At 36.9% G+C, this 71,573-nt stretch overlaps 1 protein-coding gene and 1 pseudogene across 1 annotated transcript; both read left to right on the top strand.

The window, feature by feature from the left end:
* The first annotated feature begins 26,060 nt into the window (after positions 1-26,060).
* On the top strand, positions 26,061-34,127 carry LOC103927441 (chaperone protein DnaJ). Its single transcript, XM_009336364.3, has 11 exons — positions 26,061-26,508; positions 26,954-27,022; positions 27,687-27,779; positions 28,720-28,838; positions 29,511-29,706; positions 30,420-30,595; positions 31,516-31,645; positions 32,185-32,345; positions 32,886-32,977; positions 33,109-33,205; positions 33,584-34,127. The coding sequence occupies exons 1-11, from the start codon at positions 26,182-26,184 to the stop codon at positions 33,627-33,629; spliced, it is 1,506 nt and encodes a 501-aa protein (XP_009334639.2). The 5' UTR covers positions 26,061-26,181; the 3' UTR covers positions 33,630-34,127.
* Positions 31,341-31,477, top strand: LOC125478752 (annotated as a pseudogene).
* Positions 34,128-71,573: the final 37,446 nt, after the last annotated feature.

Raw genomic sequence — 71,573 nt, 5'->3', positions numbered from 1 at the left:
CGGTAGCTGGTCGCAAATGCATGATCTTTCCTTTGCCGATGGTATACACAGAGCAAAAGTTTGGTGCCTCTTTTGACACACTGCTTGGAATGTCTTTATTTTTCTATCTTTTTGTGAAAACAACAAGATTAGGATTATAAATTTATAATTAACTAACTAATTAAGGTATAGCAGAACAAATACATGAGATGGACAAGAAATAATGAGAGCTGAAGGAGAAGAAAAAGCCAAAGCTGTTTTTGGATGCAGCCCCAAGCACCAAGACCTCAATAGAATTAGTGTCAGTATAGTTGATGAGTGCTCTTGCTATATCAGTATCCTCCACTATCAATCACTTCATTGCTTTTAATCTGCCACAAACCATTACAATCAAATAAATATGATAAATTAATTGAATTTGATTAATGATCAAATCATTACTTTAGTCTAAAGGAAGGGAGAAATCGACATTGTACAAATGGACAGTGTTTTGGGGATTGATTTCACTTTATTTACGAATCTGCCACTGAATCTCTCTACCGCTACTGTTGGTGGGCTAGGTTGCTTCGTTTTGGGCTGTGTTTGCTGGGCTTGCCTCAAATGTTGATGAGGCTGGCCCTTTTGGTGTTCAAATGACGAGAATGCCCATCTAGGGTTAAGATCGGACGGCTCAGATGAAAGGTTTTGAGGGAACTTTTGTCATCTGAACTGTTGGGCTGATTGATATGCACCAATTCTCATATTTCCTTAACTCAACCTGCAAGTAGCGGTGACAATGGAGGAATAGCACAAAAGGAGGAGATAGAGAGAGGAAGATATATTTTTGTTTTAAAATATTTTTCTTTGAATATAACCGTTGTTCATTCTCCTTCACAATTGGTTACATATATAGTTCCCCAAGCACCAAAGCCAATTGGCATAACTAACCATTTAACAACTTAATTAAAAATACGTATTTAGTAGCTAAACTACGATTAAGATAATCACAGCCCTAACATTGCCCCGCCCTTCAATTAAACCTTGTCCTCAAGGTTACATCTAAAACTTGAAGTCTGGAAATCTTGCAGTGAACTCATCATAGTCTTCCCAGGTCTATTCTTCAACACTTTTGTTCTGATGTGGTAGAAATTAATACACAAATTAAACCATATATATATATATATATATATATATCAATTGTAGCATGAGTAAGTAGGGATCGTTATATTCCGGGGATTAGAAGGGATGCTAATCAACACAAATTAAACTTGTAAAACAGAAAACTAAGTTAAACTAACATCAAAACAATGAGGGGGGAGATTTTGGACGAATTTAACTAAAACAAAAGTAAATGGCAGCAAGTAAATTGAGTTGTGAATGAAATATGGATGAAAGGATAACTAAAGGATTCTTCTCCGCACATGAAACATATGTATACAAATCGATTTCCAGTTATTCTTCCTATAAACCATGAATGACAATACCCCAAATTAACTATGAACAACACTAATTAACTCTCAGATTTTCCTAAGTTCATTGAATTGGACTTAGGGACTCAACCAAATTATTCTTCTCAAATTCCCTAACTATGAAAAGCATGATAGAGATACATCTCAAAGATCATTAAGTTATGTGAAAATCATAAGCATTGACAAAGCATTCGTAACTATGAAAAACATGATACTCCTGTCAAGAATTTACTTAACTCAATCATGACTAGTGACTTATATTACTTGCAAATATAAATTCATGACGATTAGAGGAAATTCCCTTATATTCTAGCATCAAATCCCTGCATGGAAACTAAGTGTGCACCCTTAATAAACATACAAGAATAAGTTTTCTATAAAGCAGATAAGTAAATTGCATTCATGTTTTATGAAACAATAACTGGATGTAATCAATTTATATAAAACTTATGATCATGGCTTAGAATTCACCTCTAGCTAAAAAGAAACTTAGTTACACATGTTCATCATAACTGAAAAGCAATCTAAAATAAACATTGAAACTTAAAACAAAGAGAGAAAGTACTCTGAAAATTCTAGCAACTTCAATGGATGAATGGTACGCGCAGCACACCCTAAATCGCTACAACAATTTCATATATATATGGGGGTGGGGGGGGGGGGTGAAATGGTTGAATCCAAGTAGGAAAAGGTTTTGGCATTTTGAATTATTTTAGGACTCTAAAAATCAGGTAGAGAGTGTTGGAATGTGATTAGGATTCCTCCTTGCAGCTGAAGATAAGATAAGATAAGATAAGATAAGATAATGTTCCTCTCCAACTAGGATTCCTCTTTCTTGTGTAAGTCCTTGCCTTCCAAGCCTTAACTTTAATTTCTCCAGATTTTAGCACATATCTAGCACCATTTAAACACCAAAAATGTCCAGCCCATATGCTATCCAATCCAAGTCCAAAACTGCTCCAAATTGCTCTATTTGGCTATTTATTGTCATCTTTACCAACATGACCTATAATAATACGAAAATAACTTAAATTATCAAAATAAATGGAAATTAACAAAGTAAATGCAAAGAAATAAGATAACAAAGTCGCATAAATATGCTCCTATCATGTTCTTCTAGTGGATAAGCAATTGAACCTTAGCTGCATTGTTCTTCTTGTACACCTTTCTCTGCAGCACTGCCAAGGGCTCTTGAACTTGTAGTCCATCATTAGTAACCAATGGTAGCAATGGCACATGATTAACATCATGTCCTATATGTTTCTTCAAACAACTGACATGAAAGATTAGGTGTATCTTGAAAGTCTCAGGTAGCTTCAACTTGTAGGTCACATTACCCACCTTCTCCAGAACTTCAAAGGGGCCATAGAACTTAGGGCAAAGCTTGTGATAGGCATGAGTTGCGAGTGATTGCAATTGGTAGGGAATAAGCTCCTGATAGGAGCATATTCATGCGACTTAATTAGCTTGTTCTCGTGCATTTACGTTGTGTTTACTTAGTTGTTTTAGTGTTTAAGGCCACTTTTGTGTATTTTCAGATTATAAGGCCAAAGTGTGCAAGAAGATGCAAATTGGAGCCTTTTGGAGCGAAAGAGGAATGAATGAGTTGAAAACTTGAAGAAACGACGAATTCCTACTCCAACGATGAATTCTTACCAAAACGAGGAATCCTACTCAAACAAGGTTTCCTATTTTAGGAAAGTTAACCCTAAGTTTCCCGTTTTGGTAACCTTTCCTAATCTTAAACGTCCGTATTTTCTAGCCACTTTGAAGTCCTTGTAGGCGCTTTAGGACACAAAACGAAGGCCCTAGCCACTTTGTAACCCTTTGCCGTGCCTTTTATTTTCTCCCCTTCCCTTGCCGTGCAAGGGGGGGCATTTGTGTCCAAAATCATTCACTTAAACCCTATTTCCCTCACCCTAACTCACCCTAGCCGTCACCCTACAATCATCTCAGCCGTTCCCTTTAATTTTAACCCTAGTTCCACTAGCAGCCGCACCATACAATCTCACCTTAATTCATTCAGCCAATCATCTCCTATTTTTCCCAAAAACCGTGCATCCATTCAGCCCCCTTCACACATATTCTCTAAAACAGCCGCAAGACCCCCATTCATTGACCATAATTCCCAAGCCGTGCATTCCATTCACTCTTGATTATTAAAAAAAAGCTCTCAGCCGCAACTTTTGATTCCATTCATCATTGACCCTAAATTACAACCAAGCCATTGCAGCCAATTCCCATATTGCCGTGCATTCCATAACCTAAATCATTCAGCCATTCTTTCCCATTATTCTCTCCAAAAGTCGTGGCCACCATATCCCATAATTCATTCCAGCCGCAACCTTCCTCCACCCTTCCAGCCACCATACCAACCTTCCTCCATCACTCCACCACCTTGCCGCACCACCACACTACCCTAAACCCATTCCCAAACCAGAAAATCAACCAAAAACACCATTTAACCTCACTGTCGCAGCAAGGAGAAGAGGAAAGAGGAGCTTCGACGCGCAGAAATTCAAGTGGATTCGTTGGGCGTTCTAGGTGTAATCAATCCTTTATGCTTTATGTTTAAACTCATTTGTAATTCTCTTTTTGTGACCATGAGAGTCTAAATCCCCCTAGTTAGCTAGGGGGTGATTCAAAACCATGTTTATGCTTGCAATATGAATTGATTACTTTTGGTTGGAATTTCATGAATGATTGATTCAATTCGTTTAACTGTGTGATTGATAACTTGTTTGTGTATGTTTATTGAGAGTGCACGCTTAATGTTCATGCATGAATTTGACGCTAGAATATAAGTGAGTTTCACCTAATAGTTATGAACTTATATTCACAAGTAGTGGAGGTTGCTTATAAACAATCGCGTTAATTGAATTCCTGGCAAGAGTATCATGCTTTTCATAGTTACAAATGCCTTGTCGATGCTTATAATTTCCAAAGAACGTAATGATTCTAACTTGTATCTTTATCATGCTGTTCATATAGAGAACTTGTTAGGAATAATTTGTTTGCGATGCATATTCATCCAATTCAATGATTCTAGGGAAATTTGAAGGTTAATTTAAGCGGACCTAATTAACTTGGAGTGTCGAGTTCCATAATTCATCGAAAGACCAACTGAAAATCAAAGTATATGCAAGTGTGATATGTGTGGAGAAGAACCTTCTAGCTAGCATTCATTCCATATTTCATCACATTCATATTTAAATTCTGCCTTTAAATTACAATTTGCGCATTTAATTTATTTTCATCAAAATCTCAAACCCCCTTTACCTTAGTGTCTAATTTAGTTAGAAAGTGTCTAAATTTGTGTTTATAAGTGTTTTGTATTCCTTGAGTCTCTTGGTTTGTTTTAGTGTTTTATTGTTTAGTTTTGCATTCGTTGAGTCTAGTTTAGTGTTTTTAACGTTTGTTTTACGTTTTTGAGTCAGTGTCCAAGTGATTTAGTAATCCCTCCTAATCCCTGGTCTAGAACGATCCCTACTTGCATCTTTACTACAATTGTCACAAGAGGGTTTTAATTTGTGTGCTTACTTAGTTAGCATCAAATTTTTGAAGGAAACCAAATCTCCCACATCAAAAGTCCTTTCACTCCTATGCTTATCTGCTTGCACTTTCATCCTATTTTGTGCGATGACCAAGTTAGTTTTAAGCATCTTCAACATTCTGTCTCTAGCAATCAGGCCTTGTTCTACACTCTCCAATTTAGCAGAACCAAGTTCATAAGAGGCAATGTGTGGAGGAGGAAAGCCATAGACAATTTCAAAGGGGGTGAGCTTTGAAGCAGTGTGGAAGGAAGTGTTATAGCTCCATTCAACCTAAAAAAGCCATTGGAACCACTTCTTAGGTTGAAAACTTGTAAAGCATCTCAGATAGGTTTCTAAATACCTATTAACAACTTCTGTTTGGCCATCACTTTGGGGGTGGTACCTCGAACGCATGCACAATTTCGACCCTTATAGTTTGAAAAACTCTCTCCAAAAGGCACAAAGAAAAATAGTATCCCTATCACTTACAATGGTCCGAGGCATGCATGAAGCTTAAAAATGCTTTCTACAAATTCTTGGGCTACCATGCTAGCAGTGTATGGATGTCCCAAGGCTATAAAATGTGCATACTTCGATAGCCTATCCACCACAACTAAAATCATAGATTTCCCTTTGCAAGAGGGTAGGCCACAAATGAAATCCATACTTATATTTGTCCATGCTTGCTAGGGTATTGGAAGAGGCTGCAATAACCCAGGTGGTGAGATAGTTTCATACTTATTATGTTTACAAATTCTGCATTCGGCTATCCAAGCTTTGAGGTCCTTTTCATCCTAACCCAATAGAAGCCTCTTTTCAGCCCTTGGTAAGTCTTCAACACCTTTCATGGCCTGCCATGAGTGTGGAGTGATGCTCATTGATAGGAGCATATTTATGCGACTTAGTTAGCTTGTTTTCTTGCATTTACATAGCTAATTTCTACTTGTTAGAGTGTTTTAAGCTATTTTCGTGTGTTTTTAGGTTCAATTGACAAAGTTGGCAAGAAAGTGCAATTTGGAGCATTTTAGAGCAGTTTTGGGCTTGGAATGGATTGCACATGCATGGAGCATGGTGGATGGATGAATTTGAAGATCAAGAGAGGCTAGGAATGTGATTAACATATGGAAGAATTAAATTGAAGACTTGGAAGATAAGGAATCAGCTACAAAGAAGGAATATTATCCAAATTTCCTTATTTTATCCAAACCTTATCCAACCTTATCTTATCTTATCCTATCCTAATCTTTTCCTACCTTAATTCCAACTTCAAAGAGGACTCCTTTTCACATTAAATCACCTAAATATCAGGTTCTAGAAGCCCTATTTTCGTGCCCTAAGTTTATGCTACATGTAACCCTTCTAGAAGTTCTAGAATCTGCCACAAGGACCATTCCTTGTCCTCCTTGGAATCTGATTGAAAGTGTCCTTGTTCTTTGGTGATTTGGAGTTCTAATTCCTCTCCTTTTCAGCCCAAATTTGTGCCTTCCCTTCACCCTATAAATACATGATGCCGCAACACTCATAAACCACCACCCTCTACCACAATTTCACACCACACCATCCACCACACCTCAAGAGCCTAAAGTCACACAAATCCTCATTGTGCGCAGCAATGAAGGAAGGAGGAGCCACCTGGAGTGTTTCTAGGTGTATTCTATCTTTGTTTTTAATGTTTAAGTTTAATTATCTTTGTTTTGAGAGCATGAGGAATTAAATTCGTTTTAGTTAGAGGTGAATTCAAAGCCATGAACATATATGTGATATGAATTGATTTCATCAAATTATTGTTTCATAAATCATGAATGCGATTTACTTATCTGTTTGATTGATAACTTATTCTTGAATGTTGATTAAGGAGGCCTACTTAGTTTGCATGCATGAATTTGATGCTAGAATATAAGGGAGTTTTACATAATAGTTATTCACTTATATTCACAAGTAGTGGAAGTCACTAGTCATGATTGTGTTAAGTGAATCCTTGACAGGAGTCTCATGCGTTTCATAGTGATGAATGCCTTGTCAATGCTTATGATTTTCATAGAACATAATGACTTTTGATATCTATCTCTATCATGCGTTTCATATAGGGAACTTAAGAAAGATAATTTGGTTGTAATGCGTATTCATTCAATTCAATGAAATAAGGAAAATCTGCTAGTTGGTTGTGTGATGCAATTAACTTGGGGCATTGTCATTCATGGTTTAAAAGAATAATTACTGGAAATCGATTTGTATGCATGTGTGTCATGTGTGGAGAAGGACCCTCTAGCTAGCCATTCACCCATATTTCACCCAACTTCGTCCAAATTGTTTAGAGTCTTTAAATCTGTTTGTTTTTACTTTAATTTCGTCCAAATCAATCTCCCCTTTAATTAAGTGTGTTAGATTAGTTAGAAACGTGTTCAAATCTGTCCAATTTAGTGTTTTGAGTCTTAATAGTCTAAAATTCATCCAAATAACTTCTTAGAGTCTGTTTCGAGTCAATTTAACTTAGTTTGTGTGTTTTGAGTCATATAAGTCTAGTTAAGTGTTTTTAAGTTTTGTTTTGTGTTTTTAAGTCAGTTCAGGGTAGATTAGCATCCCTTCTAATCCAAGGCCTAAAACGATCTCTACTTTCATTTACTACAATTATAGGGAATAAGCTTCAAGTAAACCAAATCTCCCACATCAAAAGTCTTTTCACTCCTATGCTTATCTGCTTGCACTTTCATCCTATTTTGTGCGATGACCAAGTTAGTTTTAAGCATCTTCAACATTCTGTCTCTAGCAATCAGGCCTTGTTCTACGCTGTCCAATTTAGCAGAACCAAGTTCATAAGAGGCAATGTGTGGAGGAAGAAAGCCATAGACAATTTCAAAGGGGGTGAACTTTGAAGCAATGTGGAAGGAAGTGTTATAGCTCCATTCAGCCTAAAGAAGCCATTGGAACCACTTCTTAGGTTGAAAACTTGTAAAGCATCTCAGATAGGTTTCTAAACACCTATTAACAACTTCTGTTTGGCCATCACTTTGGGGGTGGTACCTCGAACGCATGCACAATTTCGACCCTTATAGTTTGAAAAACTCTCTCCAAAAGGCACTAAGAAAAATAGTATCCCTATCACTTACAATGGTCCGAGGGATGCATGAAGCTTAAAAATGCTTTCTACAAATTCTTGGGCTACCATGCTAGCAGTGTATGGATGTCCCAAGGCTATAAAATGTGCATACTTCGATAGCCTATCCACCACAACTAAAATCATAGATTTCCCTTTGCAAGAGGGTAGGCCACAAATGAAATCCATACTTATATTTGTCCATGCTTGCTAGGGTATTGGAAGAGGCTGCAATAACCCAGGTGGTGAGATAGTTTCATACTTATTATGTTGACAAATTCTGCATTCGGCTATCCAAGCTTTGAGGTCCTTTTCATCCCAACCCAATAGAAGCCTCTTTTCAGCCCTTGGTAAGTCTTCAACACCCCTTCATGGCCTGCCATGAGTGTGGAGTGATGCTCATCAAACATCTTCTTTCTCCAAACAGAATCCACACCTAGGATAATTCTCCCCTTGTACTTCAAAGAACCATTGTCAATGTGGTATTTAGAGGTAGCAACACTTTGTCCAAGGGCTTGAGCTTGTGCTTTTATATCTTGCTTCTTCACTTTAACTGAAGGGTCCTGTTCTAAATCCCTCATGAGTTCATCCAGCCACCCAAAATAGGGGTAGGTGATAGCTAGAACTTCTCCCTTATTCTCCAAAGGTAGCTCATGAAGAGAATTTGAACCTGGTGCTCTAGAAAGAGCAATTACCACAATGTTCTCCTTGCCATGTCTGTATTGCACTTCATAATCAAACCCTAATAGATTGAATACCCATTTTTGTTGAAATGGGGTATTTACTCGTTGACTCAAGAAGTATTTCAAGCTGTTGTGGTAAGTTTTGATGATAAAATGGTGCTCTTAGAGATAATTTTGCCATTTTTTAACTGCATACATAATTGCAATCAGTTCCCTTTCATAAGTTGACAAAGCTTGGTTCATGGGGCCTAAAGTTTGACTTGCAAAAGCTATAGGTCTTCCCCCTTGCTGCAAAACTACTCGAATGCCTAAACCAGAAACATGAGATTCAATCATGAATGGTTATGTAAAGTTGGGTAAGACTAGGAGTTAGGGTGAAGTCATGGCTTGTTTCAAATGTTGGAAAGATGCCTCAGTTGCTTGTGTCCAAAGAAACCTTTCATTACCAGTGAATTTGTACAAGGCTTGGCAAATTTTGCCATAACCAGGTACAAACTTTCTGTAGTAACCTGTTAAACCTAGAAATCCCCTCAATTCCTTCACATTCTTAGGGGTAGGCCAATCCATTATAGCTTGAATTTTAGCCGGGTCTGCAGAAACCCCCTCACTGGAGACTATGTGACCTAAGTACTCCACTTGGTGTTGCCCAAAGGAACATTTCTGTTTCTTAGAAACAATTGGTGTTTTTGTAACAACTCCATTGTTTTCTTCAGATGAACTAGATGTTCCTCCCAAGAGTGACTATAGATTAAAATGTCATCAAAGAGCACAAGGATAAACTTTCTCGGATAAGGCTTGAATATGTCATTGGGGTTTTGAAATGTTACAGGGGCATTAGTGAGGCCAAAAAGCATTACAAAAAACTCATAGTGCCCCTCATGAGTTCTAAAAGTTGTAATCTCAATGTCATTCTCTTGCATTCTAATTTGATGGTACCCGGACCTGAGATCAAGCTTAGAGAAATACTTTGCCCCATATAATTCATCAAGAAGATCATCAATCAGTGAAACGGGATACTTATCCTTGATTGTGATGCTGGTCAATTCTCTATAATCCATGCATAATCTCCATGTTCCTTCTTCTTAACTAACAACACTTGAAAGGAGAATGGACTATGACTATGCCTGATGAACCCAGATTTAAGAAATTCTTGCACTACCTTCTCAATCTCATCTTTTTGTGTAGGTCCATAATTATAGGGTCAAATTCTTGGGGGTTTAGAACCTGGGATAAGTGGAATTTTGTGATCCTGTGTCCTGTGTGGGGGTAATTGTGAGAATACTTAAAACAATGTCTCAAATTGTTGCAAAATTGCCTGTAACTCATCCATTTACTGAGAACTAAGTGTACTTGAACCCTTTGAATTAGATTCCAAGAACTACAACAATAGCCCTAAATTGGATAGAAAGAACTTTCCGTTAAGTTGCTGAAGTGACATTTCTTGCACTGCAAGCTGTGGTGGCGTACTATAGGATAATTTGAACTTGTCTTTTCCTACTTGGAACTCCATTGTAAGCAACTAGAAATCCCGAAGAACATGACTCACAGTGGACAACCATTGCACTCTTAATACCAAGTCACAACCCCCCAATGGAAGTGCAAATAAATCAGTGTGATATTGATATCCTCCCACTTTCACGGGTATGCGCCTACAACACCCTTGGGTTTTGATTTTTCCCCATCGGCAGTCATCACCTCAAATGGTTTGGTTGCTTGCAAAGACCACTCCAATGTCTTAATAAGCCTAGAATCAATGAAATTATGTGTACTACCCGAGTCTAAAAGGATTCTCACAGAGTGGTTATTAACAGTGCCTAAGACTTTCATGGTTTGTAAGGACTGTATGTTATGCACCCCATAAGACTTTCATGGTTTGTAAGGACTGTATGTTATGCACCCCATAAAATGCACATTCACTCAGTGCCATTCCCTGGAGTTCAACCTGTACTCATTCATCCAATTCTTCATAGAGGTCACCCTCATCACTCACATCTAGCAAGAGTAGCTGTTTGTGGACACACTGATGCCCCCTTACCCACTTATTAGTGCAAAACCAACATTCCCATTTGTCTTTCTTGTGCTGAACCTCCTCAAGGGTAAGCTTGCGATATGGTAACATAGTAGTTTTAGGCTCAGGAGGCATTATGGCAAGTGGAGTAATTTTAGCTGAAGGGAGGGTTCGAGGATTGAAAGCTCGTAATTCAGAAAGCTTAGCATCAACCTGAACAACTATCGATGTGGCAACATGGACCATGACAGGCCTTAACAACTTAACATCATGTATTAATTCTCATTTTAAACCTCCAAGGAAACAACTCTTGAGGAGTACAGGTCCAACATCTTGAACACGATTAGCAAACTTACGAAATTTAGTTATATAATCTTTGAGAGTACTTGTTTGGTGCAATTTGAAGAGTGCCTCAGTACAAACCTTGAACTAGAAGGCCCAAACTCCTTACAAAGTGCACTAGTAAATTCCTCCCAGGTAGGAGTAGTATGAATGCAATTGCGCCATTTGAACCATTACATTTCTTCATTTTCCAAGTAGAATGAGGCGGTAACGATCTTCTGAGGATCTGGAGTATTGTAACAAGCAAAATATTGCTCGGCCTAATAGATCGAAGTAAGAGGGTTGTCGCCACCTGAAAATCGTGAAAAATTTCACTCGTTGTGGCCATGGAGGTCTCAGTGCTTTTTCTAGTGTTAAACTGATCATGAAGAGGTTGGCAAGAAGTCTCCAAATCAGAATCGGTGTAGATCGGTGCTGGATTAGAAGATTCGCCCCCCAGAAATGATTGTTTATGCCGAAGTTGCTCAAAGGAAAAGGCTAACTTAGCCTCTAAATCAGTGAAGAGTTTGGTTGAGAGCTCAGGATTCGAGGTAGCGATGGAGGTTCGAAGGAAGTTGGGAAGGTCTGCCAATGTTTCTTCAACAGTAGTGTGACGGGCATCCATGGTGGTTAATCGAGTCGTTGGGGTGTGACGGGGCATACAAGTGGGAATTGAGGATCGAGAAGGATGATACCAATTGATATGCACCAATTCTCAGATTTCCTTAACTCAACCTGCAAGTAGCAGTGACAAGGAATAGCACAGAAGGAGGACATAGAGATAGGAAGAGATATTCTTTTTTAAATATTTTTCTTTGAATACAACCGTTGTTCATTCTCTTTCACAATTGGTTACATATATAGTTCCCTAAGCACCATAAGCCAGTTGGCATAACTAACCATTTAACAACTTAATTAAAAATACTTATTTAGTAGCTAAACTATGATTAAGATAATCACAGCCCTAACATTGATGGGGTGAATTCTAAGTTATTTACGACTTTACGACTTTTCTGTTTGTTGGCCAAGATGGCCACTGTTTATGTCGGGAAAGCCCATGCGTGGTTTTTTTGGGTGGGAATTTTAGATTTCAAGTGGGGAGAAACTGTGATTTGTTTCGATAGGTCGAGCCTTTGTGGTTTGATCGGTCGAGGTGATGGGAGCTACGCGAGGGGTTGAGGTGGTGGGGTATAAGAAGGGTGGGATGCTGAGAGAATGGGTTTTTAATGCAGATATGATGGCGAAGGGGACAATAAGGATATTGGAATTGCAAATTCGGGGGCAAATTTTCTCCAACCCGGAGAGGATGATGCATATATGATGGCTAGTTCATTTATGGATCGTTGGGATAAATTGAATGCTTAACAATATTAAGTAGGACTTAATAAACTCAATAATAGCTTGGGGCGTTTTTTTGCCTGCTCATAACAGCCATGACGTTTTTATGGCTGGTAATAACCTTTCTTCATGTAATTTTTAATTTTCAGTGTTGTTAAGTTTAAGGCCCTTTTGAATTCTGAATGTAAGTTAATAATTAGTGATAAAACATGTAGAGAAGGTGTGTCTTCAGTGGGGGTGTCTCGATTTATACTTTTGGATGTTCATATTATATCTATCAGTGGGTAGGCAGGTAATCGGGTGTGCGTTTAGAGCTAGTGAAGAGAAGAGAGTCTTTCAGTATAAACTGACAGCAAGCGATTACCTTGGAGAGAAAAGATAAAGGTGATGATTGTTTTCCAAGTGATTAGAGTTGAAATAATTCAGTCGATTATATCTGTGTTATACACACGGACACCAAGCTACTTCTATCTAATCCATCTGTTCTGCACTCATTTGCTTCGTTTTTACAATTACAAAATAAATTTTGTGTGTGTGTGTGTGTTTGTCCTTAATGCTTATTCTAATTAGAGAGAAAATGAGTACAAATTATCAAGAATTAGTATAGCTTCAGATATCAATAGAAATACAACGAAAACGAAAGTAAAGAAAATTTTGAATGTGATGAATGATATCTTAGTGTGTCTGTATGCATGATGCACATAATATAAGGTAATGGCTTTCGTTGTTATTTGGTTGCATTTGCCTATGCTTGCTTTCGCAGGTTCTGACTGATTAATTTGTCGATTTTTAGGTGGTAATCACCTTTTATATTCATATTGACTATTTCATGGTTTATAGATGTGGTTTGATTTTGATTGCTAGATGAGGAAATCAAGCATGCCTGTGACTCGGTTTTCTTTGTTTTAAAATATACGATGCTATGCCTGTATATGTTGTTGTATGTCTGTTTATTTTTAACAAATTTTTTTTGTCCCTGTTTATTTCTCCTCGCTTTGAAGATGCATCTGCGTGCTTTGTTTGTTCACGTGGCTTGAACTGTCTGTTTGCCGGGGGTTTTGGCTTAGTCGCTGGCCAAAAAACCTCTATGGCCATCTGTATCTTGCTATTTGTTTAGAATGCTTGATTGGATTCATATGTGTATGAATCTGTAGCTGTTTTTTCTTATCAAAGAAGTCGAAAAGGAAGGTTTGTGGTTTTGTGCCCACGAAAAATTTGTTTTGGAAGACGGAAGTTTATCCTCTTCTTTGTGATTTTGTTTAGGGGGTCTAATTGTTTTGGAAGAGGACAAATTTACCCTCTTCACTGTGTGTTTGTACAGGGAGAGGATTTGTTTTAAAAGATGACAAATTTTTTTTCCTTTAGGTGTTCGTGCAGAGGCTTAAATGACATGCGTTATTTCTTTGTGCATGATCGTTGACTGGTTACGAAATATAATATGTATGTCATATATATAAATCCATATTGATGCGATTAGATTTCTTCAATTTGTATTTATATGAGGTTTGTATTTGTGTGAGGGTTGTCAAAGACTCCATTTAATGATTCCAATGTGTGTGTTCTTTTGGGGGCCGTTTTGTGACCATTTGGTTTTCATTTTTCAGTTTTTGTTTAAATTTATTTTTGGATATTTCCAATAACCTTACTTTAGTGAGTATCTATATAGATTTATATATTATCTTCTTCTTAGGGTTTTTTAAGCATTTACCTTCTTAGAATATCATTTTCAAAAAAAGCTGGAGCGTTGTATTTTATAGCGCCACGTAACTTTCTTTTCATTGAAGTGAGATGTACAGAGGAAACTGATGGATCTCTGAAAGGAAACTCAGTGGGAATTCCTTAACACACCCTTTTCTGTCTCAGAACTTGTGGCTTATGTGCATGTATTAGTGTTATATTAAATATATCAATATTTTAAATAGCTGACTCATTTTATTCCCATCACTTTTCAGATTTTACTTACGTAGATATTGACTCTTCATTCTTTTAGATGATTGACAGATTGGATGATGGAACCATGGTAGCCAAACTTGGTCCGCTTGATTATAAAGGAACTTTACAAGGCTATGTGCTGTGTCTAATTTTACAAACCTCCATCATTAATTTTTTCTTGCTCCTTTTGAAATATTGAAGTGGTTTCAAGATGTTGGAAGAGTTGTTTTCTACGCGCATGTGGAAGATCAACCAAAGGTTAATAGATTTCTATATTTAATATTTATGTTTTTTTTTTTTTCGGCTACGTTAATATTTCCCGGTGTTACTGTCTGAGAAGCTAAAGAGTTGGGCCTTTTGAGATGATCAAAGCTAGTATTCAGAGTTTGCCTCGATTTGGTATTGCTCTACGCCTAAATGTCCAGTCAACTGCTGTGCCTCAATGCATTTCGGGGAGAACCAGCTAACTTTGGGTTCGAGTGGCATTTCACCCCTAACAACATTTAGATTAGGACTTTCCCATATATTAGGCCATCATTATGGGATATTCTGATCTGCTATTGTGATATTTTCAAAGATAATAGGCTGCTTAAAACATCAATGCTGTGCCTAATGTCTAAACATATAAAACTCCTTTTTCTATATGAAACACATGTGCTTCGTATTTTAGATGTGAAAGACAAATTTCTCAATTGGGTAATAAATCCAAAGCAATTCCTTTAACAATAATGATATGATAGATTAAATTGTTGTGCATCTAACAACAAATCTGCTGTTTGGAAGTTAGCTGTTTCCTTAACTTTTGCGTTGCCTATTCTCATAACTTAATCTAATATGTTGTGTGTGTGTAGGAGATGTGTTAAAATAATTAACCTCTTCATGCTTAACAAATTTCTTCTTCAATTCCATTTCTTCATTAGTGTAGGTGCCACCTTTGGATTTACCTATTGGTTCAATTTCGTTTAAGTATTTCATGTGGTGGACCATGCCAAGATTCAGCGTTGCATTAATTTTTAATTCTACTTAGGCCATTTCAACGGTTCTCAACTTGTAATGAACATATTCGATTTCCCGAACCAACTCAACGTATGTACTCTTCCAAAACAAATCGCGTTGAGCTATGTATACCTGGAAATAGAAGTTTGGAAGGACGCCTAGCATAACTTTTGTTAGAATATGGCCGCTTATGGCCAATAGTTTATTCTTCCGTAGATGGTATATTCATGGTGATTGGATAGTGAGATTTCTAATTGGGTGTTGGACAACCATTTTGGCTATAGGAGTATTAAATTTGACTGGACTTTATTTGGGAGGTGGGGTATTAAAGAGGATTGGAGGAGGATTTATGTGTGTTTGTGTATTTAAGAGGATTGGAGGATGAGTTTTGGGTGTTGGTTGTTGGTACCAAATTCGCGCACCGTCGTGTGTAGAGGAAGTGCTTGAACTTGACTACTTGTAAAACGAAAAACAATCGTATGCAAGCCTAGGACCAGGGGGAGGGTGTGTGCCAGCGTAAGGCTCTTTGATTGTCAAGTTAGAGAATTATTTTAGACTGAAGCAATGTGCAAGAGAATTCAAGTGTTTAGATTACGTTACAAGAGATGAACCTTAGACGAGTGTATTTATATCATGGGGAGAAAGATCTTTCTAGGATAGAATCCTTGTTCTAAACAGGGAAAATCCTAAAGGATATCTAGGAGTAGATATTGCACCCTCTTATAAGTTATGATTACTTACGATGCACGTAATTTCCTAAATTATAGGAATTCCAAGACTTAAAGGATCTAATTGTGTCCACATCCGAATCATATTGCGTATCTTGCAGAACAAGCATGGTCATCAAATGGAGTCGTTAGGACTCCGCCTATTGCCCCAGAACAGAGTGATGGTGGCATCGCTACTCCATTTGGTCCAGCTTTGTGATGCGAACTTAATAAGCACACAAATTAAAACCCTCTTGTGACAATTGTAGTATATGTATAAGTAGGGATCGTTCTAAACCGGGGATTAGGAGGGATTACTAAATCACTTGGAAACTGACTCAAAAACGTAAAACAAAGGTTAAAACACTAAACTAGACTCAAATAATGCAAAACTAAACACTTAAAACACTAAAACAAATCAAAAGACTCAAAACAGCACCAAAACACTCAAAACTGCCTTAAAAACACAATCTGGGCAGTTTTGAGCACTTTGACTACTTTGGACGAATTTGGGTAATAAATTGAATCAAAACACTTAAAAACACAAACTAAGACACTTTCTAACTAAATTGGACACTAAAGTAAAGGGGGATTGAGTTTTTGACGAAATTAAATAAAATGCACAGAATGTAATTCAAACAGATTGTAAAGATGAATTTGATGAAAATATGGATGAAATGCTAGCTAGAAGGTTCTTCTCCACACATGTTACACTTGCATACAAGATGATTTTCAGTTGGTCTTTCGATGAATTATGAAACTCAACACCCCGGGTTAATTAGGTCCGCTTAAATTAACCTTCAAGTTCTCCTTAAGTTAATGAATTGGATGGGACAGCGCATACGGAATTCAAAACATTCTCCAAAAGTCCTTTAAGTGAAAAGCACAATAAAGATACAATCAAAGATCATTAAGCATCATGAAAACTATAAGTGTTGACGAGGCATTCATTACTATGATGAGCATGAAACTAGTGCCAAGAATTCATTTAACGCGATTGTTTATAAGCAACCTCCACTACTTGTGAATATAAGTTCATAACTATTAGGTGAAACTCACTTATATTCTAGCGTCATATTCATGCATGAAAATTAAGCGTGCACTCTCAATAAACATACACAAATAAGTTATCAATCAAGCAGTTAAACGAATTGAATCCATAACTCATGAAATTCCAACCAAAGGTAATCAATTCATATTGCAAGCATAAACATGGTTTCGAACCACCCCCTAGCTAACTAGGGATTTAGCCTCTCATGTTCACAGAAAGAGAAATAAAATTGAAATTAAACATAAAGAACAAAAGATTGATTACACCTAAAACGCAAAAGGAATCCACTTTGAATTTCTGCACGTTTCAAGCCCTCTTTCTCCTTTCTTGTTGCTGCGGCAGAGAGGTTTTATGGGTGATTTGGATGTTTTTCTGGTTTGGGAATGGGTCTATGGGGATATGGTGGCTGCGGCAAGGATGGGGGAAGGCTGGAATGGAGGGGGAAGGCTGCGGCAGAGAAGAATTTGGGTGATGGTGGCTGCGGATTGAAGGGAGAGAATGGGAGAGAATGGTTGCGGCTGAGAGCTTAGGGTTTATGAGTGAATGTCTGAATAGAATAAATGAGAGAATAGGCTCTAGGGTGAATTAAAGGGTACGGCTGAGATTAGAATTAGAAGGCTTAGGGTTTTCTGGATGGGAGTTACGGATTCAAGAAGAAAAATGAAAGGGTTGGTGCGGCTTATAAGTGTTGTGGCTGAAAAATATGGAAAGTGAATCAAGAGAGCAGCCCTAGGGTGTGGCTAAGTGTGTAATACTTAGGGTTTTCTGAAATTCCAACCCTAATTTATTTTGGTTAATTGAAATTAAGTTAAAAGCTTCTAGAATTAGGAAATAAAATCAGAAATTAAAAGGGATGGCTGCAAGGTGCGGCTAGGGTTAGGTTAGGAGAGGGAAATAGGGTTTAAGTGAATGACATTGGACCTAAATACCCCCCCTTGCACGGCAAGGGAAGGAAAGAAAGGGATTGGGCACGGCAAAGGGTTTTAAAGTGGGCTAGGGCCTTTGTTTTGTGTCCTAAAGTGCATACAAGGCCTTCAAAGTGGCTAGAAAATACAGATGTTTAAGATTAGGAAAGGTTACCAAAACGGGAAACCTAGGGTTAACTTTCCTACTTCAAGTAGGAATCCTTGTTTGAGTAGGAATCCTCGTTTTGGTAGGAATTCATCGTTGGAGTAGGAATTCATTGTTTCTTCAAGTCTTCAACTCATTCATTCTTCTTTCACTCCAAAAGACTCCAATTTACATCTTCTTGCACACTTTGGCCTTATAATCTGAAAATACACAAAAGTGGCCTTAAACACTAAAATAACTAAGTAAACACAACATAAATGCACGAGAACAAGCTAATTAAGTCGCATGAATATGCTCCTATCACTTTGCCCTGAGCTAACGAGTCCATGACTGGACTTCTGAGATAACTGTGTTTGAATCAGCCTTACTCCAGCTTAGAAAATCATGGTCCGACAATTGCCTTTAACTATGCATCTAAGAGGCAACCTGTTCCCCTTGAGGATGGATAGTTATCCAAAGACCATACTTTCAAAGTAAACTGGAATATGTACCATTTAGTCTTCTATCTTCATGTATTGATCCGACTCTTGGCATTAAAATGGAGATGTTTTGAATTTATACATTCGTCCTCGAGTACCATGCCATAATATCTGTAATGATGAGATTTTGCGTTTATGGCGTGTACACGAAAAATAAGAAATCTTCTCTGATATTCTGTACTGTTGTTTTAACCGTCAAATTCACTAATCCCAAAGTATGTCGGTCCGTATTCAACGACTGTATGATTTTGTCCAATAATGCCTATATAACCTCGAATCCTTTCCTTTCGTTTTACCAAAACCCTCAAATCACTCGTCGTAAAAAAAAAAAAAAAAAAAAAAAAAAGGCTCAAACTCTCTTCGCATACAAATTCAAAAACTCCCCTTTGCCTTCTCGAAGCCTTACCCATGGCGTTTGCAAGCAAAAACGCCAAATCTTCCAAAAATTTACCCTATAACTTTTCATTGACGAGGGTTTGTAACCAAGAAGAGGGCCAAACTTTCGTTGAAAACCACCAGGATCCCTTGGGCCAATGGAAAGTTTGGTGGGAGCCAAGTAAAGACATTTTGTTCGAAATGTGCCCTAAAACCAATCATATGATGATACTTTATGGACATTTCACATGTTAAAGTAATCTACTTTAATATAACGGGCAAAGATTATTGTTTTAAATCGTCTCATATAAATGTTATATGCTTAAACAATAAGTCCAAGGAATATGCAACTGGGAGAATGTGATCTAAAGAAGTTAGATACATGAGACCATTCTCTTTCGTATACATATCCTAAATGTTCCTGATCATAGGATTGCTAATTGGGCATTGACAGTCCGTTAAGATCAGTATGTGCTATGTCTTCTCTTAGGGAGAGTGACTGGTCTCGAGTCATTGGTGTGACTGACACCAATAGAAGCATGTAGGTGCTCAATAGAGAATGAGTTCACTGAACACGATCAATGAGGAGTTCTCACACTCATGTCATATGAGAACTCATGGTTGGGATAATGCAAAGTAGTCTTTTGACCTGAGGCATCATAATTGTTTTGTGGTTAGGTCCTTTATCTTTGACTATATCAAAGTCACTTCATCAGAGGGTGTCCACAACATAGTTGGGGTTAAGCCACTTAGCCATGGAGGCAAGTGAATGCGCAACAAGGGATCTCTACCCTAAGGCCAGCCATATAGAGAAAGGGTAATGAACTTGCTTTAATTACAAGTTTGCCACTACATTGTGAGGTGGTATAAAGGCAACTTTATAGCCATTTCATCCTTAGGGTTTCTTTTGGAGAAAAGATGAGAACACAAGCTCCCTTTTCTCTCTAAGAGGCCGGCCACCCTAGGAAGGTTTTACTAGCATCTAAATCTTCCTAGGTCACTCATCTCCTCATCAAAGCTCTCCTTGGTGTGGAAAAATTAGAGGTTCTCTATTTATGAAACTTGGAGAATCCTTTCAACCATCCTCCTCCAAGAAATCCATGGAATTAAGAAGTAAGGAATGAAGGCCCTATCTCTTGGGTGATTAGCCTTTGCTTATGCAAAGAGGAATCAACAAAGGTATAATATTTCTCAACTCACTTTGTTCTTGAGTTGAGTCTTGGTTCACCCAACTATTAGGCTTTGAATTTCATGGGTTAAGTTTTGTTTTTGGGTGCATACAAGCATGATTCCGCCTTTAATTGTTAATTGCATGTCATAGATGTTGCTCAAATGAACTTGTTTTCACAACTATTTCCTTCACATTTACGCTGCACTCCCAACATCGTCTGATCCTCAGTGTCCATCCACTGGAATTTATCCTTGGTTCTTGGATTTAGGTCTACACTTCCCTCATTTTGATTTCTTGAAAAGCTTCTTGTTGTGCTATGACATGACCATATGCAATCTTTCCCTAGGAGCCGTCAGACTTATCTTCTGCTTGAAATTACTGAACTAGTGGTATAGAGATAACCTGGGCATTCAAGAATTCAAGATGTTGCACAACATCAAGATGGGTTTTGACGACCACTACTAGCTCTCAGCCAGACCTAGGCTCGTATGAGAGTCATACATTCGGGACATCACCGATCAAGACAAGGATTAGTTTAGGGACATCCTGCTCATCGGTGGAAATTGGGAGGGAGAAATAGGTGGAGTTAGGGTCAAGGGAAATAAGCAAAAGCGATCCAGCAACTCTTCCTCACAATCGTTGGCTGGCTAATCTCAACTTTGATTGTTGGTCACAAATATCGTGCTTGAAGGTTTTGGGGAGGAGGAGGACATTCCCCTGTAAAGGAAAAGGTCCACTCTTTCTCCGACGCCCACTAGCCTTAAAACACCTGCCCCATTGTCCTTGGTGAATGTACCACCAACTTCATCTTCCTTGGTTCTAAAGCCAGCGTCCCAGCCACCACTAGAGCCTAAGCCCAAACTTTCATCTTCGACATTTTCATTATTTTTTATGCAGGATGGGAAATAAAAGATTCATTTGGCATGGAGCACAATAAATTATTGGAAGATAAATTTATTTGTTGGAATAAAAGGGGTGGGACGTTTTTTATTAATGAAAATTCTCAAAGTGTTTCTCTATTTCCGTTTTGTGGCTTTCTCTTTATGAGATTGTTCTACTTTATTCTTCTAGTGTCTACGTTGTAGGCTGGTACTATAGATGGGGTTTTGGGGTTTTCAGGTTTCTCCTCACACTAGGAGATAGTGGACCCTATATATCAGTTTTCCTTTTCATTTTATTTTATTTCTATCCGCTGCGCCTTGCATCAGTTGGTTATCAGAGCTTGAGACGTTTTTTGAACTGGCACATCATCTTTTTTGGTCGTCAAATCTGGTTTAGTTTCCTTTACTTTTATTTTGAGAGTTATACATCATTGGAAGGTTCAGGGAGTATAAATTCCAATGCAACAAACTTTGCATCAAACGGAGTTTTGTGTGAACTGATATTGGCAAAACACCACAAAGTGTTGGTGTTGCGAGAAACCAGCATATCATCTATGTTGTGGGCAAGGTTTTGAGTTCATTAAAAATTACTTGACAATCAAGCCATACATCATTGGAAAGCCATTCTAGTCTAGTTTCCAAATCTTCAAGCGGTTTTCCAATCCATTATTTGTGCAAAACAATATTCTTATTTTACTAAAACATGTCGCTGTAGTCAGTATTTGAGGAAGCATATGTTCTACGAACGGAAGGCCAAGAAACAAGTGCTTCAAATTTTTTAGGTGACAGATTCCTAAATCTTGACCTTTCTCCAAATTTCGATCTTTGTCCATATGGTTCTTTTGAAATTTGTTGTGGTATATGTCATTATAATTTTATGTGTGGTGATGTTGTTGATGATCTTACAATTGATGACGGTACTGGTGGCCAAGAGTTTTCTCTGCAGGTTCGAGTGGATAATCAAGAGATTTATCTGAATTCTATCAAGGATATTCATGATGACAACAATCTGCTTTTTGAATTCAAAATTGAACACAAAAGAAAACAAATGAACACAATTGTTTTGATAGAGGTGGTAGAAACTTTTGCTAAGTTTCAATTCCAAATCCAGTTTGGTTGGATTTTATACATGCTTCCATCAACAAGAGGTTGAGTGAAATGATTGATTTGTTAAAAGTTTTGAATATTGATGCATTATGTTCATATCCTGACGCTATAGTTCGATTCCAAGAGATGGCTAGCCTCTATATATTCTATGCAAAGAATCTGTTTGTAAATGTGAAAAAGAAAACAAAGCATGGCAAGGCAGAATGGTTGCAGCACTTTGCGGTTTGGATACTTGTTCTTACAAACAAAACTTAATGATGAGTTTTCTTCGAGAAGGGGAGAATGATGCAGGATGGGAAATAAAAGATTCATTTGGCATGGAGCACAATAAATTATTGGAAGATAAATTTATTTGTTGGAATAAAGGGGGGTAGAATGTTTTTTATTAATGAAAATTCTCAACGTGTTTCTCTATTTCAGTTTTGTGCCTTTCTCTTTGTGAGATTGTTCTCTGTTTCAGTTTTGTGCCTTTCTCTTTGTGAGATTGTTCTGCTTTGTTCTTCTAGTGTCTACGTTGTAGGCTGGTACTAGAGACAGGGTTTTGGGGTTTTCAGGTCTCTCTTCGCACTAGGGGATAGTGGACCCTATATATCAGTTTTCCTTTTCGTTTTATTTCGTTTCTATCTGCTACACCCTGCATCAATTTCCTCCACCACAATCAAGTAGAGTTGCAACTTCTCTTCATGTGTCATCTTCCGTTCCCGTTCTTCCATCAAAGAGTTTTGTGGAGGTGCCTTCTCAAATCGACAATCCTCCGTTAGTAGCCCCAACAAGGAATGAAGGGACGGTATGACCTCCTCTCGTGATTAGGCCCTCAGTTGATCACGTTGCTTTTCCTTTCGAAGCTAGCGGTCTTCGGAACATAAACTATGCTCGAGCCTTCTTGGTACTATAATTGCCCTGCAGACTATAAAGAAGTTTATAAGTCTCTTAAGGACATCTTCATGCAGTGTTATGGAAGTCGTTACGAGGTAATTTTCCATTCCCTTGTTTTCTTTCCATAAGTATATTTCAATATTGCTGTTCTTCTATATAGCTTCTTGTTTGTTAGGCTAATGCATGGATGAAGGTGGCTCTATTCCGTCAAACGAGGCGGATTTGAGAACTTGAACGAACATCCCATTAAAAGATGGAGACAAGGTTGGAGTTGGAGTGACGGTTGGCTCCTCAATTGGAAGAGCTTAAGAGGATGTAGGTTAAGCAACAAGCTTTGAAGAATTCTCATGAGGCGAAAATACACAAATACATCGATGCTGTTACACTTGATGAGATAAAGGCCAAAAACTACCACGAAGATCTCATGAGAGCAAGGGAAAAGTTGAGGTTGGAGTGGTGAGTCAGGCTGAAGCAGATCAGGCCCTAACATATTCGAGGGATGAGTCAGGGCGTACATTGTGTTCGGAGCGTAATATTTAGGCAACAGAACAGGCTGTTTTCAGTTGAAAGTTAGACATCTTTGCCTAGGGGTGGGAAAAGTTGGGATGGATCCTTACGGTTCGGGGAGAGTACGATATAGGTCCAAAAATTATAAATACCAATCGGGGTGGGCGAGCCGATTCCATGTAAATAATGGGGTAGGCCGGTTCTAAAAATTGGAGAAAACAGGCCTCCGGCCCAGACCGTTTATTGACAATTGATTGAATCTTTACCCTTTGGGCCTCTATTACCCAGTACCCACACTCTCAGACTCTCTTATTATTTCTTAAACCTAATTCAATCAACTCACCCTTTACCCCCTCTCTTTTTCTATCTCGACTCCTCGATCTCTCCTCCCTCTCGATCTCTCTCGATCTCCTCCCTCTTGAACTCTCTCGATCTCTCTCTCCCATCTCATCCGCCCCAAACGCAGCATAACCCCTTTATTCCTTTCATCTTCTCCAACCTTCACAAAGCATAACCAGGCATATACCCAGCTCACACCGTAAACCCAGTCACACTTCATAAAGCATCACCAGCTGCGCCACAAGCCGCCGTCTATGCCCTTCTCTTTTTCCTCCAGTTCCTCGTTTGAGCTACCGATAATTTCAAGTAATTTCTCTAAAACACTATTTATAATTTTAGAGTTTATTGATCAACTCTCTGTCTAGATGCCTCTGTCTCCAATCAAACAGATTGCACCACTGGTTTAGTTTTTCGCTAGGAAACTCCCTGGCAGCGGATGAGGGTCTTGATGTCAGAGATCGAATCAGAGATCTAGAGGATGAGCGAGTTCGGGAGGCGATCATAACCCGAAGACAAAAAAAAAAAAAAAAAAAAATAGAGGACCCGTGTACCTGTCTCGAACCGGCCTGTTTGTAACGGGTTGGGTTAGGTGCGATTCTAATGGTCAGATTTGTAATACTCCGCCTGACCCGGCTTGTTTCCTTTTTAAGCAGGTCTGGTCCGGTCCCTCCAAATTTGGGCCTGGCCTGGCCCGTGCCCACTCCTATCTTTGCCAGGAGGTTAACTAGAAAGAAAATGCTTGTATCGCGGACCTTCAGTGGCTCATCGACATATATGTCTCTGAAATATCAGTCTTTCGAGATATCCACCAGAATATGCTCACAGAGGAATGTGATGAAGGATGTAACTTGGGGTTTCTTACAGGTTACGCTCTATGAGATCACCTCAAGGGTTGGGATGTTTATAAGATCTTAGAAGAGATCAAACACATGGATATTTTTGTTTAAGAGCATCTACTGAATGAAATTTTAGAGTTACTAGTAGTTGAGTTTGTGCACCTCCTCTACGTTTTTCTTCAATTTTCCTTTGCAACAGGGAGATAAGAGCACTTCCACGATGGGAAACCCTCCTCTAAGCTATTCACTATTTAATCCGTCCAATGAACAATAACTGTCCTTAATGAACAGTAACTGCCCTTTGCATCTCCACCGTTGCACTTGAATAACCCTGGTAATAGGCAATAAAATATTATTATTATTTTTTAAAATACTACAAAATAATACAAAATAATTTTATTTGTAATTTTGGATAGGATTTTTAATCGGTCTCAATGTACCACTTTCTATTAAAAAAATTATTTTTATTTTTTCAATTTTTTCATTTCACATGGTGCAAAACCTTTGTTATTTTCACATGGTGCTGATGCACCATTCCAAAACCTTTTTTTATTTTTTATTTTTTTTTATTATTGTTTTTCTTCTTTTCACATGGTGCCAACGCTTTTCTTTCTTTTTCAAGCTTAGTAGCTCTCTCTCACTTGATTTTCAACCCACACCCAAATTTTCAACCCGTGCCCCCCCCCCCCAACGCACCCAAACCCTCCTCACCTCTCTTCCTCCATCTTCACCACCCCACCGCCGCCTCTATTCCTCCATCTTCACCATACCACCCACCTCAGGCTCCATCAATGGTCCCGATCTTCCCTGCTCCCTAACCAAACTCTCTCTCTCTCTCTCCTCTTTCCTCCAAAAACAAATCCCAAATCGTACGATCTGGGTGCGCCAGTGGAAGGAGGAGGATTGCGAGTGCGTGGGGGCAAAGGCGGTGTGGGGTGCGGCGGAGGAGGGACTGGATCTCTGCCATTTGTCTGTGGGTGTTCATCAACCTCGGCGACGAACTCTAGCGAGAGCCGTTGAGTTCGAAGCCTGGGTTTTACAATTTTTTAATTTTTTACTTTTTTTATTAATATTTTATATTTTTATTAATTTTATATTGTGGCTGACGTCAAGGCGACGTCAACCCACGTCACGTTGCCTTCGGGCTCTCGGGTTGGCAACTCGTGCCGGGCCTCTCTCTCGGGCCCGCTCGAGCTCCATCGTCAACACACGCGGGGCTTGGTTGCTCAGGCTCTCTACCAGTGTTCACGGACCTGTCCCTCGGGGGAGAGCACACGCTGGAAGTGCTCTAAAGGAAGAAAAAAAAAATTGACGCGGGGAAGTCACACCACATATCCTTTCGTATACAAAAGCGCTGCCAATCCCACCAACATTCGATCTTCGTAGTCAGCCATGGACATTGCGGCCCCCACGTTCCCGTCGTCCCACAACTGATTTCGCCCACCTCCGATGGCTGCCGCAGCTCTCTCCCTCCTCCCCTCCTCCTCCTCCTCTCCCCACCTCCTCTTCCCGCCCTCTTCTTCTTCTTCTTCGTCCTCCTCCGCTTCCTCTTCTTCTTTGTTTGTATCGGGTGGGACCCATTTGAGGACCCACGTCTGTCTTAGTTCTTCGCCATTGTCATCTTCTTCGTCCACTTCTTCTCCATGGAAATTCAGCACGAAACGCAGCGTTGGGAGAGTATATGCTGCTTCTGGCGATTACTATGCCAGTCTTGGGGTTCCCAAATCTGCCACCAGCAAGGAAATCAAAGTCGCTTATAGACGTTTGGCTCGCCAGGTAACTGTTTTCAGACCCTAGTTTTTTTGGAGTAAATTTGTTTAAGTTACTTTGGAAATTGTAAAAACCTCGACATTCAAGTGTGGTTATTATACAAATGTATGCATTTTTTCAGCAACCAAACAACTGGTATATTTGCAAAATTATAGTATGATTTTTCTAGATTAAACGATGACATATTCCACGCTTTTGTTTTGATATAATTCTAAGTAACTTATCAAAATTTATGGCTTGCTAGTGCTTTTGTTTCATGTTAAAAGGAGAAAGCTTTAGAAACATTAGGAAGCCACTGCAATTTATGCCATTGTTGTGTTACACGAGATACGATCAGATTCAATTTCTTTGGGACTTACGATTGTATCTAAAGTTACTGTATTTTGTCCAGTTTGAATGAGTGCACTATATACGTAATTCTGACCTTCTTATGTATTGTTATGCTCTCAAGTACCACCCTGATGTCAACAAGCAACCAGGAGCAACCGAAAAGTTTAAAGAAATCAGTGCTGCATATGAGGTATGAGACATGTTTTTCTTTATCTCATCTATCCTAAAGACATGCATCACATTCACATAGCAAGCAATGAAATTAGAATATATGATACATTATATAGTTTGTGCTGTTATACTTGTGGTACTCATTGTTCATTATCTTTTATTGGCGTACATTGGTTACTGGCACAAGAAACGTATTTACAGTATAAAAGAAATATCAAAATTCAATCCAATCTTTTTACATATTCTATATGGATTGTTATCTTCTCAGAGTTTTGCTCCTCTTACTGTTAATATTAAAAGCTCGTTCTTAATTTACTGTTAACAGAACTGCCATAGAAGCATATGCTGCATATCTAAGTTAGACTCTGAATCAGTGAGCAACAGTAATCCAAACTCACCTTAGTTATTTGTATTAACACGTATGCTCATAATCTGTCCAAGTATGACCTCCATCTTTATCAATGAAATCACCAATACTGCAGTCAAATTTTGTTTCTTGGCTTTCCTTCATTTCCAGGGTTCTAAGTTTGAAACATGTATGAACTCTTGTAGTCTGCAATAATTTAATGTTGGGGTTTATGCTTGTTGTTTCCTTAGTCTCCAATGAAGTACAGTATATTGCTTATTTTTTCTTTTCACATTTATAATATTGTCTGTTGAATTCTGAAATACGACCCTGTCAGGTGCTATCAGATGATAAGAAGCGAACTTTATATGATCAATATGGTGAAGCTGGAGTTAAGAGTGCTGTAGGGGGAGGTTCAAGTGCCTATACGGTAGTGGATGCAGTCATATATATATTTTTGCTAATTCATCTGATAAATAAATAAATGTGAAGTATGGCAGTCACTTGATGTATGTAGAAACTTGCATATCAATCATATTGTTGCACACCATGCAGTATCCAGTTGTTGGAATATTCTGGGGCAACAAGGCCTCCATTTGGTCATTCTCCTTTCTGAAACTCAGGTCATAAGAACCACAGTAAACAACAACAGACATGCACTTGCACACACACATTTTAGAGTTAAGGAGAGGCTACTTTGCCCCAGATTCATCAAAAATTAGAGGATATGTTTCTCCTTGTTAACCTTAATTAATATTCAAAGGTATATGCTACTTCCTCTGCAACATTCTTTATATAGTAGTATTATTTAAAAGGTGTATGCTACTGTCTCTGCAACTTTCCTCACATAACAGATTTATTTGAAGAGCATAAATTATTTGTCGATATTCTTGCTGAGTTTTTATGTTCAGTTGTTGCCTTTTCTTGAACAGGTTGCAGAATGTATATATCTTATTAGCATATATTGATCACCTGAATTACATGCCTAGTTTACCTTTCACCTGTAATCAATGGGAGAGAACTTGTCATCCCAGTTTTTTTATGCAATATCCTCTATTCTCATGACAATGTTTATTTGTTGGAAAACTATTGCAATCAGAGCTGTTTCCTCAATTGTTAATTTGAGTTCTTTGCTGAATGTTGAATTTTATTTAAAATAACTGTGTTCTTATTCTTTGACATGGATAAAAGATGTTTTTCCTTTTAACATTATTATAGGTATCTGAGTAGACCTGTATAAGCAAATATAGAGCTCTGCAATGTTTTCGTAATCGTTTGCTAACGATAACATATATTGAAGCTTAAATTACTTAGTTTTTGCAGATGCTTATTAAAATTTAAACTACACACCTTTTACTCCTATTTTGCAGACAAATCCTTTTGATTTATTTGAGACTTTTTTTGGGTCGAGTATGGGTGGATTCTCTGATATGGATTCTGCTTTTGGAACACGCCGTCGTAGCACTGTTACAAAGGGTGAAGACATCCGGTGAGTTATTATGTTGCAGACAATACATATGTTTTGATTACAACCATTTTTTTCATACATACAACACTTATATTCACTTGATACTTAAGAAATCATATGTATAACAACCTTCTATACATATTGGTTAATAGTGTGGCCTGATTATGTCTGCTCCGATTTGCTTCTTAGTAAACAAGTTTTCTAATAAATTGTTAATTAGTTATAACACACATTCAACTCGATCAGGAGAGATAAGATATCTTTTGTTCTTTACAGTGAACTTGGTTTATGATTATAAAATGATATCATATGGAGGGATTCTTATTTTAACTCAATTCTTATTGCTCTTCGTGTAAATGTCTGGGAATTTTATTTTCTTTGGTTTTAAGGATGTGCTTTGAGTTGCTTCAGTAATCAGTAGCACAGGTGTTTATTGTCCTTTTATTAAACTTATGTGATAACTGCAATTTTACTTGACGAGTATAATGATAAAGAATATTAGAGCCTCACTGCTACTTGATCACATGTATACCACCTACTATTTGGAACATGTTATTTTTGTCTACTATTTGTGGTGATTTTGTCTTCAGTGTGTTAGAAAATTTCTTACTTCCATTGTTCAGTTATTGTTGCAATACAAAATGAATATACAATCGACGGTTTTTTGTTGACCTTTGGTCCAAATATGTTCAGTTATGACATCACTTTAGAATTTTCTGAGGCTATATTTGGAGTGGAAAAAGAATTTGAACTTTCCCATCTGGACACTTGTGAAATTTGCACTGGAACTGGTGGTAAAATAGGCTCTAAAATGCGGATTTGTTCTACTTGTGGTGGGAGGGGTCAGGTTATGAGAACAGAGCAGACACCTTTTGGCCTGTTTTCCCAGGTAAGGGCTTCTGGTTTCTATTCTATTGATTTTTCATTTTGCACTCTGATATTTTGTGCATTTTCATATTAAATAAAAATCAGAAACATTCATTTAGTGTGATTTCTCAAGGGTTATCGCTTAGTGTTTTAACTGCTTATTTGCCTATGGTTAAAAATTTGTCCAGTTTTGCATTGAATCCAGTTTAAATTCTTCTAATGACTGATTGCATCTCTAAAGAGTACCTTGATTATTGGTATTATTTTAGAATAGAACTGGATAAAGGTTTTTGCACTAGATAGCACCAACTGGCAATAAGACAAGAAAACACTGTTTGAGGTAAATTTGGATGTGATCAATACATCAAGGAAGGGTATGGTTTACTCAGTGGTATTCTGCACACAGGAAGGCCAAACATAGAACGGTCTGTGGTAGTGAGAAATGAAATCATGGCCAATTCTAGATCTTGTAAATGGAACTGATTGCTTGTGGCGTCATTGAGTTCTACATGTTCATGAATGTAATAAATCTACGATACATTGATGTAGCTACATGTTAGGTTTGTTTTTAAGTTCATGTGTTAGCTCTATATGGAACTGATTGTTCAAGTCCACAACTAATTGTGACCACGGGCTTATATTTAAGTTTATATTGCATCACTCGGGTATTGGCACCCTGTATTCCATGCAAGACTAGTTACATGATTATTTGAATAATCTTTCTGGTCATGTTAGGCTTCCTTATGTCCAAATTGTAGTGGAGATGGTGAAGTCATTTCTGAATACTGTCGGAAGTGCTCTGGTGAAGGACGTGTCCGTGCTAAGAAAAGTATTAAAGTTAAAGTTCCTCCTGGTGTTAGCACAGGAAGCATTCTGAGAGTTGCTGGAGAGGGAGATGCCGGGCCGAAAGGGTAGGTGGCTGAATTTCATTTTGTTTTTTACCATGCATTTTCAAGTTGCTGTCTTTGTTTATGTGTAAAGTAGATAATCTGTTATATATGAATAGAAAAAGTATGAATGTTCTCTGTCATTCATCCTTTTCAAGCATATAGAAGGTGCATATTCAATATTTATGATTAAAAATTTGTTACAATTTATTTTTTTGGTTGTGTCGATAGAGCATTTACTACTTTGTGGGAGCACTATTGATACTACAAAGTTTATAGAAGGCTCACAAATAGCATTACAACAGTAAAATCATGTGAAGATTCTCATCTAAAACAAAAGTCATGTGATGATGAGTGAGACATTGAAGATCTATTCATCTTATTTGTATAGTTTTTTTCCCTTTTCTTCTTTTCTTAGACCAGTTGTTGTATCACCAATTTATGTCATATGGACTTTGCATGTGTAGTGTGTCTAATTTCTATGTTGTTTCAAACTGTTCCCTTGTTCGCTGCTTATCATGTTGACCTCTGTACTGTATGAAAATTGTAGTAGTTTTGTTAGCTAGTGTGTTGAGGATTTAATATTCTCAAGTATTATAGCATCCCGGATTCCATCATTCATCTCAATTTTCCGCTCCAGCTACTCTGGCAGAACGTTAAATGTTTCTTCCTCTCCTTGAGAGTACTTTTTTGGGTGAAATAAAATTTGTACTTGGTAAATCCACAAATTGTTATTTGTGCATTTAGCTTCAGAGTGTCTGTGTGTGAGATACTGTGATACACAGTTAGCATCAATTGCTGATCTTCATTGCACTCTGAAGGGGTGCCAGGCCTATGGTCTCCTCAACGTAGGAGAGCCAACGTCATAAATTGTTGCTGTGGGGGCGTGCGTTTGTGCAGCCCTTGTAAATAAAAAAAAAATGCTGATCTTGTTATACCATCAGGGGCCCTCCGGGGGATCTATATGTATATCTTGATGTTGAAGAAATAGAAGGAATTCAAAGAGACGGGATAAATCTCTCATCAACTGTTTCTATCAGCTATCTGGATGCCATATTGGGGGCTGTTGTTAAGGTATAGTTTGTTATTTTTATTCAGCATAACTTTAGATAAATTCATGCCTCCATTTAATTGTCATTTTAGAATCTTATCCCATGGAAAAAAGTATCTCACTAAACTTACACCGTTTTCAATGCCTTGCATCATTAAATTTTTTTTGTAACTTTGTGGATGAAGCTTAGATCTCAATAAACATAATGCTCCTTGAATACTCTCTTCAGTATGCTGACACGTGGATGTGTGTATGTTAACTAGTTTTCTATTACATGATGAGCCATTGGTTTACTGCATCCACACATTTTGAGACCAAATAATTCCATATTTTCAATATGCCCATTTGTTTCCTTTTTACAAGCTGAAATTCTAGTTTTGTTGATTTATCATTTTTATTTTTTTTTTAATTTTAAATTTTCTACCAACTTCTTGAATCCAGAGATTTATAGGGCTTTCTGTGTTTGGCTGGGATGTTTTATCTTTTTCTCCTTTTTTTTCCACTATAGCTCACCGGTATCTTTTTTATGACCAATCAATTGAATTTCTTGCATCTAAAACAGGTAAATACAGTTGAAGGAATTACCACACTACAAATCCCACCAGGTACCCAACCTGGGGATATTCTTGTCTTAGCAAAAAAAGGAGTACCAAAGTTGAACAAATCATCAATACGTGGCGACCACATATTTACAATTAAAGTAACAATACCAAATCGTATCAGGTATACATTTTTCTCTTTTTAGTTTCGTTGTACTGGGTAGCTGTAGTGGATAGTGTCAAGAATTCATCTCCCTGTATGGTCATACTTCAATGCATTGTTGCAGACTTCAAACTTTTGGTGTATGCTTTGTGGCAGTATGTAACATCTTCTAGTGGTAGACCATCCATGTAAAGTTAAAAAGACATGAATTGATTAAAAGATTTTTAAAAGAAACATGAATAAACATGAACATGATAATAGCTTCTTACAATATGAAATGTCTAACTTCAAAAGTAAGAAGGAAAAGTAAAAGGTGTATCGGCACTGCTGAGAAGGGTGTCACTTGTCAGCTACCATCATTCAATAGGTGTTGTGCTGTCGTAGCACACTCATGAAGACAGAAACGAGTAATGGTTGGAGAGAAGGGGGCATGCTTGATTACTCGATTCATAAATAATACACATCAAAGAGATCTTTAAGTTTCTATTTTCTTGTAAAGATGTAATCTCTAAAGAATGGGCGTTTTTTAAGATTTAACCCACATTTTTTTTTCAATTATAGTTCCAACGAGCGTGAATTGCTGGAAGAGCTTGCTTCACTGAGTAATACTACCACCAGACGTTCATGCACTCGCCCTAAATTGCAGCCAGCTAGTTAGTGATCGCTTTGTCATTTGAGGATGTTTTCTTTGTTTGTGCTTGCTGCAAACACTTTATAGAGTTTCAGGTTCAGTGTACAGATTTATGATTCATCTGACTTGAATTTGATGCTTTTGCTTCTGCAGCAACTAGTATGGAAACTGAGGTGGGAACGGTTGGGGAGAAAACAGAGGAAGGAGATGATCAAGATGACCCATGGAAGAAGTTAAAAGACTTTGCAGGGTAAACCTCCCTCTCTCTCTCTCTCTCCCACACACATGCACGCACACAATCATATCTTTCACCTACTGAGTATTTATGCTACTCACTGCTGTCACTAATTTTTTCTGAGTGAAAATTCAATATCTATTTGTAAAAGGTCTAAAAAAGATATCGAAAATGTGGTTGTTATCAATTTCCTAGAGATACCCTCTTATAATTGTGCATCTCCATATATGTATAAGCTCCTGAGATGTTATTCTGTTTTCATGTGTAGAATAATCTTCTCTTCATATGCACTTCATATGCATATTATTCTGTCATACGTGTTTTTATCTTCTCGTGATTAAAGCACTCATCATCTGCACTGCAACTGACCGTAAAAGTTTGTTGAATTCGCAGGTCTGTTGCAAATGGTGCCCTAAAATGGCTGAGAGACAACCTCTAGGCTGGTGTGTTTAGGAGGTCTACTCCAAACTTACACTCGATGTTGGCTAAAATTCAGCTGTAGATTTGTTTTTTTCTTCCTCCCATAAGGGGTATTGGACGAGCCATGCAGTCAAATGATTCCACTGTCTTACAGAAATTAACTTGCCAGCGCTGCAGTGAAGATCTTGAATTATGCTGTAGCCAACATTATTTTGTAGTTTAAAATTTGTCAAATGATACAGAATCACCTGCTGCAAGCACAAACTGATTTGTATCATCTAGCAGGCTAGAGGGGGCATCAAATTCTTGTTAGTGTATATCTCAATTTCAGATTGAATTTCTTGTGATAGTTGTTGGTTGTCAAGAGTATTTACTATTAGTCGGTGACGTTTTTGTAAACGTATAATTGGGTTGTGAGGAAGTACTGACGACTTGATATTTAGTTAGCATCAGTAGCCGAATCATGCGAAGAAATCGCTGGCTTCTGTCATTACCTTAATCTCATTAATTTCTTTCACTCCTTTGCTTCTGTGTCTTGGTTCTAACTGATTGCACACTTATGACAAATGCTTTGGTCCATTCTCTTCCCCCTGAGGAATCTCAAGCTTAGACGCTCGAGTGCTTCTGGGGTGGTTGCCCTAGGGGATTTGTTTTGAAACTCCTCCTGGGTCCAAGCCATATGACTAGCCTGTTATCTTTCTCGCCACTGTGGAGACTCGTGTATTTTGCAGTTCAACCTTCCCCTTATTCTTGTTTAGCACCAACAATGGCTGAAGTTGCAAACCGGAGGGTGCAAGGGAGAGCGTGAAACTGTGTTTGGACAGGTAGAAAGAAGCATCCTTGGAGATGGATGACTTGTTGGATGAGTGGAAGACTGGAGTTCTGAAACGACAAAGTTGTAAAACAAGAAGCAGCTAGTGCTGCTACTGCTAAAGCCTTTATCGAAGGGTCTCAAGAAAGATATACCCAAAAGATGAAGTGATTGATAAAGATATTTAATTGAGTTGCGGATGTGACAGAATTATCTTTATGCAGAAGGACAGGGGAGAGTCAAATAATTGGTGAGATGCACTTGGATAACTTAGTAATCCGGTGTTTCTTCCAGGATTTGAAACAAGATTTTATAAGTTTCAATTTGACTTTCAAAATGAATGTTTTATTATGGAAACAAATGAAGCTTATATGTTGGAATGCCCGAGGTATAGGTCATGATGCCACTCATCGGGTGTAAAAAAAAGTTGGTTCGGATTCACGCTCCGCTAATGGTGTGTATTTATGAGCCTTTTATTACTCTTACATTCATTCATCGTTCTTTATGGAATTCTTTACGGGGTTTTTTTTTTTTTTTTTTACCTGTTTGGGTAAAATATTAGGCTTTTAAGTGTTCTGAGTTTATTGGTGAAGTTTATTTCGACCTCATCACAACAGCTACCTATAAATGCATGCTTGTTTAATTATGCTGAAAACAGTCCAAATGCACTCTAAATAAAAAAATTGTGTACTTTTGACACCCAGCAAGCTTTGATCTTTTGAGTACTCATTCTTATGGTCAAGTAGCATATTATATGTATTCATTTTCTTAAGTTCCAAAGCGTGTCAAACGCACGCTCGTTTGATGCCAAAAACAACCCAAATACACTTTGTAAGGAAAAATTGTATACGTTTGACACCCAACAAGCTTTTGATCTTTTGAGTACTCATTCTAGTGTATTGTATGAGTTTTTTGCTTAAGTTCCAAAAGGTGTCAAACGCACCATTGTTTGATCACATGAATGTCGAAAACAATCCAATACACTCTAAAGAGAAAAACTATGTATTTTTTTTCACCCAATAAGCTTTTGATCATTTGAGTACTCATTTGGTTGGTTGTAGTAGCGTATTATATGTGTTTATTCACTTAAATTCCAAAGGGTGTCAAATGCATGCTCGTTTGCTCACATGAATGCAGAAAATAGTCCAAATACATTCCGTAAAGAAAAATTATGCACTTTTGACAACCAATAAGCTTTTAATTTTTGAGTACTCATTCATATGGCATAGTGTCATATTATATATGTTTATTTGCTTAAGTTCCAAAGGGTGTCAAATGCATGCTCGTTTGCTCACATGAATGCCAAAAATAGCCCAAATACAGTTCGTAAGGAAAAACTTTGTACTTTTTGACACCCAATACACTTTTAATCTTTTGGGTACTCATTTTTATGGTCCTAGTAACGTATTATGTGTGTTTATTTGCTTCATTTACAAGGGATGTCTAATGCACGCTCGTCTGATCACATGAATGCTGAAAACAGTCGAATACACTCCAAACAAAAAAATTATGTACTTTTGATACCCAACATGCCTTTGATCTTTTGAGTACTCATTCTTATGGTCCTAGTAGCATATTATATGTGTTTATTTCCTTAAGTTCAAAAGAGTGTCAAACGCACGCACGTTTGATCACATGAATGTCGAAAACAGGCTAAATACACTCTAAAGGAAAAATTGTGTACTTTTGACACCTCATAAGCTTTTGATCTTTTTAAGTATTCATTCTGATGGTCCTAGTAACGGATTATATGTGTTTATTTGTATAAGTTTCAAAGGGTGTCTAACGTACGCCCGTTTGATCACATGAAATATGAAAATAGTCAAATACACTCCAAAGTGAAAAACTGTGTTCTTTTGATACCGAATATTATTTTGATCTTTTGAGTTCTCATTCTTATGGTCCTATTAGTTTCAAAGGCTGTCAAACCCACGCTCATTTTCTCATATGAATGTCGAAAACAACCCAAATACACTTCGTAAGGAAAAATTGTATACGTTTGACACCCAATAAGCTTTTGATCTTTTGAGTACTCATTCTTATGAACCTAGTAGCCTATTATATGAGTTTTTTTGCTTAAGTTCCACAGGGTGTCAAATGCACCATTGTTTGATCACATGAATGTCGAAAACAATCCAATACACTCCGAAGAGAAAAACTATGTACTTTTTACACCCAATAAGCTTTTGATCATTCGAGTACTCATTCGTTTGGTCGCAATAGTGTACTATATGTGTTTATTTGCTTAAATTCCAAAGGGTGTCAAACGCACGCTCGTTTGCTCACATGAATTCAAAAAACAGTCCAAATACACTACTCCGTAAGGAAAAATTATGTACTTTTGATAGCCAATACGAAGCAAAATTTTTGTCCTAACTAAGAACATGTGAGAACATTTGAACACATAAACAAACTAATAACACTTTAAAGTAGGTATGCATTCAAAAACAATTCTAAAACCCATGACTTTCAAAGCCTAGTGAATGGTGAACCACAAGACTTTTTAACAACATTAAAGAGAAGAAAGGATTTTGAGATTCATTACCCTTGAAGCTCATCCTTGTTTACACAAGGGATTCACCCATGTGGAGGGCCTTCAAGTCACCTCCTAGCTCCTTAGATCTTCCTTGTGATTTTCTTCCTTTTGATACTCCTTTTCTCCTTGAGGATGTGAGGAAAGGATCTCCAAGAACACCAAAGGTTTAGTGTCTCTAAGTCTCCACACCAAGGATGAGGTGTGAAGATGAAATGGATGACTTAGAGGAAGAAAAGATTGCTAGCTATTTTCCCCCTAAGTGGCCGGCCTTTTTAGAGAAAAAATTTTGAAAAGGTTTCTCTTCTTTGCCTCAAGAAAACCCTAGTGAGAGAATGGCTATAAAGTTGCCTTTATACCACCTCACATGTGAGTGGCAAACTTGCAATTAACCCAAGTTTGCTACCACTCACCCTTGGCCGGTTTTGACTAATTTCCATTTAGTTTTAGTTCTCACACAACCTAAACTCAATGGGCCACATGGACCAAAAACTCTTTTGGGCCCCAAAACCCAAAACCAACTTAAAAGCCCAATACGAACCTTTCGTAAGATTAATTAACTAATTAATTAATCTTGACCATTCTCAATTAAACTATTTAATTGCTTATCCATCTCATTTATATTTCTTCACTTTTGTCCTTACTTGGTGTACGAACCATTAGGTTCCAATTAGCGAGGCAACGGGCGATTGTTACTATTAACGATCAATTGTGAATTGAAACTACATTTCAATTCTCCCTTTGATGAAGATTAGTGTTTGCTAATAATCCTTAGGGCTTACTGATGTGGTAGAAATGAACATACAAATTAAACCCTATAAATTATGCAATTGTAGTTTGAGTAAATAGGGATTGTTCTATTCCGGGGATTAGAAGGGATGCTAATCAACACACATTAAACTTGTAAAACTAAAAACTAAGTTAAACTAACATCTAAACAATGACTGGGGGGATTTTGGACAAATTTAACTAAAACAAAAGTAAAGGGTAGCAAGTAAATTAAGTTTCGAATGAAATATGGGTGAGAGGATAGCTAGAGGATTCTTCTCCACACATGAGACATGCATATGAATTGATTTCCAGTTATTCTTCCTATAAACCATGAATGACAATGCTCCAAATTAACTGTGAACAACACTAATTAATTCTCAGATTTTCCTAAGTTCATTGAATTGGACTCAGTGACGCAACTAAATTATTCTTCTCAAGTTCCCTAGCTATGAAAAACATGATACAGATACATCTTAAAGATCATTAAGTTCTGTGAAAATCATAAGCATTGACAAGGCATTTGTAACTATGAAAAGCATGATATTCCTGTTAAGAATTTACTTAACTCAATCATGACTAGTGACTTTTACTACTTGCAAATATAATTTCATAACGATGAGGTGAAATTCCCTCATATTCTAGCATCAAATCCCTGCATGCAAACTAAGTGTGCACCTTAATAAACATACAAGAATAAGTTCTCTATAAAGCAGATAAGTAAATCGCATTCATGTTTTATGAAACAATAACTAGATGTAATCAATTTATGTAAAACATATGATCATGGATTCAAATTCACCTCCAGCTAAAAAGAAATTTAGTTACACATGTTCATCATAACTGAAAAACAATCTAAAATAAACATTGAAAATTAAAACAGAGAGAGAAAGAACCCAGAAAACTCCAACGACTTCAATGAATGATTGCAGGTTACGGCATACTTATCTTCTCTTATTTGCGGCAATAATGTGTATATATAGGGTAAAGGCACAACTGAATCCCAGGAGAAAAAGGATTAGGTTGTTTGAATTATTTTAGGACTCCTAGAATCAGATAGGAAGTGTTGGAATGTGACAAGGATTCCCCCTTGCAGCTGGAGATAAGATAAAGTAGGATAAGGTTTGGATAAGATAAGATAAGATAAGGTTGGATAAGATAAGATAAGATAAGGTTCCTCTCCAACTAGGATTCCTTTTTCTTGTGTAATTCCTTGTCTTCCAAGCCCCAACTTTAATTTCTCCAGAGTTTAGCACATGTTTAACACCATTCAAACACCAAAAACGTCCAGCCCATATGCTCGCCACGCATGCTATCCAATCCAAATCCAAAACTGCTCCAAATTGCTCCATTTGACTATTTATTGTCATCTTTACCAACTAGACCTACAATAATACAAAAATAACATAAACTACGAAAATAAATGGAAATTAACGAAGTAAATGCAAAGAAATAAGATAACAAAGTCGCATAAATATGCTTCTATCAAATTCCTCCACACTTAGCTTTGCTAGTCCCCAAGCAAAATAAAGAAAACAAAACAAAACCTAACCCTTCTAACAATTGCCTCAGGAATTTCCAATGAAACATGACATGTTAAAAATCACTACTCACATAGATTTTAGCCATCCTTACTCTTGTGCTCATACTTAACCGCAGTAACCACTTACTAGCTCGCATTTAATTATTAACACAACATTTGAAAGTAGTAACATGCCTTAGAGAATTCACTCAATTCCTCACCGAATATACTCTCTATTTTCACATAGATTCTTTGACTACACTCCCTATAATAAGTATATGTGAGAAGATTGATGTAAACATGTAGACTAGCACTCACATATGTTATAACAAAGAAGGTACTTTCTGGAATTATTAATACACATGTATATGATCTCATGAACGGAACGCCACTACTTAGAAGCAAGAACCAGAGATTTCATATGCCCATACCAATTTCAAACTCCACATATTGAATAACATAACAATCAAGATAAAAGTCTAAGGGTTGTAATGGGGCTAAGATATTGCTAACATAGAAAGGTTAAGGATAAACAAAGGTTCTTAAAGTGATAGCAAGAAACGTAATGAAATGAACGCTTAGAATTCAACTTTTGATTGCAGCGCCCAGCTATAAACACAAAGAGGAGATTCGTACAACTTTAGGGTCAAATTCACATTTTTGGACCCTTCTTCAGCAACCAACACTTATGAACTAATTCTCACTTCTTTTCAACCTCTTTTTCTTTTCTCCTTTTTTTTTCAACGTTTTTCTTCTTTTTTTTTTCTTTTTCTTTTTCTTTTCTGTTTTTTTTGAAACATAAAACATAAGAACTACTTCACCGGATTCAAAAGAACAAATCCTTTCCTCCCCCCTACTTATTTTCCACAAATCGTAAATCAAAAGGAATTCCCAACAAGTCATGCTTCACTATTCTTTAAGAACAAAGGTATGGATATTCCTATGCTAGGCTAGATAAGGATAATGCAGACTAACAAAGAAAATAAGCTAAATAAGGCTTAAAGGGGTTAAGCCTACAAAACATATGCAAGGAATAAGGCTTTTTGGCTTTGGTGGTAACTAAACACCTTCATCTTGCTATTTGTTATGCAATCAATTTTATGCTTTGAATGAAATGGGCATGAGTTCTAGTATTTGGACCTAAAATGATGAAAAAGCATTCTAAGTACCAACCAAGCAAAGAAATAATGAGATTATGCAACGACTTTAGAAAACAAGAATATCACAGATTAATAACTCTCCAAACAAAGAATAGGATCAAGTCTCATAGGGTTGTAGCGTTAGTTTGAGTTTCTTCCTTCAAGCACGTTACAAAAACTGATTTTTTTCTTTGTGATTTCATGTGAATTCGTAAATGACAACTACAACTAAGTATTAACTAAAGAGCATATCAAACTTCCCACCCATGTTTGTAACTTTCTTTAATAGTCATGAAATAAAAAAACCAAATCCTCATCATTGTGTTGGAAGGTACCCTAAGACACAAACAAGCAACAAAAATGACTTTTTTGGTTTGTTCTCAAAATTTTTTGATTTTTTTTTTCAAATTTTTGTTATATGACACACAATAAAACACTTTGTAACAATCTATTTACCCGCCCACACTTAAACCAAATATTGCCCTCAATGTTTCAAAAATAAACTTAAACAAGAAAGCAATAAAAGATAACTAACACACAAGACAATCATGGCAAAGTAAAAACAATAAAGAGAAGGGTACAAGAAAGCAAATCTGGTTGTAGGAGCCGTAAATTCTATTGTCTCTTTGTTTGAATGTTGGGTTCCTTTCAAGTGGAAATATAGGGATAGTATAATGGCACAAGTAAGGGTGTCGAACCACAGGGACTGATTAGACCTCTAAATTACTAGCTTTATGTGAACCCTAACTACACAATGCAAATGCAAACTGGATTTAGATTTTTCAATTGAAAACTTGAATAACTTTAAAATGCAAGAAAGATAAAGATAAATGATAGGTTGATTCAGAAATAATGGGAATGGAACTAGGGATACCGATTTCACCGTTACAAGCCAATTCCATGAAAATTAAGTCAAAACTTATTCAACTCTCCAATCTGCAGCTAGGGTTTGTTTTACTCATTTATGATCATCCAGTTTATGTGTGGTTGTGATCAAGTACTCCTAATCTGCAACCTAGTTGTGATGTTCAACTTAGATTACCAAATAAGAATCCATTAAGAACTAGAAAACTTCCAAGAACCAAAGAAATCACATGGTAGGATGTATGCATAGCAGTTTCTTCATTCATTCACATGTTTACCAAGATTAAGCATGATGTGTACTATAACCTTAAATAATCTGTAAGAAACCATAATGGTGATCAAATATTAAGATAAACAAACAAATTGAACTATAAAATCAGTGAATGAAACAAGAAAACAGATTGATGAATTGAATAACTTTAACTTAAAAACATGGAATAGTTTTGCAAGGCTACATCGAAACCCTTAGCTATGAACTTAGTTACACAAGATGATTACAGAATATATAAATATCAAGAACAACATGAGTGAAAGTAAAGTTCATAGAAGAAACCCCCTTGAAACAATTCTGATGTTGAAATCCTTCAAGAACAGTGCGGTTGCGTGGTTTCTTTGGTGGCAGCGGATGGTGAAGGGAAATAGGGTTTTATTTCTAGTAGAAAGGCCAAAGAAAGAGAAGAGAGAGAGTGAGAGCTCTGGGCGGCCCCAAGGGGGGCTTGTAAAAAAGTGATCTGAAACCCTAGTATTTATAGGCTAAATGGGGTTGTAGCTAATTGCAAGGTGATCCCAACCATTAAGCCAAAGTTTTGAATGTTTTTCCTTATTTGGCTCCTCCAAATCTCTCTAGATATTCCAATTCCTTTCCCATTCTGCTCCTGGTCTTCTAACAAGCCAGATTTGTCTTGGATTCTTTATTTGGGCTTCAAAATAGGCCATTAAACTTCTTTCCACGTTTGAATAAGGGTCAACCCCAAAAATGGCATTTTTTTACTTCTTTTGCCTTCAAATTGATCCTAAAGTACATGTAACTACACAGTAGCACAAAATAAGGTAAAATGCAACCAGTTTAACTCAAAAACATCACAAAGAGATTAAAAAAGGATGGTATCAATGCATGAAATATACGAGTTATCATTGAATGCATGGGTTGCCTCCCAAGAAGCGCTTGCTTTAACGTCTTCCAGCCAGACGAAACCTCCATTTAAGCTTCACTATGGCCTGCAGCATGGAGGGATACATCCTCCATGACATGCTCCTTAAAACTTCCATGCATTGGATCTATGAATGGAAGGGGATAGTGATCCTTCCTAATTGTGGCGTCAAGCTTCCTAAAGTCAATGTAAACTCTCCCACCAGCTTGGATTCGATTGGGCACCTGAACAAAAGAAGGTAACAACCTATTAGTTGAAATGGGAATTGGAATTGGAATAGGTGGCTCATCGATGTACTGCAATGAAGATTCAAAAATAGCAGCACTGTCAACAATTTTAGAGGTGGTATTCTCGGCCTTGGGTGTTTTGAGGATAGTGGCTTGTCCCGTGTGATCCACTCCAATTCCCTTTTCAATGATGGTTCTAAATATATCCTTCTTGATAGGTATTGAACGTTCTTGCACTATATTTTCAATTACATTAATGGCAAAACAAGAATGAACATCATTAGGATACTTAACAGATTCAAAAACATTAAAATTAATCATATCGCCATCAAACTCCACAGTTAACGCTCATTTGGACACATCAATCTTGGTTTGGGCTGTTTTCACGTAAGGTCTTCCAAGTAAGATTGGTAATGGTGTAGAGTGGGCTTAATCCTCCATCTCAAGCACATAAAAATCAGCTGGAAAAATCAAATGGTCTACTTGCACCAAAACATCTTCCAAAACTCCTTTCGGATATGCATTAGATCGATCAACCAATTGAATAATGACACCATCATTTTTAAGCTCTCCTAGATTCATAGATGCATAAACAAAATATGGCATGACATTAATGGAAGTACCTAAATCTAGCATAGCATGCTCAAACCTTGTATTACCAATAACACAAGGGATAATGAAACTACTTGGATCATTTGGGTGGCAGCTTTCTTTGCAAAACTGCAAAGACATTTTCACTTACATGTACCACCTCCTTCTCCGGAATCAGTTTCTTTGTTGTACCAAGCTTCTTCAAAAACTTAGCATACTGTGGAACTTGCTTTATTGCATCAAGAAGCGGGATATTAACTTGTACTTTTCTGAAGGTTTCGAAGATGTCTTTTTCACTATCTTCTTTCTTTGATTGCATAAACTTGCTAGGAAAAGGTACATTTGGTGGAATACAGCTAGAAAGAATCGAATTTGGAGAAACCTTACCTAATTTGGGTGGCATAGGGGCTTTAGAAAGTTGCGGCGAGGTTTGTTCCTTCCTTGTCGTGGCCTTGTCTTCCTCCTCTTCTTCAAGCAACAACTGTTCTTCCTCTTTTCGGCTCTGTTTGGACGTTTTTGAATTGGTTCCAATCTCTTTACCACTTCTCAAGGTAATAGCCTTAGCAATTTCAAAACCTCATTTTGGATTGACAACGGTTGAACTAGGAAGTTTGCCTTGTTCTCTAAATTGTCCCATGAATTCTACCATCTAGCAAATTTGATTCTTCACTTTGCCTGATGCGATACAAAATAGCACATAAACTTAAACGCTTTTTATGTAGTTGTAGTATGAATAAGTAGGGATCGTTACAGGCCGAGGATTAGAAGGGATGCTAATCAACTCAATTTTAATATCTAAAACACTAAACTAGACTCAAAAACAGAAAACTAGACTCTAATGACTCAAAACAAACTAGAATGACTCAAAACAACACAAAACAAGCAATTTGACTCAAAACAGAAACTAAGGGTGATTTTGGATGAATTTTGATTTAACTTTACTCAAAACACCAAAAGAAACAAATCTAAATAGGTTCTAACTAAGTAAATACGAAATATAAATAGGGGGATTAGTTTTGACGAATTTAAAACTCAAACAAACAAGTTGTAGAAAACAAAGTAAATTGATACGAATTTGGGTGAATTGATGGGTGATAGGCTAGCTAGAGGGTTCTTCTCCACACATGACACATATGCATACAAATCAATTTCCAATTATTATTCCAATAAAGCATGAATGACAATGCCTCAAATTAATTGCGAACTACACAAATTAACTCTCAGATTTCCCTAATTTCATTGAATTGGACTCAGCGACGCAATCAAATTATTCTTATCGAGTTCCCTATATGAATTGCATAATAGAGATACATATCAAAGATCATTAAGTTCTATGAAAATCATAAGCATTGACATGACATTCGTAACTATGAAAAACATGATACCCTTGCCAGGAATTTACTTAACACGATCGTGACTAGTGACCTCCACTACTTGCAAATATAAGTTCATAATGATTAGGTAAAATTCCCTTATATTTTAGCATCAAATTCATGCATGCAAACTAAGTATGCATCCTTAATCAACGTACAAGAATACGTTATCAATCAAGCAGTTAAGCAAATTGCATTCATGTTTTACGAAACAATAATTGGATGAAATCAATTCATATCACATATACATTCATGGCTTTGAATTCTCATCTAGCCAAAACGAGTTTAGCTATTCATGTTCGCACTTAAACAAAGATAACTTAAATTAAACATTGAAAACAAAAGATAGAATACACCTAAGAATGTTCCAACAATCCAAACTTGAATGGCAGGCACGGCTCTAAGGGTCTCTTCTCCTTTCTCCTTGCAAGGCTACAGCACAAGGGTGTTTGTGTATGAAATTGGGTTCTTGTGTGTTGTGGATGGGGTGGTGCGAATTATGGTGTGTTAGGGATGGATGATTGGTGTCACCCTTTTGTGCGGCAAAAAGCATAAAAATAAAGGAAAAAGGCAAGGCATTAATTAATTAATTTTGGGAAAGATTCGCTCTCCAAATCCTCAAGGAAAAAGGGTAAATAAATGTCAGAATCTAAGAGGAAAAGTGAAAGAGATATGCGGTAGGACCTAAAGGGAAGGGGAAATGCCTTGCACAGCAAGGGAAAAGGTTTTCTAGAAGAAATAGGTGCGGCTCCCTTTAGGAATGGGATTAGGCCTTTTAGAATCATTTATTTAAGTGTCCTAATATAATTAGGGATCCTCCTTGCAGCTGGAACTTAGGTGGTGAAGGATTAGGATTGGCTAAGACAAAATAAGGAAGTTTGGCTCATGTTTCCCTCTTTCTTTGTTGAACTCCATATCTTCTTTGTCTTGAATTAATTCTTCCATCTTTTTAGCATATTCTTAGCCCTTCTTGAACTTCAAATTCGTCCATCCACCTTGCTCCATGCATGTGCTATCCATTCCAAGCGCAAAACTGCTCTAAAATGCTCCAAATTGCCTTTTCTTGCCACTTTAGCAATTGAACCTATAAACACACGAAAATAGCTTAAATCACTACAACAAATATAAACTAACTCACTAAATGCAAAGAAATAGGCTAACAAAGTCGCATAATTATGCTTCTATCATTGCCCATCTCTTTGACTTGATTTTGTAAACCTTGAGTCAAAGAAGTTAGTGCTTGAAGAATTTTATCATAATCCATTGATGATCTTGAATTTGGTTGGGAAGATTGTGGGGGCAGCTGTGGTGGCGCAAATGGCCTTTGATAAAGCCTTGGAGATGGTTGTCTATATCTGCCTTGTTATTGAGTTTGTTGAGGTTCCCTCTACTTCATATTTGGATGATCTCTCCAACCTGGATTATAGGTGTTGGAAAATGGGTCACTTCTTGGTTGATTTTGGCCTTGATAACCTATGGCATTGGCACTTTCCCATCTCCCATTCTCTATTAATTGAGGACATTGATCAGTAGGATGTCCTTGCATAGAGCACACGCCACATGCAACTACACCTTGCACTTTGGCCTCTCCAGCCCGGATTATAGGTGTTGGAAAATGGGTCACTCCTTGGTTGATTTTGGCCTTGATAACCTATGGCATTGACACTTTCCCATCCCCCATTCTCTATTAATTGAGGACATTGATCAGTAGAATATCATTGCATAGAGCACACACCACATGCAGCTACACTTTGCACTTTGGATCCTTCAACAGCCTGTGATATAAGAATGGAGAGATTAGCCATTTGAGATTGAAGTTCTGAAATAGCACTTACCTCATTGACTTGGCTTGGGCGTGCATGTTATCTTTCTCCAACTCCTTTATATTGTTGTGTAGTCAAGGCTTGTTTCGATATTAAAATCTTCGTAGCAACTAGGGTTTTGTCAACTAAAGCACCTCTTGCTGAAGCATCAAGCATTTGTCTCTCAAGTGGAAGTAGTCATTCATAGAAATATTAAATTAAAAGCTCCTCCTTCATTTGATGTTGTGGATAAGATGCAACCAAATTCTTGGAACGCTCATAATACGCTGGAAAGGATTCTCCTTGGCCTTGTTGAATTCCACTAATTCTCTTCCTCAAAAGAATGACTCTTGAAGTTGGGAAGAATTTCTCTAAGAATTATTTCTTCATGCTTTTCCAAGAGGTGACAGTTCCAGGTGCTAATTCAAAGAGCCAATCTTTAGCCTTTTCAAAAAGAAAACAAAACAAAATCAGACACAAAAGAAAAGACACGAACAAAAACAAAGGGGAAGATTACCAATTTTGCTAATCCCCTACAATGGCGCCAAAATTTGAAGTGGTACAAACTAACACACAAATTAAACCCTATAAATTATGCAATTGTAGTGTGAGTAAATAGGGATCATTCTATTCCGGGGATTAGAAGGGATGCTAATCAACACACATTAAACTTGTAAAACTAAAAACTAAGTTAAACTAACATCTAAACAATGACTGGGGGGATTGTGGACGAATTTAACTAAAACAAAAGTAAAGGGTAGCAAGTAATTTAAGTTGTGAATGAAATATGGGTGAGAAAATAGCTAGAGGATTCTTCTCCACACATGAAACATATGCATATAAATTGATTTCCAGTTATTCTTCCTATAAACCATGAATGACAATGCCCCAAATTAATTGTGAAGAGTACTAATTAATTCCTAGATTTTCCTAAGTTCATTGAATTAGACTCAGTGACGACACCAAATTATTCTTCTCAAGTTCCCTAACTATGAAAAGCATGATAAAGATAGATCTCAAAGATCATTAAGTTCTGTGAAAAACATAAGTATTGACAAGGCATTTGTAACTATGAAAAGTAGGATACTCCTACCAAGAATTTACTTAACTTAATCATGACTAGTGACTTTTACTACTTGCAAATGTAAGTTCATAACGATTAGGTGAAATTCCCTCATATTCTAGCATCAAATCCCTGCATGCAAACTAAGTGTGCACCCTTAATAAATAGACAAGAATAAGTTCTCTGTAAAGCAGATAAGTAAATCGCATTCATGTTTTATGAAACAATAACTAGATGTAATCAATTTATATAAAACATATGATCATGGCTTCGAATTCACCTCTAGCTAAAAAGAAACTTAGTTACACATGTTCATCATAATTGGAAAACAATCTAAAATAAACATTGAAAATTAAAACAAAGACAGAAAGAACCGAGAAAACTCCAGCAACTTCAATGAATGATTGCAGTTTACGGCACACTTCTCTTCTCTTATTTGCGGCAATAATGCGTATATATAGGGTAAAGGCACAGCTGAATCCCAGGAGAAAAAGGATTAGGTTGTTTGAATTATTTTAGGACTCCTAGAATTAGATAGGAAGTGTTGGAATGTGATAAGGATTCCTCCTTGTAGCTAGAGATATGATAAAGTAGGATAAGGTTTGGATAAGATAAGATAAGATAAGGTTGGATAAGATAAGATAAGATAAGGTTCCTCTCCAACTAGGATTCTTTTTTCTTGTGTAATTCCTTGTCTTCCAAGCCTTGCTCCATTTGACTATTTATTGTCATCTTTACCAATTGGACCTACAATAATACGAAAATAACATAAACTACCAAAATAAATCGAAATTAACGAAGTAAATGCAAAGAAATAAGATAACAAAGTCGCATAAATATGCTCCTATCACTTCCACAAACCATGAGTGACACCTAGCAGTACGTCATGGCTACCCAAGCTAAGTAGAAGTGGTTGGTTGGAGAACCTATCCAATTACAATTACAATGCAATACGGTCCTTCTCGAATACAATACTCTTAATCACATTGTTTGAGTGATAGTTTGTTTCATGTCTACTATCCAATGTGCTACTTTTCTACATGATTCAATTGAATATGATTTGGAACAAACTTCCTAAGTCATATTCGAATGCTTTGGCCAAAGACTCCTGAATTGATAACTCATATATTTCATGCATTTATACCATCCATTTCTAGCCTATTTGTGTTGTTTTTGAGTTAAACTGGTTGCATTTTACCTTATTTTGTTTAGTGTGCAGTTACATCTACTTTAAGATCAATTTGAAGGCAAAAGAAGTGAAAACATGCCATTTTTGGGGTTGACCCTTATTCAAACGTGGAAAAAGTTTAGTGGCCTTTTTTGAAGCCCAAATAAAGAATCCAAGGTGAATCTGGCTTGTTTGAAGAATAAGAGCAGAATGGGAAAGGAATTGGAATATCGAGCCTGATTTGGAGGAGCCAAATAAGGAAAAATGTTCAAAACTTTGGCTTAATGGTTGGGATCACCTTGCAATCAGTTACATCCCCATTTACCATATAAATACTAGGGTTTCAGATCACTTTGACACAAGCCCCCTTGGGGGTTGCCCAGAGCTCTCTCTCTTCTCTTTCTTTGGCCTTTCTTCCAGAAACAAAACCGTATTTCCCTTCACCATCTGCTTCCGCTGAAGAAACCATGCAACCGCGCTGTTCTTGAAGGATTTCAACATTAGAATTGCTTCAAAAGGGTTTCTTCTATGAACTTTAATTTCAATCATGTTGTTCTTGATATTTATATATTTTGTAATCCTGTTGTGTAACTAAGTTCATAGTTGGGGAATTCGATGTAGCCTTGCAAACCTACTTTATGTTATTAAGTTAAAATATTCAAACTACCAATCTGTGTTCTTGTTTCATTCACTGGTTTTATAGTTTAATTTGTTTGATAATCTTACTGTTTTTTCACCATTAGGGTTGCTTATGAATTATTTAATCAAGGTTATAGTACACCTCATGCTTAATCTTGGTAGACATGTGAATGATTGAAGAAACCACTATGCATGCATCCTGCCATGTGATTTCTTTGGTTGTTTGAAGTTTTCTTGTTCTTAATGGATTCTTATTTGGTAATCTAAGTTGAACATCATAACTAGGTTGTAGATTAGGAGTACTTGACCACAACCACACATCAAATGGATGATCATAAATGAGTAAATGAACCCTAGTTGCAGTTGGAGAGTTGAATGAGTTTTGACTTAATTTTCTGGAATTGGCTTCAAACAGTGAAATCGGTATCCCTAGTTTCATTCCCATTATTTCTGAATCGACCTATCATTTATTTTTATCTTTCCTGAATTTTTAGGTTATTTTAGTTTTCAATTGAAAAATCGAAATTCAGTTTGCATTTTCATTGTTTAGTTAGGGTTCACATAAAGCTAGTAATTTGTGGAGGTTTAATCAGTCTCTGTGGTTCGACACTTTTACTTGTGCCATTATACTATCCTTATTTTTGCACTTGAAAGGAACACAACACGAATCATATCTTAGAGTATTCTCCCTCCACCATGGAAGGTTAGAGATCCCTTGTTGCGCATTAATATGCCTACATGACTAGATAGCTTGACCCCAGCAATGTCTTGGACACTCTCGATGGAATGCCTTTGACATGATCAAAGATCAAGGACCTAACCATTAGATATCTATGATGCCTCAGGTCAAAGGACTACTTTGCATATTGTAACTTACGAGTTCTTACATGACATGTATGTTCGAACTCTCTTTTGATCGTTGTTCAGTGTACCCGATTACTTTTTGAGCACCTATGTGTTTGTCACAGTGTCTAATACTAAATGACTTGAGACTAGTCATACTCGTGCTTGAGTTAACATAACACACACAAACTCATGCTTGAGTTAACATAACACACACTAACCTTAGCAGATTGTCAATGCCCAATTGGTAATCTTATGGCTAGGAACATTTTAGGAATGAACATAAGAGAGAGGTCTCGGTAATCTAACTTACTTAGATCACTTCTCTCTTAGATTAAATACATTCCTTAGATTCCCTTATTGGTTAAACACATAATACAATAAATAGTGATTAACAATAAGCTTTGCCCTTCATTAAACATATAATAGTTTAACACAATAAGTATTCCAAAAGCTATTACATCAAATGAGTGGCTTTGTGGGCATACTTCCAATAGTCTCCCACTTGCACTCAAAGCCACCTTCCCATGTATCTAATACCCATCTTTTCCATATGGCGGTTAAATTGGATTTGAGACATTGGCTTCATTAGTGGGTTTGCTAAGTTATCGGCTTAGGCAATCTTGAGGATGTTGACTTTCCCCTCGGCAACATATCTTCTAATGATATTAAAGTGTCTATCAAAATGCTTGTCTTTTTTATGGGCCCTGGGTTCCTTGGCTTAAGCTATCGCCTCACCATTATCACAGTACAAAGTTACTGGTGATGTAATGGTTGGAACCACTCCAAGTTCAGGAATGAACTTCTTCATCTAGAATACTTCTTTGCCGGCTTCAAATGCAGCGACATATTCTGCCTCTATCATGGAATCAGCAATTACATATTGTTTCTTGCTTTTCTAGCTGACAGCTCCACCATTTAGAGTGAATACATATCTGGAGTTGGAACTTTTATCATCGACGTCAGATTGAAAATCCACGTCAGTATAGGCTTCCACTCACAACTTTGTTGCTCCTCCATAAATAAGGAACATGTCCTTAGTTCTTCTTAAGTACTTACGGATGGTCTTGACAGTTGCCTAGTGTTCTGATCTTGGGTTAGATTGATATCAACTAGTAATGCTCACATCATATGTGATATTAGGCCTTGTGCATATCATGGCATACATGAGACTTCCAATGGTGGAAGCATAAGGAATAGCACTCATCTGTCGTTGATGTAATATTAACTAGCATACAAATTAAACCCTATAATTGTAGTATGTGTAAGTAGGGATTGTTCTAGGTCGGGGATTAGAAGGGATGCTAATCTACTCAAATTAGACTCAAAAATACTAAACTAGACTTTAATACAGAAAACTAGACTCTAACAACTCAAAACAAGCTAAATAGACTCAAAACACACAAACTAAGTTAAATTGACTCAAAACAGGTACTAGAAAGTGATTTGGATGAAATTAAATTAAAAAGACTCAAAATACTAAATGGGGACATATTCTAACTAATTTGACACAACAAAGTAAAGGGGATTGGGTTTTTGATGAATTTAAAGTAAAGACAAGTAAACTAAAGACTCTTAAACAACTTGGACGAAATTGGGTGAAATATGGATGAATGGCTAGCTAGAGGGTTCATCTCCACACATGACACATATGCATATAAATCGATTTCCAGTTATCATTCCTATAAACCATGAATCACAATGCTTTAAATTAATCGTGAACTGCACAAATTAACTCTCAGATTTTCGTAATTTCATTGAATTGGATGGACAATGCATCGGCAACCAAATTATTCTTCAATAGTTCCCTACATGAACAACATAATAAAGATACAATCAAAGATCATTAAGCTTTATGAAAATCATAAGCATTGACATGACATTCATAACTATGAACTGCATGGTACTCCTGCCATGGATTTACTTAACACGATTGTGACTAGCAACCTCCACTACTTATAAATATAAGTTCATGACGATTAGGTGAAATTCTCTTATATTTTAGAATCAAATTCATCCATGCAAACTAATAGGCCTTCTTAATCAACATACAAGAATAAGTTATCAATTAAACAGATAAGTAAATTGCATTCATGTTTTACGAAACAATAACTGGAGGAAATCAATTCATATCACATATATGTTCATGGCTTTGAATCCACCTCTAGATAAAACGAGTTTAGTTCCTCATGTTTGCCCTTAAACAAAGATAAATAAAATTAAACATTGAAAACAAAGGATAGAAAACACCTAAGAACGTTCCAGCAATCCGAGCTTGAATGGCGAGGCACAACTAAGGCTTTCCTCTCATTTCACCGTGCAAACCTGCCGCACTAGAGGGATTTGTGTGTATAATGGATGTGTGGTGTGAAATTGTGATGAGAGATGGGTAGTGGAATGAAGGCTGTGGCACACTCTATTTATAGGGTAAAAGGAAGGCATGGCAAGGCTCAGAAAGAGGAGAATTAGGACTCCAATCACCAAAGAACAAGGACACTCTCAATCAGATTCAAGGGAGGACAAGGAATGGTCCTTGTGGCAGGAAACATAGCTTCTAGAAGGGATAAGTGCGGCACCAATGTAGGAGAAGGATAGGGCTTCTAGAAACCTGATATTTAGGTGTTCTAATGTCATTTAGATGTCCCCCTTGCAGCAGGAATTAAGGTAGCAAAAGATTAGGATAGGATAAGATAAGATAAGATTGGATAAGGTTCGGATAAGATAAGGTTGTTTGGATAATGTTCCTTCTTTGTAGCTGATTCCTTATCTTCAATGCTTCCAAATTTGTTTCTCCAGATATTAAGCACATTCCTAGCCTCTCTTGATCTTCAAATTCGTCCATCCACCTTGCTCCATGCATGTGCAATCCATTCCAAGCCCAAAACTGCTCTAAAATGCTCCAAATTGCACTTTCTTGCCAACTTTGTCAATTGAACCTGAAAACACACGAAAATAGCTTAAAACACTCTAACAAGTAAAAATTAGCTATGTAAATGAAAGAAAACAAGCTAACTAAGTAGCATAAATATGATGTTGACCATCTTCGTTGCCTACCTCACCACGTCATGTATGTACATATGGATTCCCCCTGAAGGTAAGCACATACTTTGGACTTCCCCATGATAGGGTGAAGTCGGTGTATGAGTCACAAACGATTAGGCCTATCACAACCATTGGTCCAAGTCTATATAAATTAGTAGTATATAATACTCCCACTATTTCGATGAAATAAGCGAGACTATATGGAACTACTAATGAATGCATTGCATCCTCATATGGACTATATAGTCATTTTAGGTCTTCGGATGATTATGAACCGTTTGATTTGATCCCACACGAGCCTTGTGTTGGACCTTGGGTCTAAGGTAGGTAGTTGTTGAATCTAGTTACTCGTTTCATCTAATTAAACCGTCATTGCCTGCAAATAAACATGCAAATCTAGTTACGCGTTTAATCTAGTTACGTGTTGGACCCAACTATTCCAGTTTGCATGCAAATAAACAAAAAATGAATACTTGAAATAAAGAGAAGGGCTTATGCCCTTTTACCACACATTTGAACTAATCAAATTACATTCAAATCTAAACTACTTAGCCTAAACATTCATAATGTAAAGCGGCCGATCATTGTTGTGTTCCTTTCAAGTGCAAATATAAGGATAGTATAATGGCATAAGTAAGGGTGTCGAACCACAGAGACTGATTAGAACTCTATAAATTACTAGCTTTATGTGAACCCTAACTAAACAATGAGAATGCAAGCTGAATTTAGATTTTTTAATTGAAAACTAAAATAACTTAAAAATGCAAGAAAGATAAAGATAAATGATAGGTTGATTCAGAAATAATGGGAATGGAACTAGGGGTACCGATTTCACCCTTACAAGTCAATTCCATGAAAATTAAGACAAAACGCATTCAACTCTCCAATCTGCAACTAGGGTTTGTTTCACTCATTTATGATCATCCAGTTGATGTGTGGTTGTGATCAAGTACTCCTAATCTGCAACCTAGTTGTGATATTAAACTTAGATTACCAAATAAGAATCCATTAAGAACTAGAAAACTTCTAAGAACCAAAGAAATCACATGGCAGGATGTATGCATAGCAGTTTCTTCATTCATTCACATGTCTACCAAGACTAAGCATGATGTGTACTATAACCTTGATCAAATAATCTATAAGAAACCATAATGGTGATCAAACATTAAGATAAACAAACAAATTGAACTATAAAATCAGTGAATGAAACAAGAAAACAAATTGATGAATTGAATACTTTAACTTAATAACATAGAATAGTTTTGCAAAGTTACATTGAAATCCCCAGCTATGAACTTAATTACGCAACATGATTACAAAATAGATAAATATCAAGAACAACATGAGTGAAATTAAAGTTCATAGAAGAAACCCCCTTGAAGCAATTCTAGAGGAAAGGCCAAAGAAAGAGAAGAGAGAGAGCTCTGGGCGACCCCAAGTGGGCTTGTGTAAAAGTGATATGAAACCTTAGTATTTATATGCTAAATGGGGATGTAGCTGATTGTAAGGTGATCCCAACCATTAAGCCCATTAAGCCAAAGTTTTGAAAGTTTTTCCTTATTTGGCACCTCCAAATCAGGCTAGATATTCCAATTTCTTTCCCATTCTGCTCCTGGTCTTCTAACAAGCCAGATAAGGATTTTGAGATTCATTACCCTTGAAGCTCATCCTTGTTTACACAAGGGATTCACCCAAGTGGAGGGCGTTCAAGTCACCTCGTAGCTCCTTAGATCTTCCTTGTGATTTTCTACCTTTTTATACTCCTTTGCTCCTTGAGGATGTGAGGACAGGATCTCCAAGAGCGCCAAAGGTTTAGAGTCTCTAAGTCTCCACACCAAGGATGAGGTGTGAAGATGAAATGGATGACTTAGAGGAAGAAAAGATTGCTAGCTATCTTTCCCTTAAGTGGCCAGCCTTTTTAGAGAAAAAAAATTGAAAAGGTTTCTCTTCTTTGCTTGAAGAAAACCCTAATGAGAGAATGGCTATAAAGTTGCCTTTATACCACCTCACATGTGAGTGGCAAACTTGCAATTAACCCAAGTTTGCTACCACTCACCCTTGGTCAGTTTTTGACTTTGTTTTTGGGTTAATTTCCATTTAGTTTTAGTTGTCACATAACCTAAACTCAATGGGTCTTGTGGACCAAAAACCCTTTTGGGCCCCAAAACCCAAATCCAACTTAAAAGCCCAGTACGAACCTTTCGTAAGATTAATTAACTAATTAATTAATGTTGGCCATTCTCAATTAAAATATTTAATTGCTTATCCATCTTATTTATATTTCTTTACTTTCATCCTTACTCGGTGTACAATCCATTAGGTTCCAATTAGCAAGGCAGTGGGCGATTGTTACTCTTAACGATTGATTGTGAATTGAAACTACATTTCAATTCTCCCTTTGATGAAGATTAGTGTTTGCTAATCCTTAGGGCTTCCACAAACCATGAGACACCTAGCAATATGTCATGGCTACCTAAGCTAAGTAGAAGTGGTTGGAGAACCAATCCAATTACAAATACAATGCAATATTGTCCTTCTCTAATACAATACTCTTAATGATATTGTTTGAGTGATAGTTTGTTTCATGTTTACTATCCAATGTGATACTTCTTTATATGATTCAATTGAATATGATTTGGATCAAACTTCCTAAGTCATATTCGAATGCTTTGGCCAAAGACTCCCGACTCATATCTTAGAGTATTCTCCCTCCACCATGGAAGGTTAGAGATCCCTTGTTGTGCATTCATATTCTACATGTCTAGTTAGCTTGACCCCAACAATGTTGTGGACACTCTCGATGGAATTCCTTTGACATGATCAAAGATCAAGGACCTAACCATTAGACATCTATGATGCCTCAAGTCAAAGGACTACTTTGCATATTGCAACTTACGAGTTCTTACATATCAAGGACCTAAACATTAGACATCTATGATGCCTCAGGTCAAAGGACTACTTTGCATATTGCAACTTACGAGTTCTTACGTGACATGTATGTTCGAACTCTCTTTTGATTGTTGTTTAGTGTACTCGATTACCTTTTGAGCACCTATGTGTTTGTCTTAGTGTCCAACACTAAATGACTTGAGACTAGTCATACTCGTGCTTGAGTTAACGTAACACATACTAACCTTAGGGGATTGTCAACCCCCAATTGGCAATCCTATGGCTAGGAACGTTTTAGGAATGAACATAAGAGAAAGGTCTCGTTAATCTAACTTACTCAGATTACTTCTCTCTTATATTAAATACATTCCTTGGATTCCCTTATTGCTTAAACATATAATACAATAAATAGTGATTAACAATAAGCTTTGCCCTTCATTAAACATATAATTGTTTAACACAATAAGTATTCTAAAACTATTACATCAAATGAGTGGCTTTGTAGGCATACTTCCAACACAATAAGCTTTTTATCTTTCGAGTACTTATTCATATGGTCATAGTAGCATATTATATACATTTATTTTCTTAAGTTCCAAAGGGTGTCAAACGCATGCTCGTTTGCTCACAAGAATGTCGAAAATAGCCCAAAAACAGTATGTGAGGAAAAACTGTGTACTTTTTGACACCCAATACACTTTTAAACTTTTGGGTACTCATTTTTATGATCTAGTAACATATTATATGTGTTTATTTGCTTAATTTACAAAGGATGTTTAACGCACACTCGTTTGATCACATGAATGCTGAAAACAGTCAAATACCCAATATGCCTTTGATCTTTTGAGTACTCATTTTTATGATCCTAGTAGCATGTTATATGTGTTTATTTTCTTAAATTCAAAAGAGTGTCAAACACACGCTCGTTTGATCACATGAAGGCCGAAAATAGGCTAAATACACACTAAAGGAAAAAATGTGTACTCTTGACACCCCATACGTACTCTTTTGATCTTTTAAGTACTCATTCTGATGGTCCTAGTAACGGGTTGTATGTATTTATTTGCATAAATTTCAAAGGGTGTATAATGAACACTCATTTGATCACATGAAATATGAAAATAGTCAAATACACTCCAAAGCGAAAAATTGTGTACTTTTATACCGAATATTATTTTGATCTTTTGAGTGCTCATTCTTATGGTCCTAGTAGCATATTATATGTATGTATTTGCTTTAGCTCCAAAGGCTGTGAAACCCACGCTCATTTTCTCATATGAATGCTGAAAACAACCCAAATACACTCCCCGTAAGGAAAAATTGTGTACTTTTGGTCCTAGTAGCATATTTTATGTTCATTTTCTTAAGTGTCAAAAAGGGTGTCAAAGGCACGCTCATTTGATCGCAGAAAAGCTGAAACAATCCAAATAAAAAAAAAACTGTGTACTTTTGAAACCCAATTAGCTTTTGATATTTTGAGCACTCATTCTTTTGGTCGTAGTAGCCTATTTAACCGACGCTCGTTTGATCGCATAAAAGCTGAAAACAATCTAAATACACTACAAAGAGACAAACGGTGTAATTTTTACACCCAATAAACTTTTGATGTATTGAGTACTCATTCTTATGGTCCAAATACACTCCAAAGAGACAAACTGTTTACTTTTGAGACCCAATAAGCTTTTGATCTTTTGAGTACTCTTCCTTATAGTCCTAGTATATTATATGAGTTTAAGTGCTTAAGTTTCAAAGGGTGTCAAATACACGCTCGTTTGATCACATGAATGTAGAAAACCATCCAAATACACCCCAAATAGAACAACTATGTACTTTTGACACCTAATAAGCTTTCTATCTTTTTAGTACTCATTCTTAATGTCTTAGTGTAGACATGTAAATTTCGTTCCATACAATGAAAGGCAATAATGAGATTTATGGGATTTCAAGTGACTAGCATGCATATACAATTCTAAATTTATATACATAAGCAACAAAAGCATATTACCACATATTATCAAAGCTATAGTCATGCAAATCCCCTCAAGAAGCATAGGTTCATATATGATGCATTAAACAAAATATTGAAGAACAAATTGAAGGTTGAGTTTTATACCTCTTGATTTAGACTTTAGACCAAGGATGAACCACCTCCAAGCTCTTTGTTCTTGGAACTCCTTGAGTCCAGCCTCCCTCCTTGCTTCCTCCACCTTGATAGATTTGGAACTCCTTTGATTCTCTTTTAGTCTCCAAGGTAGAAGACCTTTAAAGATCCACACCCATTAGTGTAGTGAGATGGATGTTGGAATAACCAAAAAGGAGAAAATATGATTAGTTAATTTTTCCTTTTGGTGGCCGGCCTTGTATGTAGGTAGAGAGAGACTTGTTTTCTCTTCTTCTTGAAAAGAACACACAAAACCCTGATGAAACTTTTTCATTAAACTTTCTTTATAAATGTCAAAGAAGTGAGTCAACAAATTGACTCATTCTCTCTCTTCTTTCTTTAGTAATGGCTGGCCCCTTAGTGTGGGTTTGGACTTTGGGCTTTTATCATCTCAAGTCATTCTATGCTTGAATAAAAGGACCCAATGGGCCCGAATGAACCCGAACTTTTCTTTAAGTCCTAAACGATCTTTCATCGCTTCTATGATTTCTTTACACTTTCTAATTAATCATAACACTTAATTAAATCAATTAATTAATTCCATCATCCTTTAGTTGTCTCACCACAAAAGTGTTTCAGTGTACAATCATTTTAGGTTCTAATTAGCAAGGTAGTGAGGTGATTGGTACCAATCCAATTGATTAGTATTAATCCAATCACTTAGTGAATTAAAACTTACTTTTAATTCTCTTCTTTGATGACTACTTATTTAATCATCTAAAAGAACCCACAAACCATGAGTGACATCTACTCATATATCATGGCTACCTAAGCTAACGTAGAATTTGTTCGGAGAACCTATTCAGTTGGAATTACAATGTAATTTGATCTTTCTCTAGTACAATACTCACAATCTCATTACTAGGCTATGGATACTTAATGTCAAACCCCTAATGTGATTATATCAAGTTATATGATTCTATTGAGTCGTATAGGAACACTTTCCATCGTTACGCTCGATAATTCGATCGAAGATTCCTGAATCATATCTAAGAGTATTCTTCCTCTCATAACGAGGATTAGAGATCCCTTGTTGATCATTCACATGCCTCTAAGAATAAATCACTAACCCCAACAATGCATAGAGCACATCGAAGATGAGATGTGGTCACGTCTCATTATCAAATCATCAACAACGTATCCCCAAGACAACTATGATGTCTCAGGTCAAAGGATTATTTACATTATTCCAACCAGTGGAGTTGCTTGCTTGACATGTGAGTAGATCTCCATGTAAGTACTCTCATTTGATTGTATTCAGTGAACTCATTCCCTTAATGAGCACTTACATACTTGTCTTAGTGTCACTACACGAATGGCATGAGACTTTCCATCATTCCATTTGAAGGGGACATAGTATGTACTGGTCTATGTATTGTTAGTATCCCTCTAACAATCCTATGACCAGGAAACTTTTGGACATTACGGTTATGTGAAGAACATCTCTACAGTCTAACATGATTAGATTACTTCTTCCATCGATCCATTGTCCATGGATTCACTATTTAGGATATATATCGTTTATTGAAATAGTCCTAATGAGTGACTTTGCCTTTTGTTGTATTAGAGTCATCTATACATACAGACATTGTCTTGAAAGGTTTCTTCCAAAGATTGACTTTCAGGGCATATCTCCAACACACGAAGCTCCACATGGGATAAGATTAATCACAAATGGACAAGTCATTGTTGGAAATGTGCCCTAAAACCAATCATCTGATGATACTTTACGGACATTTCACATGTTAAAGTAATCTAGTTTAATATATAGGGCAAAGATTATTGTTTTAAGCCGTCTCATATAAATGTTATATGCTTAAACGATAAGTCCAAGGAATATGTAATTGGGGGAATGTGATCTAAATAAGTTAGATTCTTGAGACCATTTTCTTTCGTATACATATCCTAAACGTTCTTGATTATAGGATTACCAATTGGGCATTGAGAGTCTGTTAAGATTACGTGTTATGTCTTCTCTTAGGGAGAGTGACTGGTCTCGAATCAATGGTGTGACTGACACCAAGACAAGCATGTAGGTGCTCAATAGTGAATGAGTCCACTGAACGCGATGAATAAGGAGTTCTCATACTCATGTCACATAAGAACTCATGGTTGGGATAATGCAAAGTAGTCATTTGACCTGAGGCATCATAGTTGTCTTGTGGTTAGGTCTTTGATCTTTGACTATGTTAAAGTCACTCCATCAAAGGGTGTCCACGACGTAGTTGGGGTTAAGTCACTTAGCCATAGAGGCAAGTGAATGAGCAACAAGGGATCTCTAACCTTCAAACTGTTTGAGGGAGAATACTCTATGATATGATTAAGAATCTCTAGCCAAAGTATGAATGATATTTAGGAAGTTGTTGCAAATCACATTCAAGGTAATCATATAAGTAAGGGAATCACATTGGATAGTAGACATGAATAAACTATCAAACCAAATAATGTGGTCAAGAGTATTGAATTAGAGAAAGACCGTATTGCATTGTAATCCCAAACTAAATAGGTTCTCCAACATCTTTTGATTAGCTTGGGTAGCCATGATATACTGCTAGGTGTCACTCATGGTTTGTGGATGCCCTAAAGGTCTATAATCGCTAAAGGGAGAGTTGAAAGTAAGTTTCAATTCATAATTGATTTGAAGAGTTCTAATCGCCCACTGCCTCGCTATGAGGAACCTAATGGATCGCACACTGTGTAAGGTAATGATTGAAGGATATAACAGAGATGAGTAAGGACAATTAAATGGTTTAATTGTATATGGCAAAGATTAATTAATATGTTAATTAATCTAAGGACAATTAAATGGTTTAATTGTATATGGCAAAGATTAATTAATATGTTAATTAATCAAACGAATAAGTTCATTTTAAACCTTGAGTTAATATTGGGCCTTAAAGCCCAAATGGGCTTTGAATCATCAAGTCCATTAGGTTAAATTGTATGAGAACTTAACAACCAAAATTCAAGAAGCCCAAAATAGCCCAAAGGCTTGGGAAAACCGGCCATAGAGAGAGGAAGAGCCTTTTGGTCCAATATGCACACAAAAGTTGAAAGAATAGAAGGGGTATCTTTGCTCCATCCTCATTTGGATTTTTCAAGGATGAAAAGTGAGAACAACTCTCTCTCTTTTCTCTCTAGGACAGCCGGTCACCATGGGAGAGTTTACTAACATCTAACTTTTCCATGGCTACTCATCTTTTTCCTCAACCATCCTTGGTATCGGAACTTGGAGGTCTCCAACTTTGGGGACTTTTGGAGAAACCAATTCTTCCATCTATATCCAAGAAGGCATGGAACCAAGAAGCAAAGTTCCTCCATCCGCATCCTTGGAACCAAGGAGCAAGGTGACAAAGGAAGAAGGCCCTCACATGGGTGATTAACCTTTGCTAAGCAAAGAGGTGCTTCCAAGGTATAAAAAAAATCTGAACTCTTTCTCTTAGATCTTGAGTTGAGTCTTGGTTCACCATAACTACTAGGCTTTGAATTTCATGGGTTAAGTTTTGTTTTTGAGTGCATACAAGCATGATTCCACCTTTAATTGTTAATTGCATGCATAGATGTTGCTCAAATGAACTAGTTTTCACAAATATTTTCTTCAGTCATCAATGACATGTGGCACAAATCAAGCGAAGGAAGTAGAAAACTTCTCCAAAAAAACTCGGCAAACAAGGGAGAATCCCTCTTAAATTTGGCAAGGGCCCAAAATACTCTCAAAACCAGAAAGAAAGTTGAGGCATCTTCATAAAACAAGCAAGAATTGAAGATTGCTCACTAAATAGGCAACAAGGCCTCATAATTTCGGCCAAGGGAGTAAAGTGGTTGAAATTGTTGGGTGCATAAAGTTATATTCTTATGCCCTCTTTTGCATAGGTTTTTTACTTAAAATCTCTATCCATCACAAGGTATTTTGTTGTTTGTATTGTATTTCAGGATGAAAGTAAGGGCTTGAAGAAATAATATTATTTTGAATATCTTAAGAGCCTAGAATGGATTTGAAGCCCAACTTGCCCAAGACCAGACCATAGCCCACAAGTTGCCCAAGATCCACCAGAAAAGGCCCTTGCAGAACAGCCAACTTGCAAGCTTTGCCCTAAAGTGCTCAGAACGAATTAGAAAATGGGTCATATATGTTGGAAAGCCCTGGAAGACTTCTTTGTGATTTGGAGGTTTCGACAAGAAATTATGTCAGAATAAAGAGGAGTTGTTCAATTACAAATTCTGATAACAGCTAGTTTTCAGTTACTCTTATAATAAAAGCTGATTGTAATGAGCTATAAATGAGAGTCAATTTAAGGATGTAAATGTGTCAAATGTTAGAAAACTCCTAAGCCTTTTAATAGGAGAAAAATACATAGAATCTACAGGAGAAAAAAATGAAGAGATACACAACATCAAAGAGGAGGAGGAGTCATCCACCTTGAGCCGTTTCTAGGTTCTAGCTTTCCTAACTTTTTATGTATTTTGTCATGTTTTTAATTTAGGTTATGGATACTTGGGTTTGCTTTCAAGCCCTAGACATGATTGAATTAATGTTATGATGCAATTTTAGTTTATCAATTTCATTTGCAAGCTAGAATCAGTTTTCTGTCTCAATTGTTTCAAGCACATATTTTCAAGCTTAGCTACCTTGTTTATGTTTGTTTTGTATTGAGAATGATAAGGATGACTACCATATCTTCTTTCATTCCTTAGCAACATGTGGTTAGGTTCAGAACTACTCATGTAAGCTGATTCCATGAAAATCTAGGATAAATGCCATGCTCTAGGGTTGAAGTGATGTTCATAATCCTCTTCATTCTTAACGAGTTTCTAGGTGCTAAGTTTGAGTATATGCCATGCTATGTTGCACCTACAAATATAAGTTTGATGTATATGCCATGCATCTCACATGTAAAGAAAGTGAGGATTCATACAATCTAGTTATATGCCATGCTAGATATGTGAACATCTTAGTTGTTGATAGGATTAAAAGCACACCACAAAGTAGCACACAAATGTCCTATTGATTTTCTTTATTAATATTAAGATTTGTCAATTGTAGCATATAAAAATAAGGGTTTTTCCCGCAAAAGATTGTTTTATTTAACTACATAAAATGTCACAAAAACTGTGTTGCTGTTCCTACTGACCAGCCACCGAAAAATAATTATTAGACCAACTTACAGTTATCTAAAGTCTATGAAATTTTATAAGAAGACACTAGACACATAGAGCTACACTCACACAAACTTTTGGGATTTTTGGAGTTGATTTGCTATTTAAATTAAATCGAACAAAAACAGGACAAAAATAGATTTTAAGTAGTTTGCAAATTAAGAAAAACGAGTTAGGGGAATTGCTATCCACCACCAAATAATCATGCAAACATGTTATGTTTCATTCAAATTCCTTTGTTTTCAGATGAAGATGCTCAAGTTGGCTCAATGTTAGAACTCAACCTATTACTCTTTCTTATGTAGTATGTTAAGAGAATGGCGTTTTCAACTTAACTTAGTCCCCAACATGCAATCTAGAATGGTGCGTTCATAGATTTAACAAGTAGAAATCATTAAGAACGAAAAGAGATTGAGTCATCACAAGGCATCATAAGTACTAGCGTTGTCTTACTTATCCTAGAAATTGATTCACATGTTAATCGCAATTAACAAGTACTACTCTAGAACATATGTAGGTCCTCATTCGACAAGGGCAAGCACACATATATTCATAGCATTAGAATCCTAGGTAAGCTTACTAAGTATGCATCCGTAGAAAACACAAAGAATTCATCAATGAGACAAGTAGTGAACCAATTTTCATCCATTCATAAATGTAATTCAAACGAAATGCCATAACAAACTTGCAATCATATTCGGGGCTTTAAAACAACCCCTAACTACTAAAAATTAGTTACACATAATTCTCAAATTAAACCAAAAGAAAGACATGAGTTTGAGAAGATAGAACCGAAAGAAGAGAATGCCAAGATTTCCTCCTTCCTTTCCTTCCTTCCCCAACGCAGCAGCCATGCCTTTTTTCCTTGCTTTCCTTCCTTTTTTTCATCTTTTTTTCCACCTTTTTTTCCACTCTTTGCTGCTGCAACCTGCAACCCTTTTCTTCTTTTCTGCTGCCACAGTTTTTTCTCCATAACTCACCCCACTAACAGCCATTTAGTGATGACAATAAATGAGAGGAAATGCTAAAACAATTGTAAGTCTTTGGGCAGCCTTTATGCCCATTACTCCCACTTAATTTTCTATTTCCTCTGATATTTGAATAGGTGTTAGCTGGCTTGTTCTTGGCTGCTAGTTTTTTTGGATTTATTACTTTCAATGCTTTCTTGTCAGTTACAAACTGCTCAGCCTCTTGGGAACCTTTCAGTGTTAAAATGGCCATAACTTCTTCTAGAAAAATGATATTAACAATCTGAAAAACGCTCCAGAAAATAGACATTCGTATCTTTCTAAGAATATAAGGCTCATTCTCCAATTCATTTTGAGCTATCTGCAACTTTCTTCCAAAGTCAGCTGACCTGCACAGGCAGTTTTGACGAATTTGTTACTTAAAATTCCACTTGTGCTATTTTTCTTTTCTTTACTTGACAAATCCTACAAAACACAAAAACAAAGTAAATAGCTCAAAAATATAAGGAACTAACTAAGAAAAGACAAGTGAATTTGATGTAAAATTTATATAAATATGAGCTTATCAAATACCCCCACACTTAGCTTTTGCTAGTCCTCGAGCAAAACAAAGAAAACATGAAAAAGTAGCAACATGAAAAACATTAGTTCCCCACCATGTGACCCTCATAGAATTTCATTCAAGAAAAAAAAATCATCAAGAACCTTAGCTAGCATCAAACAAGCTAATCCAAGCTCATCTTCCTTATTCAAATGTTAATAGCGACCTTGTTATCATCCTTGAAGTGTAGTGTGTGTAATAGCCATGCTAATGCAATTTCAAGTTTTGTTTTAAAACACCACATGCAAACTAGTGACCTTCTCACGGGACATACACTCAATTACACATATGTTTAGTTTAACGTGTTTCTCTCAAAGAATCAAATGTGAAAGATCTACCATAAGCTTGCATAAAGATCTCATCTCCACAATCATAATTGCAAAACTAAAATCAAGAGGACTTTTATTGGATATAATGAGGCTTAGGGAGAGGGTTATAGAAATGAAATGATAGGTAAACACAAGTTCCAAGCTACATTGCAAGCAATTCTCTTGTTGAGATTTATAAAAACTCAAGCTTTCCAACCACTCTACTAATACCTCCAATCACACCCCTAAACTTTTTATTTGCTTTGTATACAATTTTTCTTTTTTTTTTTCTTCTTCTTTTTTCTTTTTTTTTTCTTTTTTTTTTTTTTTTGGGAACCAATTTTTGCATATAACTAAATACAAACATGAAATACCCCCACACTTATTCTTTTGCCAAACTCCTTCAAAGTACTTCACAAACATTTCTCATAAGACAATCTCACATTGCTCACTAGCTAGCTTGGAAAGGGTAAGGAAAAATGTTTAAGGTATAAGGGTAGACATATTTGGTGATAAGAAATAAAAGGCTCAACATATATGGCTCAAATTGGCAATCTAATGATATCATTTTTCTTTAGGAAACATGCTTATTTGGGCCATGGTGATAAACCTAATGCCTCTATCCTTTTGAAGTTCATGCGATCAATGACAAACATTTCAAAAGATCGTTACGCAAGTTCTAGAGATGTAAGTCACATAAGTTCATCACACATGAAAGAATAGGAGTGTATGAAAAATGCACACACTTTCAATAGGCTTAAAAATTCACATAGGTTGTATACGGTCACTATGTTCACATACGAAGCTTTAAATCATGCTTTAGTTTCACATCAACAAGGCTATGTGCTTTTGGTTTTTCAAAGATGATTAAACATGTACAAAACTAATAAGAGAATAAGGAATTTCACACAATACATGCTTACTAAGTTCCTGATCACCGTGGTTCAAATTCAATCCAATTATATCATTGGGTCGGGAAACTAAAAATCTAATTCAAAACAATATAGAAAATAAGACTATTTTTGGATTTTTTCATTTTCAGAATTTTCTCTTTTTTTTTTTTTTTTTTTTGGGTTTTTTATTTTTATTTTTTTAGAGTCAACAAAACTAATTAAGAAAACAAAAAACAACAAGAAGGAAACAAGTGAAACCAATTCTTAGTCAAAGGGACGAAAATTTTAAATTTGGTCATTTTTTCAATCCTTACCCCCAAACTTAAACTGGACATTGTCCCCAATGTCAGAAAACACAATAATCCATAAAATAAAAATAAAATAAAATCGTAAGAAACAAAATAAAGCATTTGCACTGAAAACTTCCCCAATTTGCAATAAAATCCAAGGGTAGACATAACCAAATATTCCTACCAAAAAAAAAAAGAAATAATTCAGTTTAGCACGCAAGAAAACTCAGAAAAAACAAACGAAAAATTGAAAATGACATAATAAGCCAATGAATAGAAATATTGGGTTCCCTCCCAATAAGTGCTTGCTTTTACATCCGCAGCCCGACGGTACCAAGAGTAATCATTCAAGGGAAGCTGGTTCTTGAAGGGGTACAACCTCCACATCATGCTCCACAAAAGACTCGTAATATGGTTTGAGTTTATGTGCATTCACTTTGAACACGTTTCTGGTCTTTGCACTTTGGATTTCCACTGCACCATGAGGAAAAATATTAGTTATAACAAACGGACCAACCCATCGAGAACGAAGCTTACCTGAAAATAACCGAAGGCAAGAATTACATAGAAGAACTTTTTGTCCAATGGCAAAGCTCTTCCTTGATATCATCTTGTCATGAAATGCCTTTGATTTCTCCTTGTATATTCGACTAAACTCGAATGCATCATTTCGGATTTCATCTAACTCATTCAATTGAAGCTTCCTCTGTTGTCTGGCAACACTCATGTCCATGTTGTAGGCTTTGATCGGCCAATAAGCTTTGTGTTCTAATTCTATTGGAAGATGGTATGGTTTCCCATTAACTAACCGAAATGGGGAAATTCCAATAGAAGTCTTATAAGCAGTCCTATATGCCCACAATGCATCGTTCAAGCGCATGCTCCAATCCTTCCTACTAGGACCCACAATTTTCTCCAAAATTTGCTTCACCTCACGGTTCGATACTTCTGCTTTACTACTAGTTTGCGGATGATAAGGTGTAGACACCTTATGTGTGACATTGTACTTCCTAAGCAATGCTTCAAATGTTCTATTGCAAAAGTGACTCCCTCCATCGCTAATGATTGCTCTAGGTGTCCTAAATCTTGCAAAGATGTTAGTCTTAATAAAATCTGAAACAAATTTGAATAATTAGTTTTGGTGGCTTTCGCTTCCACCCATTTAGAAACATAATCCACAACCAATAAAATGTAAAGAAAACCATTTGAAGATGGAAAGGTCCCATGAAATCAATACCCCACACATCAAAGATATCAACAATCAAAATAAGGGTTTGTGGCATTTGATTTCGTGGGCCTAAGTTACCTGTTCGTTGACAATGGTCACATGTTACACAAAACTCGTACGCATCCTTAAACAAAGTAGGCCAATAAATACCACTCTCTAACACCTTAAGGGCTGTCCTCTTTGCTCCAAAATGGCCACCACATGCATAAGAATGACAAAAAGTTAGAATAGATTTAAACTCAGATTCAGGGATGCACCTTCTAATCAATTGATCAGGGCAATATTTCCACAAATAAGGATCATCCACTCGTAGTTTTTGGCGGTTTTGACAAACTTATCTTTCTGAGCATGTGTAAAATCATCCGGAATCTTTTTGGTGACCTTGTAATTGATAATATCTGCATACTAAGGGTCAGTAACCTTTAATGAAAACAATTGCTCATCTGGAAAACTCTCACGTAAAGGGATGAGATATTCCTCTGTGTTTGAGTGCACAAGTCTGCTAAGATAATCTGCTACAACATTCTCACTCCCTTTCTTATCCTTGATCTCCAAGTCAAACTCTTGAAGCAGAAGTATCCATCGAATGAGTCGCGATTTTGCATCTTTTTTTGTGAGTAAATACTTCAAAGCTGAATGGTCAGAAAACACAATAACTTTAGTTCCAATTAGATAAGATCTAAATTTTTCTAAAGAAAATACAACAGCTAAAAACTCCGTCTCTATTGTTGAATAATTCAACTGTGCATCATTGAGTGTTCATAAGGCATAATAGATGACATGTAGCACTTTGTTGACACGCTGTCCTAGAACTGCACCGACAACATAGTCTGAAGCATCGCACATTAACTCAAAAGGTAAACTCCAATCTGGTGGCATGATCACATGAGCTGTGGATAACAACTTCTTAAGTTTGTTGAATGCTACCACACACTCTTCATTCATATCAAATGTTACATCCTTTTGAAGCAAACGGCACAAGAGTCTAGAAATCATTGAGAAGTCCTTCATAAACCAACAGTAGAAACCTGCATGTCCAAGAAAAGAACGAACCTCCCTGATAGTAGTAGGGATGGGTAAAGAACTAACAAGTTCTACTTTAGATTTATCAACTTTAATTCCATTTTCAAATATGATATGCCATAGAACTAATCCATGCGAAACCATGAAATGACATTTTTCCCAATTTAAGACCAGATTAGTTTCTTGACAACGTTTTAAAACTAGGGACATATTATGCAAACATGTATCAAAAGAATCACCATAAACTGAAAAATCATCCACGAACACTTCAATTATTTTCTCAATCATATCAGAAAATATACTTACCATACACCTTTGAAATGTGGTGGGGGCGTTGCAAAGTCCAAATGGCATCCTCCGATATGCAAATGTGCCAAATGGACATGTGAAAGTCGTCTTTTCTTGATCCTCCGGAGCAACTGCAATTTGATTATATCCACAATATCCATCAAGAAAGCAATAATGAGAATGACCAGCTAACCTTTCTAACATTTGATCAATGAATGGAACTGGAAAATGATCCTTGCGTGTGGTGTTGTTTATCTTCTGATAGTCTGTACAGACTCTCTAACTATTTTGCACACGTGTAGGCACTAGCTCACTAGCTTCATTCTTAACCACTGTGACTCTGGATCATTTTGGAACTACTTGAACAAGGCTCACCCACTTGCTGTCAGAGATAAGATATATGATGCCAACATCAAGAAGCTTTATAACCTATTTCTTGACGACCTCCATCATAAGTGGGTTCAAACGGTGTTGAGTTTCCCTTATAGGTTTTGCACCTTCCTCCAGCAGAATCCTATGCATACATGTAGCTGGATTTATACCTTTGATATCTGCAATGCTTCAAGCTATGGCAGTTTTATGATCCTTCAGTACCTGGATCAGTTTCTCCCCCTCTTTTGCTGTGAGTTGTAACGATATGATGACCGGTAATGTTTTATCCTCTCCCAAAAATGCATACTTCAATTGTTCAGGAATCGGTTTAAACTCCAATTTGGGTGCCTGAATCACAGAAGGAAGAACTTTTCGTTAGAAGTAGGAAGAGAAATAAAATAGGAAGAAGACTTACCACGAATTGGTGAAAGAGACTCAAGGGTTGCCACTGTCTGGATTAATTCTTCTTCAATGTGCTCGGAATAATTAAGTTTTCTATGTGTAATGCTGTGACATCCCACATCACCCAGAGGAGTGATTCTTAAATGTATATTCCCATCCCTACCTAGCACGAGGCCTTTTGGGAGCTCACTGGCTTCGGGTTCCATGGGAACTCCAAAGTTAAGCAAGAAGGGAGCTAGAGCAATCCCATGATGGGTGACCCACTGGGAAGTTGCTCGTGAGTTCTCAAAAACAAAACCATGATGGAGGAATGGTAAGCCCAAAGCAGACAATATCGTGCTACGGTGGTGGAGCGGGCCCAGGAAGTGATCCGCCCTGGGCCGGGATGTGACATTTGGTATCAGAGCCTAACCTTGGCCGCGTGTGTGCCGACGAGGAGGTCGGGTCCCTAAGAGGGGTGGATTGTGACATCCCACATTACCCAAGGGAGTGATTCTTAAATGTATATTCCCATCCCTACCTAGCATGGGGCCTTTTGGGAGCTCACTGGCTTCGGGATCCATGTGAACTCCGAAGTTAAGCGAGAAAGGGGCTAGTGCAATCCCATGATGGGTGACCCACTAGGAAGTTGCTCGTGAGTTTCCAAAAACAAAACCATGAGGGAATGGTAAGCCCAAAGCGGACAATATCGTGCTACGGTGGTGGAGCGGGCCCGGGAAGTGATTCGTCCCGGGCCGGGATGTGACAAATGCTATGCACTAACGCCTTCTCTAAATTGTCTTGTCCCATACCTTCATTAAAACAATCCTGCACAAAATAGTCAAACGCATCAATAGACAAACAAGATTCAAAATCACTAGGGTACCTCATAGCATTCAAGATTTTGAACTTGACGATTTCTCCATCAATTTCCATGGTTAAGGTACCATCGTAAACATCAATCTTCGTACGCGCTGTTCTAAGGAATGGTCTTCCCAATTTAAGAGGAAGTGCAGTAGGCATAGGGTCATGTTCTATCTCAAGAACAAAATAGTCAGCGGGAAAAATAAGCTCATTCACTTGCACAAGTACATCCTCCAATAGGCCTTTGGGATATCTATTTGAACGATCTGCCAATTGGTTTACTACCTTTGTTTCCTTCAAGTCTCCAAGGTTTAGTGATTCATACACTGAATATGGCCTCAGATTGATGGATGCCCCCAAATCACACAATGCTCTCCCAAAATCTTTCCCTTCAATTACATATGGAATGGTAAAGCTACCAGCATCCTTCAACTTCGGTGGTAGCTTTCTCTGCAAAGCAGTTGATACTTCCTCGCTTAATGCCACAATTTCTTGATCATTGAATCTCCTTTTATTCATACAAAGCTCTTTAAGGAACTTTGCATACTTGGGCACTTGTTTTATGGCATCTAAAAGAGGTAAGTTCACTTGGACTTTTCGGAAGTATCCAAGATTTCCTTATTAGTTTGCTCTTTCTTAGACTTCATAAACCTACAAGGAAAAGGAATAGGGACACATGAGTTAAATGAATTTTGAACTTCTTTACTTACCTTATCAGAATCTTTTTTTGTTCAATTTTGTATCTTTAGGAAACTTTTTAGTTTTTGTTGAAGCCTTATCTTGCTTAAGATTTTTGGTTTGTTGCTCCCCTTGCTCATTTGTATCTTTTCTAGTCCTCTTTTGCATCCTTGGCTGCTCAAAAAACTTCTTTTCCACTTTTTAAAGTCACAACATTCATCTGTTTCGCATTTGGATTCACCACGGTTTGGCTAAGCAACCTTCCTGGTTGATGTTATTGCCCCATCAAACTTGCTAACTGACTCATTTGGCGCTCAAGGTTTTCA

This window comes from the organism of the source record quoted next, unplaced genomic scaffold (assembly GCF_019419815.1).
Source record: "Pyrus x bretschneideri cultivar Hongxiangsu unplaced genomic scaffold, Pyrus_bretschneideri_v1 Contig26, whole genome shotgun sequence".
Taxonomy (NCBI): Eukaryota; Viridiplantae; Streptophyta; class Magnoliopsida; order Rosales; family Rosaceae; genus Pyrus; species Pyrus x bretschneideri.
Note: the sequence above shows the minus strand (reverse complement) of the source record. Positions and strands in the feature narration are given on the sequence as shown.

What these genes read in the sequence shown, in the direction of transcription:
- LOC103927441 (XM_009336364.3), top strand. Translation starts at nt 26,182, where the DNA reads ATGGCTGCCGCAGCTCTCTCCCTCCTCCCCTCCTCCTCCTCCTCTCCC. An exon ending in CCCTAAATTGCAGCCAGCTA is followed by an intron (nt 32,978 to 33,108) that starts GTTAGTGATCGC and finishes TTGCTTCTGCAG; the next exon opens with CAACTAGTATGGAAACTGAG. An exon ending in AAGTTAAAAGACTTTGCAGG is followed by an intron (nt 33,206 to 33,583) that starts GTAAACCTCCCT and finishes TTGAATTCGCAG; the next exon opens with GTCTGTTGCAAATGGTGCCC.